The sequence below is a fragment of the Chiloscyllium punctatum genome, chromosome 13 (assembly GCF_047496795.1).
Source record: "Chiloscyllium punctatum isolate Juve2018m chromosome 13, sChiPun1.3, whole genome shotgun sequence".
NCBI lineage: Eukaryota > Metazoa > Chordata > Chondrichthyes > Orectolobiformes > Hemiscylliidae > Chiloscyllium > Chiloscyllium punctatum.
The window spans coordinates 47,745,018-47,811,347 of record NC_092751.1 but is presented as its reverse complement, the minus strand read 5'-3'; the positions used below and the strand labels follow the sequence as shown (position 1 = coordinate 47,811,347).

The 66,330-nt window shown below is 45.0% G+C and overlaps 1 long non-coding RNA gene across 2 annotated transcripts; it reads left to right on the top strand.

Moving 5' to 3' along the window:
* Window positions 1-5,703: 5,703 nt before the first annotated feature.
* On the top strand, window positions 5,704-12,391 carry LOC140484499 (uncharacterized). Of its 2 annotated transcripts, none has more exons than XR_011962202.1 (3): window positions 5,704-5,796; window positions 5,914-6,021; window positions 12,285-12,391. It is a non-coding gene; the product is annotated as an uncharacterized lncRNA (long non-coding RNA). The 2 variants fall into 2 exon arrangements; XR_011962201.1 differs by having other exon boundaries at window positions 12,212-12,374.
* Window positions 12,392-66,330: the final 53,939 nt, after the last annotated feature.

Genomic DNA, 66,330 nt, shown 5'->3' with positions numbered 1-66,330 from the left:
AAGGGGAAATGGAGGAGCACAGGCAGTGCATAAGGTCTTAAGGACAGAGGAGGTTCCAGACTGAGTCTGTCTGTCTGAGGGTATGGCTGCCTCATGGAGTTTGAAGCACTGCAATGGGCCCATGCATGTCACATTAGTCGAGGAGAGTATAACGGTGGCTGAGAGAACTTTTTATGAGGACTAGTCTCCTGAGGTAGCGTGGGCTGAGGTTAGAAACAGAAGAGGAGAGGTCACACTGCTTGGAGTTTTTTTTTAAAAATAGGCCTCTGCAGAGTACCAGGGAGGTGGAAGAGAGGATTAGCAAAGTTATTCTGGATAGGAGTGAAAGTAACAGGGTGGTCATTATGGGGGACTTTAACTTCCCCAAAATTGACTGGAAATGCTATAACTCTAATACGTTGGATGAATCGGTTTTTATCCAATGTGTACAGGAGGGTTTCCTGACACAGTATGTTGAAGGGCCGACAAGAGGGGAGGCCACATTGGATCTGGTCCTTGGTAATGAACCAGAATAGGTGTTTGATTTAGTTGTAGGTGAGCACTTTGGAGAGAGTGACCATAATTCAGTTAAGTTTAGTTTAGCGATGGAAAGGAATACATACATGCCACAGTTCAAGAGTTATTGATGGTTCAAGGGCAATTATAATGCTATTAGGCAAGAATTAGATGCACAGAATGGGGTAGCAAAATGCAGGGTATGCAGACAATGGAAATGTGGAGCTGGTTTAAGGAACAGATATTGCGTGTCCTTGATGGGTATGTCCCTGTCAGGCAGGAGGAAGTGATAAGGTAAGGGAACCTTGGTTTACTGCAGAAACTGCATCTCTTGTTACGAGGAATAAGGAGGCTTAGGTGTTGATGAGGCAAGATGGTTCAGATGAGGAGATGGAGAATTACAGATCAGCTAAGAAGGATTTAAAAAGAGAGTTTAAAAGAGCAAAGAGAGGACACGACCAGTCTTTAACACATAGAATAAAGCAGAAACCAAAGCTTTCTATAGGTATGTGAGGATTAACAAGATGATTAGGGTAGGAATAGGGCCAATCACAGACAGAATGGGAAGTTGAGTGTGACCCTGTGGAAATCGGAGAGATGCTAAATGAATATTTCTCATTGGGTTTTACTCAGGAAAAGGAGACTATTGTAGAGGAGGAGAATGAGGTGTGAGATATTAGATTAGAAATTATCAAAGTTAGTTACGAACAGGTATTATCAAAGCTGGAAGGCGTGACAAGTCCCCAGGGCTGGATGGGATTTATCCAAGGATACTCTGAGAATCTAGGGAGAAGGTAGCATAGCCTTTGGATTGGATATTTAAGTTGTCATTGTCTGCAGATTTGGGACCAGAGCACTGGAAGATTGCAAATGTTGTGCCTTGTTTAAGAAGGGCAGTAGAGATGATCCAGGTAATTATAGACCAGTGAGCCTTACTTCTGTTGTAGGAAAGGTTTAGGAAAGGATTATAAGAGATAAGATTTAAAATCATCTGGCAAACATCAATTTGATTTCAGATAGTCAACTTGGCTTTGTCAAAGACAGGTCATGTCTCACAAACCTCATTGAGTTTTTTGAGAAGGTCACCAAGCTTGTAGATGAGGGTAGGGCATTTGACGTGGTACACATGGACAAAAGTAAAGCCTTTGACAAGGTTCCACATAGTACACTGTTGGAGAAAATGCAGAGGCATAGAAGCAAGCCTCACTACGAGAGCAGATTTGTTCAAGCAACTTCGAAGGCAGGTTTGCAGATGGGAAAGCAAGCAAGAAAGCTCCATTCTTGTCCATGTAAAAGGCTGCAGTTGAAGAACAAAGGAGTTTCTGCCCAGTTTCAAACTGGGACCTTTTGCGTATGAGGCGAACGTGATGAGTCCAGTTACTAGTCATGTGCCACCAGGATCTGTTTTGGGACCACTGTACGTATAGGTGAATGGATTAGGAAATTTGCAGACGACACTAAAGTCAGTGTAGTAGTGGACAGTGTGGAAGAACGTTACAGGTTGCAAGGGGACTTGGATACACTGCAGAATTGGGCTGAGAGGTGGCAAATAGAGTTCAATGCAACTAAATGTGAGGTGATGCACTTTGAGAATACAGGAAGGCTGAATACTGGGTCAATGGAAAACATCTTGGTAGTGTGGTGTGCAGAGGGATCTTTGAGTCCATGTACATAGATCCCTGAAAGTTGCCACCCAGGTTGATAGTGCTGTTAAGAAGGCAAACGGTGTGTTAGGTTTCATTCATGGAGGGATTGAGTTCCGAAGTTGAAATACCATACTGCAACTATACAAAACGCTGGTGCAGCCACACTTGGAATATTGTGTTCAGTTCTGGTGCCCATATTTCCGGAAGGATCTGGAAACATTGGAAAAAGGTGCAGACGAGATTTATCAGAACATTGCCTGGTCTGGAGAGAAGGTCTTGTGAGGAAAGGCTGAGAGACTTGAAACTCTTCTCATTGGCAAGAATAAGGCGAGAGGGGATTTGATAGAGACATACAAGATGATCAGAGGATTAGAAAGGTAGACAATGGAAGTATTTTTCCTAGGATGATGACGTCAGCGTGGGGGGAATGGGGGTGGAACCCTGCTCATGACTCCACCTTCCTCCCCCCACTCCAGTTACAGGCTCCGCCCCCACTCCCAGCTCCACACCGACACCAGATCCCAGCTCCCAGCCCTGCCGAGTTTTCACCATCCCTCCAGACCTTCACATCACTGAGGACGAACGATCAGTCCTCAGCAAAGGACTCATCTTCATCCCCCTCCGTCCACGCATTAATGCATTTAATACACGCCATGACATCAAACAATTCTTCCGTTGCCTCCGTCTCCGAGCTTACTTTCACAATCAGGACTCCTGCCCACCTTCCGAGGACTTCTTCGCCCACGTCCAACACACTGCATCCACCTGGCCACCCCGCGCTGGCCTATTACCTGCCCTCGACATCTTCATTTCCAACTGCCGCCGGGACATTAACCGCCTCAACCTGTCTACCCCCCTCCCCCACTCCAACATCTCACCCTCACAACGCACAGCCGATCCAATCCTTCTGCTCCAATGCCAACCTCACCATTTCGCCAGCAGATAAAGGGGGTGCAGTGGTAGTCTGGGGCACTAACCTTTACACCACTGAAGCCAAACGCCAACTCGAGGACACCTCTTCCTCCTGCCCCCTCGACCATGACCCCACCCCCCATCACCAAACCATCATCTCCCAGACCATACAGAATCTTATCACCTCAGGAGATCTCCCACCCACAGCTTCCAACCTCACAGTCTGGGAGCCCCGCACTGCCCGGTTCTAACTCCTTCCCAAGATCCACAAGCCTGACCACCCTGGCCGACCCATTGTCTCAGCATGCTCCTTCCCCACTGAACTCATCTCTACCTACCACGACACTGTCCTATCCCCCCAGTCCAGGAACGCCCAAAACTTCAGTGCCCCCGGCCCCTAAAGCCTCATCTTCACGATGGATATTCAATCCCTCTACACCTCCATCCACCATGACCAGGGCCTCCAAGCCCTCTGTTTTTCCCTCTCCCGAAGTCCCCAACAGTACCCTTCCACCGACACTCTCATTCGTTTGGCCGAACTGGTCCTCACCCTTAACAATTTCTCCTTTGAATCCTCCCACTTCCTCCAGACCAAAGCGGTAGCCATGGGAACATGTATGGGCCCCAGATGTGCCTGTCTCTTTGTTGGCTATGTAGAACAGTTGACCTTCTGTAATTACACCGGCACCGCTCCCCAACTCTTCCTCCGCTACATTGATGACCGCATTGGCGCCACCTTATCAACTTCACCAACACATTCCACCCTGACCTTAAATTTACCTGGACCATCTCTGACAACACCCTCCCTTTCCTGGTCCTCTCCATCTCCATTAATGATGATCGACTTGACACTGATATTTTTTACAAACCCACAGCTAACTGGATTACACCTCTTCCCACACTAGCTCTTGCAAAAATGCCATCCCGTATTCCCAAATCCTCCGCCTCTGCCGTATCTGCTCCCAGGAGGATCAGTTCCACCACAGAACACACCAGGTGGCCTCCTTCTTTAGAGACCGCAATTTCCCTTCCCACGTGGTTAAAGATGCCCTCCAATGCATCTCGTCCACAACCCGCAACTCCGCACTCAGACCCCACCCCTCCAAACGTAACAAGGACAGAACGCTCCTGGTGCTCACCTTCTACCCCACTAACCTTCGCATAAACCAAATCATCGGCCGACATTTCCGCCACCTCGAAACAGACTCTACCACCAGGGATATATTTCCCTTCCCACCCCCTTCTGACTTCCGCAAAGACCGTTCCCTCCATGACTATGTGGTCAGGTCCACGTCCCCCACAACCCACCTTTCCAACCTGGCACCTTCCAATGCCACCGCAGGAATTGCAAAACCTGTACCCACACCTCCTCCCTCACCTCTATCCAAGGCTCGAAAGGAGCCTTCCAATTCCATCAAAGTTTTACCTGAACATCCAGTAATATCATTTCTTGTATCCGTTGCTCCCGATGTGGTCTCCTCTACATTGGGGAGACTGGACGCCTCCGAGCAGCGCGCTTTAGGGAACATCTCCGGGACACGTGCATCAATCAACCCCACTGCCCTGTGGCCCAAAATTTCAACTCTCCCTCCCACTCTACCGAGGACATAGAGGTCCTGGCCTCCCTCACCACCAGACGCCTGGAGGAAGAACGCCTCATCTTCCGCCTCACAACACTTCAACCCCAGGGCAACCTTCAACAGTTTCCTCATTTCCCCTTCCCCCACCTCATCCCAGTTCCAAACCTCCAGCTCAGCACTGTCCCAGTGACTTGTCCTGACTTGTTCTACCTGCCTATCTTCTTTTCCACCTATCCACTCCATCCTCCGACTGCTCCCGACCTATCACCTTCATCCCCTCCCCACTCACTTATTGTACTCTATGGTACGTTCGCCCCAACCCCACCATCCTCTAGATTATCTCTCCATGCTTCAGGCTCTCTGCCTTTATTCCTGATGAAGGGCTTGTGCCCGAAACGTCGATTTTACTGCTCCTCAGATTGTCCCTGAAGTGCTGTGTTCTTCCAGCACCACTAATCCAGAATCCGTACCCCACCACATCACTTTGCCCCACAATCGTGGAATCTGGCTGTGCACAAGGAGAAGTGGCACTGTCTGTACTGGGATGCACTGGGGCCCTGAAACACATGGTAAAGACTAAAATCACCAGAGCATTGAGAGCCCCACCACATTGTTTGCATGTTCTATTGTTTTTACACTGTTCCTGCCTTCCCTTGTTTTTTCTTAATAAAGTCGTTATTACACGCACCTGCACAAGCTGTGAAATGAACTCAGGCCTCTCGATCCAATATTCGGGATATTTTCACCACATCACAAGGCAACGACTCTAACTTCCCTTGTCCCTTAGCCTGCTGAGTCGCGCCTGAATCAACTCCGCAATTGGGAGGAAGGGGCGGAACAGGAGGACTCAGCAGCGGCCGCTCGTCTAACCAGAGTGAGTGAGGAGCGGGGCCAAAGCATTCTCAGAGAGTGAACACTTCAGGATTGATCATTCTCAATATATAATGGAGCGTTAAGCCTCTGGAGTGGAGAATTCTGTTGGCTCATGATCTCGAGTCGCTTCAAGAGTGAGAGACGCTGACAGAGGCAGCAATTAGATCCACACAGTGAGGGATAGCACATGGAGTCACATCACCAGAGTGCTGGGTCAAACAAGTGTGCAGGAAGAAAGGATTTTGATTCATGTTGCACTGGGACGTACACTGGAAGTTTGAAGAGCACAGGTCAGGAATGGAGACTGGGATCTTCCAGATCTCTGTGGGCTCAGTGCCATTCTATATGTGTAACCCTCAAAGCATTAGTCTAATTTCCCATTCTGTCTATTTCTGTGTCTTCTACAGGTACTCATGGAGTTCCTGACTCAATAGACTTGCCTACTGCTGGTTGGGACGAAGGTTGGTCAGCCAGAAAGACAAAGTCAGGGAGCCTTCAATAAATCCTGCTGCCAGGTAAGATCATTCCAGTGCACAGAGCAGAAAGTAATAAGGGGAATCCAAACATCAGCTAACAAGACGTGACATAAAGTGCTGGAGGGGGAGCACAGTACAGACACAACCCAGGCTCAATCACCATGCCTGCTGCAAGTTTTGTTGTAATGAGACAGCATCGGGAGTTCCCAGTTATCAGTCCAGGCCTGTGCTTTCTTAGGGAGCATCAGAACAACTGAGGGGAAAGCAGGCCTCCCACGAGAGGATGGTAATGCTGCCTGGGATCTTTCTGTTCCCTATTCCCTCTCCAACACTGTATCTATGGCTTGTATTGAGGACCAGTGTCTTCAATCATTCTAACTCCTATAACAGTTCCTATCTCTGTCATCTCCTCCCCCTCTCACCAATTATTTCACATATTTGAAACCTCTAGTCCAGAATACCATCCGTATCGCTGTAACTTGCTTCAGTCTCTACAACATGCCTTGTCTCGATAGTCTCCTCCTCCAATAACTGGAGACATCGGATCTGTTTTTGTGCTGCATGACTCTTCGGCCGAGGTTTCCTAAATGGAATGAGTCGGGTTTGGCTGTGTTTGGCCCATATCCCTTCAAACCTTCTCCTCTCCATGTACCTGCCCGAGTGTCTTTTCCATGTTGTAATTGTACTTGTTTTTACCATTTCCTCTGGCAGTCCATTCCGTCTCTGCACCATCCTCTGTGCAAAATGTTGCCCCTCAACTCCGTCTTTAAATCCTTATTGTCACACCTCACGTTTATGCCTCCTGCTATGGACTCACCTACCCTTGGCAATTCACCTTACTTTGGCCCGACATGGTTTCATAAATCTTTATAACGTCACCCCGTGGCCTCCCCTGCCCAGGAGAAATATAGACTGCAATGTTACCAATATCTCCAACTCATGTACTCAATGCTCTGACCAATGAAGACAAGTGTGCCAATTCCCGCTTTCAACACCCTGTCACCCTGTGATACCAGTCCAAGGAACAATGTAACTGCACCCCTTGGTCTCTCCCTTTTCTACAACACTGTCCAGGTCCCAACCATTACCTGTGTTAGTCCTCCTTGGTTTGTTTGATCTAAATCCAACACCTGAATAAAATTCCATCTTTCATTCCTTGGCCCACTGGCCCAGTTGATTAACATCCCCTTTGATAACTATATTCCCTGCCCACTCTTCCACGAATCTTGGTATTCACAAACATACGAACAGGGACTCCTATATTTTCACTCAGATTGTTAATGTAAATGGTGCACAACAGTGGTCCCAGCACCAATCCTTCCAGCACACTGCTGGTCAGAGGCCTCCAGTCTGAACAACAACCCTCTCCCACCACCCTCTGTCTCCCACTGTCATCCCATTTTGTATCCAGTTTGGCTAGCTCTCCCTGATCCCTTGTGATCTACCCTTACTAACCAATGTATCATGCTACACCCTGAACAAGGGTTTGTGGAAGCCAGAAACAACGTCTGTTGTTCTGCCTTCTGAGCAAACTCCAGTCAAGTATGTGGGACATGTTTTCCCACGCACAAAGTCATGCTGGCTGTCCGTAATCAGGCCTTATCTTTCCAAATTCATGTAAGGCCTACCTCTCAGAATGACCTCCAACAACTGACCCACCCTGATGTCTGGCTCAATAGTCTGTAGTTTCCTGGCTTTCTCTTGCAGCCTTTCTTAATTAATGACACAACATTATAATCATAGTCAGAAAGTCATACCACACTGTTTGGTTAACGCTAACCATACTCTAAAACGGATCTCATCCCACCTGCCTGTTCCTGGATCATATCTCTTCAAACCTTTCCTATTCCTGTACTAATCCAAATGTCTTTTGAACATTGTAATTATCCCCATGTTCACCCCTTCCTTGGGAAGTTCATTCTACACACAACCCACCCTCTGTGTAACAATGTGCCTCATGTCTTTTCTTTTTATATGTCACTCCTCTAAACTTAAAAATGTAGTGCCTTGTCTTGAAACTCCCCTGTCCATGGGAAAAGACAACTCCCATTGACTCTATCTATCCCCCTCATGATTTTATAAACGTCTATGAGGTCATCTGTCACCATTCAGGTTTCAGTGAAAAATACCAACGTTTTCAGCCTTTCTTTATACTGAAGCCTTTCGTACCCAGCAACATCCCAGTAAATCTCCTCCCAACCTTTTCCAGCTTAAGAATATCCTTCCTATAACTGGGCGGCCAGAACTGGACACAGTATTCCAGAAGAGGACTCACCAATGGCCTGTGTAATCTCAATGCGACTTCCCAACTCCGATATCCAAAGGACTGAGCAATGAAAGCAAGTGAGGCCAGCACCTTTTTTAAAACTATCCTGTCTCTCCATGTTGCAAACTTCAAAGAAATATGTAGCTGAACCCTGAGGTCCCTCTGTTCAACAACATTACTGAAGGTCCTACCATTAATTGTATAAGTCCTGCACATGTTTGTTGTACCAAATGCATTACCTCACATTTATTCTGATCGAACTCCATCTTCAGTTTATAAGCCATTCACACATTTCATCAGGATCACATTGTAATCTTAGAAAACCTTCTTCACTGTCCTCAATGCCACCCTCCAGTCTACCAGCCTATCACATGCAGCTCTCGATGGTACAAATATCTCTGTTGAAGGCCCTACAATTTCTTCACCAGCTTCCCACAATTTCCTGAGATCCATTTGATCAGGTCCTGGGGATTTATCTAAATTTGTGTTTTAAAACCTCCAGCTCCTCCTTTTCTATAATGTGGACTCATTTCAAGACATTGAGTCATAGAGATGTACAGCACGGAAACAGGCCCTTCGGACCAACTCCTGCATGATGTTTCTAGTCACATTTGCCACAATTTTGCCAATATCCCTCTGAACCCTTGCTATTCATACATCCATCCACATGCCTTTGAAATGTATTTCTATCAGCCTCCACTATTTGCTCTGGCAGCTTATTCCATCCACTCTTCGGGAGCCAGGTGTCCCTTAGACCCCTTTGAAATGTTTCCCTCGCCTGGGGAAATGACCTTGTCTATTGACCCTGTCGATGCCCATCATGATTTTAAACACCTTTTATCGGTTAACTCCTCAGCCTCCCATGTTCAAGTGAAAACAGCCCCAGCCCATTCAGGCTTTTCCCTGAAGCACAAACCCTCCAACCCTGGCAACATCTTTGGTCATTTCTTCTGAACCCTTTCATGTTCCACAACATCCTTCCAATGGCATTGAGACCAGAATTATACACAGTATTCCAGTAGTAGTCAGGCCAAACACTGTTTGTTTCCCTGAGCAGCCCAGTCTTTATCCACAGTAAGTTCCAAAGTGAAATATTTGTTTCGGATCTTGTAGTTTCACACATCGTTACCTTCATTGATCATTAAGGAGACCGGGTTTGTGTCGAGCTCTTCTTTTGCTCTTAATAAACTTGTCGAGTCTCTTTGGATTCTCCTTAACTTTCTCTGCCAAAGCTATCTCGTGTTCCCTTTTTACATTCCTGATTTCCATCCTAAGCGTATTTCTTCAGCCCCGATTGTCCTGAAGGGATTCCCTTGAGTCAGCCAATTATATCTGACATGTGACCCCTTTTTTCTTGACCACAGCCTCAAAACTCAGCCAGTGTTTCCTAATTCAGTCAGCATTGAGCTGCACACTAACAGGAACACGCTGGCGCTGAACGCTCCTTTTATCTCGGGTTTAAAATATTCCTACTTGCCAGACTTCCCTTTATCTGCAAATAGCCTCCCCAGATCTGCTTTAGAAATTCATGTCTAACACTATCTTGCTCCATTGAATAACTTTAACTTGTGGACCAGGCCTGTCCTTTTCCATCGCTATTTTCAAACTAATACAATTGTGGTAACTTTCCAAAGTGCTCCCCCACTAACACCTCAGTTCCGTTCCTGACCTTGTTTCCCAAGGGGAGGTCAGGTTTAGCCCCATTCTCCAGTTGGGCCACTTACATAATGACTGGGAGTTTTCGGAACACACTTAACAAATTCCTTCCATCTAAATGCTTAGCTTAGTAACAATCCCAGTCCAGGTTTGGAACGGTTAAGATCCCCTATCATTACAACCCTATTACTCTAAGAGATATCTGAAATCTCCTGACATATTTGCTCCTCCATCTCCCATTGCCTATCGCTGTAGTCCGACCGTAGAAAACTAATGACCAATTTTTATTTCTCAGTTCCACTAATATCGTTTAACTGGGCGATCCTACGTGAATACTCCCTCTAGGTACTACTGGGATGTTACACCCAATCAAAACCACAGGCTCTCCTCCTCTTTTGCCTCCTGTTCTATCCTTCCTGTCGCATCTGTCTCTGGAACATTGAGCTGCTGCTCCTGTTGCTCCCTCAGCTGTGTTTCTGTAAAATCTATGCGATCCCAATCCAATGTTCCCATCCATGCTCTGGGTTCATCTACTTTATCTGTCTGGCCCTTTGTATTGAAATAACTGCAGTTTAATCCACCAATTTTCCATAATTGTCTGCTATGTTCTTGCCTGCCTTGTCTACTTATATTCCTCTCTTGAACCTTTGTACCAGCCTCAACTTTCTTTCTGGCCTTACGAGTCTTTGGGGTCACACAGCCTTGCCAGATGAGTTTAAATCCTCTCGAGCAGCTCCAGCAACGTTCCCCACCAGGATGTGGGTCCACCTCCAGCTCCCAGTTCAGATCTATTCCCCACCCTGTCTACCTGTGCTGACACCTTCAGACATCCAGGGACTTGCCCACCAATGTCCCTGTTTTCGTCAGTACTCCAGGAGGACCTACCATTCATGACGTATATCATTCGTTTATTAGACTTCCCACAGTGCATCACCTCACAGTGATCAGAAGTAAACTCCATCTGCCATTACTCTGCTTAGTTTATCATCTGATCGATATCGGACAGCAAACTGAGTCCATCCCCCTCACTGTGGACAACACCCTCACCTTTCATGTTATCTGCAAACCTACTAATGTTACCTTCTGCTTTCACATCCGAGTGATTAATGTCCATAATGAACAGCAATGGCTCCTGCACAGATCCCTGTGGTACACCCGCTGGGCAAAGGCTTTCAATCACAAAACCAACCCTCCACCAATTGTGGACCCAATTCACCAACTTACCTTGGATCCCATGGGATCTTCCCTTTTTGACCAGCCTTCCGTGTGGGATCTTGTCAAAGAGCTTAATGAACTCCATATAAACCACATCATCTGCACTGCCCTCATAAATATCAGAGGACAGTCGTCTAGCAAATCCATACAGATAATCCCTCATGAAATTGTGGGGGTATGCGTTTTTGGCGAATACGTTGTATAGGTGTTCTTCTTCCTCTTTTGCAATTCTGGTGTACTGCAGTGTGTTGTGGCCCTTTTGAACAGTGTCCTGAAGCAATTTCTTTTGTGTGTGTTCGGGTGGTTGCTTTCGTAGTTCAGGACTTGATCTGTGTGCGTGGATTTCCTGTAAACCTTTGTGGTGAATTCTCCGTTCGGTGTTCTCTGTATCGTCACGTCTAGGAATGGGAGTTGGTTGTCCTTTTCTTCCTCTCTAGTGAATCGGATTCCTGTGAGTGTGGCGTTGATGATCCGGTGTGTGTTCTCTATTTCTGTGTTTTTAATGATTACAAAGGTGGCATCTACATATCTGACCCAGAGTTTGAATTGAATTTGTGGTAAGAGTGTTTGTGCTAATCTTTGCATTACCGCTTCTGCTATGAGTCCAGAGATCGGTGAGCCCGTGGGTTCATCTATTTGGTTGTTGAATGTGAAGTGTGTTGTGAGGCAAAAGGTTGAGTAGTGTGAGAATGACGTCTTTGTTGATAGGTCCAACGTCCTGTTGTCTGTTCTGTATGTCCAGCAGGTTGGTTATTGTTTCTCTGGCTAGGGCTTTGTCAATAGAGGTGAACAGTGCCGTGACATCGAATGAGACCATAGTTTCTTCCTTGTCTATGTGTGTATTTCTGATGATGTCCAAGAATTCCTGTGTTGACTGTACAGAGTGTCTGGATCCGCTGATCAGGTGTTTCAGTTTCTGCTGTAGTTCTTTAGCCAGTTTGTGTGATGGTGTCCCTGGTAGTGATACTATGGGTCTGAGTGGGATGTCTGGTTTGTGCACATTGGGGAGTTCATAGAATCCGAGGGTGTTGTTGCTTTCAGGTTTCATTCTCTGTCAGTCAAACCTGGTTATCTGTCCATTTCTTTATGTAGGTTTCTCAGTGTGTTGTTTATCGTATTGGTGAGCTGCGGGGTGGGGTCAAACTCCACGCAATTTCATCCACAGATGCCTAAGGAAAAGACAACGGAATGAAGACATGCCATGACCCAAAGGACTAGTCATACTACCATACATCAAGAACATTTTGGAACTGACAGCCAGACTACTGCGACCACTCGGACTCAAAGAAGAGGTGATGGTGATGGAGCGAGTGTGAGGGGGTCAGGGTGATGGTGATGGAGCGAGTGTGAGGGGGTCAGGGTGATGGTGATGGAGCGAGTGTGAGGGGGTCAGGGTGATGATGATGGAGCGAGTGTGAGGGGGTCAGGGTGATGGTGATGGAGCGAGTGTGAGGGGATAACTGTGACGGTGATATAATGAATGCGAGGGGGTGTGGGTGAGGTTGATGGAGTAAGTGTGAGGGGCTCAGGGTGATGGTGATGGATTGAGTGTGAGGGGGTCAGGCAGACAGTGATGCAGTGAGTGTAAGGGGGCCATGGTGATGGCGATGGAGTGAGTGTGAGCTGGCTTGGGTGACAGTGATGGAGACAGTGTGAGGGGGTCATGGTCGTTGTGATGGAGCAAGTGTGAGCTGTTCAGTTTGATGTAGATGGAGTGAGTGTGAGGTTCTCAGAGTAACGGTAATGGAGTGAGTGTGAGTGGGTCAGTGCGACGCTGCTGGAGTGAGTGTTAGCGGGGTCAGGGTGATGATGATTGAGTGAGTGTGAGAGGGCCAGTGTGACGGTGATGGAGTCAGTGTGAGGTTGACCGAGTGACGGTTTTGCAGTGAGTGTGAGGGGATCAGTGTTACGGTGATGGAGTGAGTGTCAGGAGGTCAGAATAATGGTGATGGAGTGAGTGTGAGGGGTTGATTGTGGCGGTGATTGAGTGAGTGTGAGTTTGTGAGGGTGCCGCTGATGGAGTGAGTGTGAGGGGATCAGGGTAAGGGCGATGGAGTGAATGTGAGGGGGTCTGGTTGACAATGATGGAGTGAGTGAGAGGGGTTGAGTGTGGCAGTGATCGAGTGCGTGTGTTTGTGAGGGTGATGGTGAGGGAGTGAGTGTGAAGGGATCATGGTGACGGTGATGGAGTGAGTGTGAGGGGGTCAGGGTGATGGTGAGGGAGCGACTGTGAGGGAATTACTGTGAGGGTGATGGAGTGAGTGAGGGGGGGTCAGGGTGACGGTGAGGAAATGAGTATGAGTGTGTCAGGGTGACGGGGATGGAGTGAGTGTGAGGGGATCAGTGTGACGGTGATGGAGGGAGTGTGAGGGGATCAGTGTGACGGTGATGGAGGGAGTGTGAGGGGATCAGTGTGACGGTGATGGAGGGAGTGTGAGGGGATCAGTGTGACGGTGGTGGAGGGAGTGTGAGGGGATCAGTGTGACGGTGATGGAGGGAGTGTGAGGGGATCAGTGTGACGGTGGTGGAGGGAGTGCGAGAGGGTGTGGGTGAGGTTATGGAGTGAGTGTGACGGGGTCAGCGTGACGGTGATGGATTGAGTGTGAGGGGGTCAGGGTGACAGTCATGCAGTAAGTGTAAGGGGGTCATGGTGATGGTGACAGGGTGAGTGTGAGTGTGTAAAAGTGATGGTGATGGAGCGAGTGTGAGGGGTTCAGGGTGAGGGTGATGGAGTGAGTGTGAGCTGGTGAGGGTGACTGTGATTGTGTGAGTGTGAGTGGTCAGTGTGAGAATGATGGGGTGATTGTGAGGGGGTCAGGATGACCGTGATAGAGTGAGTGTGAGGGGATCAGTGTGTGAGGGTGATGGATTAAGTGTGAGAGTGACACGGTGGCGGTGATGGAGTGATTGTGATGGTTTAATAGTGAGGGTGACGGAGTGAGTGTGAGGGTGTCATGGCGAATGTGATGGAGTGAGTGTGTGGTTGTGTGTGTGTGTGTGGCAAATGATGGAGTGAGAATGAGCGGGACAAGGAGACAGTGATGCAGTGAGCGTGAGGGGCCATAGTGACGGTGATGGAGTGAGTGTGAGGGGGTCAGTGTGACGGTGAAAGAGCGAGTATGAGGTGGTCAGGGTGTTTGTGATGGAGTGAGTATGAGGTGGCCAGGGTGAATTTAATGGAGTGAGTGCGAGGGGGTCAGAGTGACCGTGATGTAGTGAGTGTTAGGGGGTCAGGGTGACGCTGATGGGATGAATGTGAGGGGGTCAGGGTGAAGTAGATGGAGTGATTGTGAGGGGATCAGGGTGACAGTGATGGAGTGAGTGTGGGTGGTCAGGGTGACGGTGAGTGTGAGAGTGTCAGAATGATGGAAATGAAGTGAGTGTGAGGGGTCAGGGTGACAGTGTTGGAGTGAATGTGAGGGGGTCAGGGTGACTGTGATGGAGTGAATGTGAGGGGGTCAGGATGACGGTGATGGAGTGAGTTTGGGTGGTCAGGGTGACGGTGAGTGTGAGAGTGTCAGAATGATGGAAATGAAGTGAGTGTGAGGGGTCAGGGTGACAGTGTTGGAGTGAATGTGAGGGGGTCAGGGTGACTGTGATGGAGTGAATGTGAGGGGGTCAGGGTGACTGTGATGGAGTGAGTGTGAGGGGGTCAGGGTGACGGTGATGGAGTGACTGTGAGGGGGTCAGGGTGACTGTGATGGAGTGAATGTGAGGGGGTCAGGGTGACTGTGATGGAGTGAGTGTGAGGGGGTCAGGGTGACTGTGATGGAGTGAATGTGAGGGGGTCAGGGTGACTGTGATGGAGTGAATGTGAGAGGGTCAGGATGACGGTGATGGAGTGAGTGTGAGGGGTCAGGGTGACAGTGATGGAGTAAATGTGAGGGGGTCAGGGTGACTGTGATGGAGTGAATGTGAGGGGGTCAGGGTGACTGTGATGGAGTGAGTGTGAGGGGGTCAGGGTGACAGTGATGGAGTAAGTGTGAGGGGGTCAGGGTGATGGTGATGGAGTGAGTGTGATTGGGTTAGTGTGACGGTGATGGAGTGAGTGTGAGGGGTCAGGGTGACAGTGATGGAGTAAGTGTGAGTTGCAACTGGAATTGGTTTCAGCAGAATCTGTGACTAATTGACAGATTCTAACAATAATTTATCTTTGTTTTATTTTCCCGAGTGTGACAGAGGGATCGTCTGCACGAGGCTGAGCTATTTCCTGGTGCTATCTTAACAAACTCACCTCATTCACTACACCCCCCCCCCACCCCATGGTGTCACTCTCATTCAATACCAGCCCGATCCTCCCACCCATCATGGCTGGAGCTACTCACCATTGTCCAGATACCCCTGGATATTCCGTGATCCCTGCCACTGTTGTCAACTTTAAAACGCCAAAGGGCACAGAGATAAGCTTTCTCAGTTTGGAGCTGCCCTGCACAGTTTACCCTGAGCATGGCAGATAAGGGGCAATTACACCACGGTTTGTCAATAGGGGCACGGAGGTCCTGGTGGATGGGCTAGTACAGAGGGGGACCATTCTCTTCCCAAAGGGAGCGACACCACCAGACCCACCGAGCATGTTCTGAGCTCCACACCCTGAAGAAATGTCCAGCAACACAGGACAAACATCAATAACCTTCCCTGCCCTGTCAGGATAAGGGTCACTGTATTCTCTCTGCTACCTCACAGTCACTGTATATCTGTTATAGCACCGACCCCCAAACCAGGCTCATGCTCCACCATTCTCACTGCTGCATGCAGCACCTTCTCTCTCTCTCTCTCTCTTTCTCTCTCTCTCTCCATCACCGTCACCCTGACCCCCTCACACTCACTTCATCACAATCACACTGATCCTCTCACACTCACTCCATCACCGTCATCCTGACCCCATCACACTCACACCATCATCGTCACCCTGACTCCCTCACACTCACTCCATCATGGTCACCCTGACCCCCTCACAATCACTCCATCACCATCACACTGATCCCCTCACACTCACTCCATCACGGTCACCCTGACCCCCTCACAATCACTCCATATCCTTGAACCTGACCGCCTCACAGTCACTCCATCACCATCACACTGAATCCATCACAGTCACTCCATCACGGTCACACTGACCACCTCACACTCACAGAAACACCATCTCCCTGATCAACTCACACTCACTTCAACACCATCACCCGGACCCTCTCACACACACTCCATCACCATCACCCTGACCCTACCACACTCACTCAATCACTGTCACACTGAAACCCTCACACTCGCTCCATTCCCATCGTCCTGACCCCTCGCACTTACTCTATCACTGTCATGCTGACCCACTCACTCTCACTCTATCAATATCAACATGACACCGTCACACTCACGCCATCTCCGTCATCCTTAGACCCGTCACTCGTTGCATCGCTGTCACCTTGACCCCCTGACACTAATTCCATCACCATCACTCCGACCCCCCACACTTCCTCCATTCCTGATTTCCACCCAAAGTATATTCCTGCAGCTCCTATTCTCCTCAGGGATTCCCTTGATCCAGCTGGCTATAGATGACATGTGGCCCCTTTTCCTTGACCAGACCTCAATAGACAGCCAGTGTTTCTGAATGCTGTCAGCATTGACCAGCACACAAAAAGGAACATGCTGGCGCTGATCGCTCATTTTATCTCAATTTAAAAATACTCTCACTTGCCTGACTTCCCTTTCCCTTTTTGAAAGTTCCTGGCTGATACGATAAAGATTGGGCTGACCCCATTTCATAACTTGAACTTGTTGACCAGGCCTGTCCTTTGCCATCGCTGTTTTCAAACTAATAGAATTGGATTCACTTTGGCTAAATGCTCCCCCACTAATACCTCAGTCCCTTTCCCTACCTTGTTTCCCAAGGGGAGGTCAGGTTTTGCATCTTTCTCCAGTTGGGACATTTACATACTGTTTGGGGGTTTTCTGGAATTCAATTGCGAACTTTCTCCGTTCCTAACGTTGAATAGTGGCAATGCCAATCGAGATTTGGAAAGTTTCAAAACCCCGACCATAACATTCTTATTATTATGATTGATATTTGAGATCTCCCGACATATTTGTTCCTCAGTCTGCCATGGATTTTTCAGGGTCAGTACACTCGTATCAAAGTGATGACCCATTCTTATTTCACAGTTCCTCCAACACAGTGGGTGATCCCACAGTAATGTCCTCTCTAAGTATTGCTGTGATGTTTCATGCAATCAAAACCCACCACCACGCGTCCTTCCTCTCTCCCCACCCCTGCTGCCATTCTTGAACAAAGGACCCACACTAGACATCCTTCATCATTTGACACTTCACCTGTGGCCAGCAAAGTATTAAATATATCCACCAGTGCCCCAGCAATCTCCTCCCTTACCCCCCATAGCAGCCATAGGATACATTTTATTGGGCACTGGGGATTTCTCCACCTTTATGCCTGTGAAAACATTTAATAACTCCCCTTTATCGATCTTAATATGTTCTAGAGCCTTACCATCCCAACTGAAATCCCCGGCTACGAAGCCGTTCTCCTGTGTGAATACAGATGGGAAGTATTCATTGAAGACCTCACCTACTTCCTCTGGCTCCATGCACTGATTGTCCCTTTGGTTACTCGTAGGCCTCACTCTTTCCCCTTATTCTCTTATTCTAACTATACTGATAATATACCTTGTGACTTTTCTTGAATAGTATCTGACAAGGAGATTTTATGGTCATTGCTTTCCCCTCAGTTCGAAGGACCCCCTTCCAGTCCCTATACTTTTGGATGGCTTCACCTGGTTTTCTTGCACTGTATTTTCTTTATCAATCTCATGATATCGCTTGATCAGTAATCGGTGGGCTTTCTGCCTTTACTATTCCCTCATCATGAACACACTGGCCCTGAATTCTCACTGCATCACTTTAACATACTCCCACTTTCCAAATTTAGACCCAATTGCAGGTAGTCCTCCCAGTATATGTTTGCCAGATCCTCTCTATTGGTAGTGATACTGATCGGACACTCAGTTGTGAGAGGGACAGACAGGAGACTGTGTGGCTGCAGAAGTGACCACAGGATGGTGTGCTACCTCCAGGGTGCGAGAGTCAATGATGTCCCTGTACGGTTACTGAACATTCTGAAGGGGAGGGTGAATAGCCAGAGGATATTGTGCTCATTAGTCCACATGACAGACTTAGGCAATGGGATGGGGTCCTGTGAAATGAGTAGCAGGAGTTAGGTAAGACGTTAAAAAGTAGGACCTCATGGGAAGTGATCTCCAGATTATTCCCAGTGCCACATGCCCCGATTAGGATTGAAATAGAAAGATAGGCTAGATAGATGTGTGGGTGAGGAGCTGGTGGAGTGGTAATATTTGGATCATTGTGATCTCTTCTGCGGTAGAGGTGACCTGTACAAGGTGGGAAGAGGTTTTACTTAATGCAGAGGGACACCAGGGTCACTGCGAGGGAGATTTGTTACTGTTACTCGGGGAGGGTTTAAACTAGATAGGCAGGGACTCTGAGTAAGAGAGGTACCATTGGCCAGTCGGGGGAAAATGCATCAACCACCGCGAACAAGTTTCTTATTCTGGATATCCTGGCGCACAGCCAAGGGAGGGAAAAGTCTTCTGGTTTAACATGCATTTATTTCAATGCACGAGGCCTGACTGGTAAGGCAGACGAGCTCAGAGCATGGATTAGCTCTGGGGACTGGGATATTATAGTCATAACAGAAACATGGCTGAGAGAAGGGCAGGACTGGCAGCTCAGTGTTCCAGGATACAGAAGCTACAGGATTGATAGAAGGACAAGTGAGTGAGGAGGGGGATTGGCCTTTTGATAAGGGAGGGGATGGCAACAGTGCTTACAGACAATACTAGAGGAGCAGAGGTGTAGAGAGATTGCAGATACCGATAGAAATAATTATGTAGTATAGGTTGGCGAGTTTAACTTCCCCTGGATGGACTGGGCCACCCACAGAGTAAAATGCCCATACGGAGTTCAATTTGTGAAACGTGTCTAAGAAAGTTTCATAAATCAAGATGTAGCTCTAACAAGGCCTAACTCTCCTCAGGCGGGTGCAACACTGGACCTCTCTCAGAAACCAAGGTCAGGCAAGTGACTGAATAGTCATTCGGAGAGCACTTTGGGTCCAGTGACCGCAACTGTCTTCATTTTAACATAGCTTTGGAAAAAGATCAGACAAGTCCACAGATTAAGGCCTTAAAGTGAAGCAGGGCCAGGTTTGGGGCCATTAGCAGGATCTTGTGAATTAAAAATCAGCGAACACCAGGTTACAGTCCAACAGTTTTAGTTCAAAGCACCAGGTGGAGTTGATCATCCTAAAAGGGGAAAGGCTGAAACTAAATGTGTTTGATATTAGATTCCATGACAGTGCTATCCTGTTGGTATAAATTCGTGCCTTATGACTGTGCTCCACAACCACCTGATGAAGCAGTGCTCTGAAAACTAGTGCCTCCGATTAAACCTGTTGGACTGTAAGCTGGTGTAGTGTGATTTTTAACATTGTCCACCCCAGTCCAACACCGGCTCCTCCACATCACGATTACCATCGATTGGGTGAGTCTGTTTGAAGGAAAAGGAATGACTGGCCAACGGGAGGGTTTTAAAAGTGTGATCTTAAGAATCCAGGGCCAATATATCCCTGTTAGGGTGAAGGGACAAACTGGCAGGTTTAGGGATTCCTGTCTGCTGAGGGTTATTGAGGCTCTGTTCAGGAAAAAGAAAACAAAATATATTGGGTTTAATCTATCCATATCTTCTTCCATCCCGAAAGACACGATCAATCTGTGGGGACCCTGCAATCCTCTCAGATCCTTGCTGCAGTCAGGATCTGTAGAACTCACTCTAATGGCTGTTACTCTCCTGATCCAGTTCCGATAAGACTCACTATCTGTGTAACATCCTCCCGTGGCTATCTCCCACCCTGTCAATGCCAGCTCCCCCAGTCTCTCCATCCATCTACTCACCTCCATAATCTTCTCCAGCTTTTACACCTCAAACTATGTAAATGCCACCCTCCCCTACAAACTTTCTCACTTTGACTAACATGCAGGAGGTTACTAATGCTTCCTTATCTGTGAAACTGTCTCCAACCAAACTGGCTGTCCTTATCTCCTTGTAAAAATGTCCACACATTCCATATCTAAATAACCTGCAGAACCTAAGACTTTCTATAACTATAAACATCCTCAGTCACGACTGACCTCCATATTTCTGTGTGTTCTTCTAAGCTATAAAACCGTCTTGATTCCCACAATCTGCTCCATTCACCTAAAACACTCCTGTCTGTGTAAAACACCCCATTCTACCAACATCCTGTGCCTGTAAACTGCTTCATCCCTCCCAAACTCCCCATCTCCATGAATTCCTGCAGGCCCTATAGCGCTCTAACCTCCTGTGGCTCTGTGGTCCTCCATCCCTGTGAAACTAACTCCGGTCCCCACAGCCTTCCCAGTTTAGGTCGTCTGCTCCAGATCAAACCTTTGCTGTCTCTGTTACCCTCGACAACCCGAGCAACCCTTCCTGTTTGAGTCTCTTCATTCAGATCCCATCTCTCCAGCTTTCTGAAACCTCTTTGTGCCATTGTAACGCTCCCTATTTAGAACAGAGAACAGTGCAGCACAGCACCTGCCCTTCGGCCTTAATGTTGTTCTGAACTTTTATCCTACAGACCCTACATTTTACTATCATCCGTTTGCCTATCTAAGAATTGCTTAAATGTCCCTAATGTATCGGACTCTGCTACTACTGTTGGCAGTGCATTCCACTCACCTGCTACACGATGTGTAAAGAACCCACCTCTGACATCTCCTGTAAATCTTCCTCCAATCACCTTCAAGTTATGCCACCTCATCATTTCTAATTTTGCAATGGGAAAAGTATGTGGTTATCCTCTTTATCTAAGCCTCTCATAATCTCGTTCACCTCTATCAAGTTACCACTCATCCTTTTTCATTCCAATGAGAAAAGCCCTAACTCCCTCAGACTTTCTTCATAAGATCTCCCCTCCAGTCCAAGCAGCATCCTGATAAATCTCCTCTGCACCCTCTCTAAAGCTTCCACATCTTTCTGATAATGAGGCAACCAGAATTGCATTCAATATACTAAGTGTTGTCTCACCAGGGATCGATAAATCTGCAGCATAACCTCGTCGCTCGTGAATTCAATCCCCCTGCTAATAAAAGGCAACACACCACATGCCTTCTGAGCAAGGCTATCAGCTTGAGTACCATCATTGAGGGATCAATGGACGTGGAACCCAAGATTCTTCTGTTCCTCCACACTGTCAAGATTCCTGCTTTTCTCCCTGTAAATGTTTTCAGCGGAATCCTTCAATCTTAAACCCTCCCTATCTTGATAACTTGTTCCAATCCCTCCAACACTCGTAAACTGGGAAACCTCTTCAAGTCCAGACAATTCTCCTTACCTCTTTAACCTCCTTTATTAGTATCTTATCTCAAAACTACTGAAACCTCTATTTGCCACAGCAATACTTCTGATATCTGCATAACTCTCCAGAATGGCTGAACACAGATTCAGGTTCCCAGGCTGGGAGATGTGAGTTCAGATGTGAATCTATTTGCCCATTCTGTCTTTGTGCCTGACACTGACCTGGTGCTGCTCTGGTAGAAAGCACTCTCCGTGCATGAGGTAACCTCAAGATCTACGTGACTGAGCAGAGCTCGCCTCATCAAAGCCTTCCTTTAGAAAGTTCTTTATTTTCTCATTATTTTCAATCGGCGGTTTCATGAGATGCAGGAATTGGGGAGTTTCCATTTTGAGAGAATGAAACGTTCATCACTGGAAATTGGGAAACCTTTAAAAATTAAAACAGCAGTCCAGAGACAGTGTACAGTATTCCTGTTAGGGTGAAAGGAAAAGCTGATAGGTGTACGAAATTTTGGGTGAGGATAGAAATTGAGGTTTCAGTGAAGAAAAAGGAGTAAACATATCTCTGGAGAGAGTGTGAATCCTGAGAAGAGTATAAAGGCAATATGAGTGTACTAAAGCGGGAATTCAGGAGGACGAAAAGGGGGCACGAGATAGCTTGGATAAATATTTTTAAGGAGATTCCAAAGGGTTTTTATAAAAACATAAAGGACAAATGGTAACTAGGGAGTGAATAGGGTCCCCTTGAAGATCAGCAAGGCAGCCTGCACGTGGAGCTGCAGACGATGGGGAGATACTAAACAAGTATTTTACATCAGTGTTTACTGTGGGGCGGACATGGAAGATATAGAATGTCGGGAAATAGATGATGTCAACTTGAAAAATGTCCATATTACAGAGGAGGTGGTGTTGGATGTCTTAAAATGCATCAAGGTGGATAAATCCCCAGGACCTTTTCAGGTCATAGAATCATAGAGATGTACAGCATGCAAAAAGACCATTCTGTCCAACCCGGCTATGCCGACTAGATATCCCAACCAAATGTAATCCCACCTGCCAGCACCCAACCCATATCCATCCAAGCCCTTCCTATTCATATACCCATCCAAATGCCTCTTAAATGTTGCAATTGTACCAGCCTCCACCACTTCCTCTGGCACTTCATTCCATACACGTTCCACCCTCTGTGTGAAAAGGTTGCCCCTTCGGTCTCTTTTATATCTTTCCCCTCTCACCCTAAACCCATACCCTCTAGTTCTAGACTCCCCGATCATAGGGAAAAGTCTTTGCCCCTCATAATTTTGTAAAACTCTATAAGGTCACCGCTCAGCCTCCGACACTCCAGGGAAACCAGCCCCTGTCTTTTCAGTCTCTCCCTATAGCTCAAATCCTCCAACTTGGCAACATCTCCTCAGGTTCACTTTGTTCCTTTAGGGAAGGGCATCTGACATTCTAACCTGGTCTGGCCTGCATGTGACTCCAGACCCACAGCAATATGGCTGACTCTGAGCTACCCTCTGGGTAATTAGCAATGGAGCAAAGAATGCTGGTCCAATCACCCACATCCCATGAATGAGTAATTAAAAATACATATGTCCCTCCCTACCTCTGCAAAACCCTCCAGCTGCAGCAATCCGTACTGGCTTTGTAACACCGTTCAGGCCCTGGCCACACTCTGTAACACTCTCACCACCTCCAGCACCTTCACCTCTCCCCTTTCTTCTCGTGTCATTAAACCCTGTAAATGATTCCTCTTCACATTGCCCTCCCCCGGTAGCAGACCCTTTGCAATCCTTACAACACTTACTGCTTAAACTCTCTCTCATTTTAGGATTTTGAGTACTTTGTGGTAATTGTCTAAGCCTCATAATCTGATATGATCCATTTTGTCCTGAATGAGGATGGGTGGGAATTTCTTGCTGAGGATTTTCTATTTCAGTGGAATGTCATTTTGTTGATTGATTTACACTGTTTCTTCAAATGTTTTCCACTGTTCATTTACAGACACATATTTCAGTCTGGTAAGCCAGTTTACCTTGTTCAGTTCGCCTCTCAAACTCATATCATTGGCTGGTTTTTTTTCCAGATGTAGCTTGTCCTTTCTGTGATTCATTTTAAAACTCCATATTTCTTTAAACTGCACTTTACACAATTTCCCAGAGGATCTCCCCAGGTGAATTACTCATTAAGTTACATCACACAACGGTCACTCTGAGATAGTTATGTTCCTAGCCAGTTGCACAATGTGTTATTCAAAGAGACACTGGAAAAAAGTTCCACAATCTCTTCTTCGAATATCACTCTTGTCAGTATGATTGTCAAGATTATATGAATATTGGAGTTTCACTAAATTATCACAGTGCCTTTATTAAAAATTCCAATGAGTTCCTCTTTAATGCAGTGATGAGCAAGGAAATGCTGTTCAGTGGCCTAAAACTGTTTGCTGCTTGTGTGCTTGGCAAGTAGTAGCCAGAACTTACATTCAGACTGACTCTACCTCATGATCTGAGGTCAAATGCTTTCTTCTGTAATGCCTTTGGTATCCATTATTGTTAGTGTTACCCATTTTGCATGAGTTTCCGTAAGGTTGTGAACCGTTGAATATTTATGTCCACCTTTTGTTCGCCCTGTAACCACATCTCTCTGGTGTCTAAATCTCTTTTGTCTCTGTGTCACAAATCAGTCGACCTTGTTGCTGAGACTTTGTCCATTCCAAAAAAAATTACACTTTCCCACAATTTCCTGTCACAAATCGATTCCCTGATGCACAGTTTTAGTGAAACTTTGTCCCCTCCTGTTCCTTTCTGCTTGTCTTCAGCCACATCCCAATGGTGTTCACATGCGTCACCTTTTCTCTTTGGATTTGGAAAGCTCTTTTCACCTGAACCCTGTCCCAGCATCCTCTCTGTCAGTTTAAATCCCTGTCCGTAAACCTACTGACATGATTGGCCAGGACACTGCTCCCAGCACGGTTCCAGTGGGACCATCCTAATGGATTATTTATTAAATCAGGTATGGGATGTGGGTGTCTCTGGCTGACCATTCTTTCTTACCCAGCCCTACCTGCCCTCGAGCTGAGTAACTTGATCAGCCATTTCAGAGCGTCATTGAGATGCAAACATTTTGCTGCGGGTATGTCATGCAGACCACGTGATGATGGGCAGATGTCCTTATCTGAACGACAAGTGTTTGAATTTATTGTACATCAGTAATGGTATTTATAGATTGACAATTACTATTTTAAAAATAATTTATTTCAAATTCCACCATTTCAGATGATGTGGTTCAAATCTGCCTCTCCTGCACATTAGCTGAGATTTGGGATACATGCTCTAGCAATAATATCACTAGACCATTACTTTGTCTGCTCACTGGCTATTTATCCTTAAATACTGATACCAGTGTGTCATGAAGCTAAACCTGTTTTTCCTTCATGATTGGTTGATCCTGATACCTTCCTCCACACTGGTGATATTACTCAGTCTCTCTCCATGTGGTACCCCTCACTGTATGGGTCTAATTACAATCTCTGTCAGCGTCTCTCGCTCTTGTAGCTACTCCAGATCCTGAGCCAGCAGAATTCTGCACTCCAGAGAGACGCAGTAGCACAGGCCAGGGATGGAGATTGGGATTTTCCAGATGTCCATCGGACACAGTACTATTCTCCATGTGTAACCCTCACTGCATCAGTCTAATTTCCCATTTTGTCTATTTCTCTGTCTCCTGTAGGTACTCAGGAAGTTCCTGACTCAATAGATATCCCAGCTGCTGGGTGTCCTATCCACCACCACATTGAAGATAGTTAGTCAGCCAGAGAGAGAAAGGGCAGGGAGATCTGGAGCCTTCAATAAATCCTGCCCTGTGGTAAGATCACTCACCGTGCACAAAGCAGATAGCAGAGAGCAGAGAGCAGCGACCTCCAAACATCGGCTAACATTGCTGGAGGGGAGCAGTGTACAGACAGACCCCAGGCTCAATCATCACGTATACTGTAAATTTGTTGTACTCTGACAGTATCGGGAGGTCACAGTTATCAATCCAGGCCTGTGATGTCTTAGAGAGCACCAGGACAACAGAGGGGAAATCAAGGCTTCTCATGAGTTGGTGGGAATGCTGCCTGTTCGTTGTTCCCCCTCCAACATTGTACATATATCAATTCTCATGGACCAGTGTCTTCAATAATTTGTAACTCCTATAACAGTTTCTGCCCCGTAACCTCCTCCCTTCCCGATAGTTCCTCCCCATATTTGAAATGTAATGCATTCCAAACTATTATCCCTATCTCTGCAACTTTCTTCAGTGTTTACACCATGCCTTATCTCCATAGTCTCCTCCTCCAATAACTAGAGACAGAGGCATGCAGCATGGAAATGGTTCCTTCCATCCAACTAGTCCATGCTGATCACTGTTCATGAACAAGTCGCAATTGCATGTGTTTGGTCCATATCCCTTCAAACTTTCACTTCTCCATGTATCTGCCCAAATGTCTTTTCCATGTTGTAATTTTACTTTTCTCTACCCCTTCCCCAGACTCTCATTCCATACATGCACCATTCTCTGTGTGGAAATGTTCTCCTCTGGTCGCTTTTAAGTATTTCCTCTCTCATCTCATACTTCTGCCCTCTAGTTATGGATTCCCCTACCCTGAAGTGGAAACCTTGACTATTCACATTACGTATACCCCTCATGGTTTTATAAACCTTTATAACGTCACCCCTCAGCCATGTCCACACAAGGGAAATACGAAGGATAATGATACAAATATCTCTGCCACGGTCCCCGCTGCGACTTTGCAACAATGTTGTGGGACACACTTGTTCAGGACCTCGGGCCTTCTCAACCTTTGTGTTCTAAGACCTCCAGAACCACCTCTTCTATAATGGGGACTCTTTTCAAGACATCATTGTTTCGCTCACTTTGTTTCCTATTCTCTGTCCACAGTACATTCTGACATGGAATATTCATTTTGGGTCGCGCCCATCTCCTGTGGTTCCAAGCATGGATGGCCTACTTGATAATTGAATGGGCCCTATTGTCTCTCTAGTTGCCTTTCTGTACTTGTATGCTGTAGAATCTTGTCTGCCAAAGTTATCTCATCGCCCTGTTTTGCTTTTCAACTTCTTCAGCCTCTCTGTTTCTGTCAAACCCTCCAGTATCAGTAACATTTTCGTCAATCTTTGCTCCATTTGCAGTTTCGGAAAATGCTTCCTGAAGCAGGAGGATCAGAATTCTACTCAGTCCTCCAACTGGAGACCCAGCAATGTCTTCTGCAGGCATATCATGATGTACCAACTCATGTCCTCAATGCTCTGACCTATGAGGGCAAGTCTGCCTAATCCGCTTTCCCCGCCCTATCCACCTGCGATGCCACTTCCAAGGAACAGCGTAACTGCACCCCTTGGTCTCTCTGTTAGACAACACTGTCCAGAGCTCTGTCATTAATTGTATTAGTCCTCCCTAGTTATCTTAACAAAGTCCAACACCTGAATTCAACTCCCATCTTTCATTTCTTGACCCACTGGCTCAGTTGATTAAGATCACCTTTGATAACGATATTCATTGCTCACTATAACACGTATTTTACTATCCACAAACTTACTAACACAAATTCATATATTCTCGTTTATGTCAATAATGCACATGTGTGGACCCTGCACTGATCCTTATGGCACTCCACTGGTCCGAGGCCCCCAGTCTGCAAAACAACCCTCTCCCACTACCCTCTGTCACCTCCTGTCAAGCCCATTTTGTGTTTGTTTGGCTTGCTCTCACTGATCCCATGTAATCTAACCTTACTAACCAGTGCACCACGCTAAACCCTGTCTAAGGCCTTGCTGAAGTCAGGATAGACGACATGAACTGCTCTGTCTTCATCCATCTCCTTGGTCACCTCTGCAGCAAACTCTATCAAGTTTGAGAGACACCCTTTTGTAAGCACAAAGCTATGCTGACTGACTATCTCTAATCAATCATTGCCTTTCCAAATGCATGTAACTCCTATCCCACGGAATCGCTTCCAACAACATTCGAACCACTGACATCAAGCTGATTGGTGTTTATGTCTCTGGCTTCTGATCATCCAGCCGTACTTCTCAGTTCCACTAATACAGCTTCACTGGGCGATCACCGGGAATATCTTCTCTAAGTGCTGCAGTGATGTTTTCATTGACCTAAAACGCCAATCCCCCTATTCCCTTGCCTCCGCTTCTGTCCTTCCTGTAGCATCTGTCCCGGGAACATCGAGCTGCCTGTCCTGTCCCTCCCTCAGCTTTGTTTCTGTCATTCCTGTGATATCCCTATCCCATGCTCCCATCCATGCCATGCGTTCATCTGTATAAACTGTCAGGCCTTTTACATTAAAGTAAACGCAGATTAATTGATGCGTTTTCCCTCATTGCCTGCTGTGCTCGTGCCTGGCTTGTCGATTGAATTGACTCTCTTGAAATTCTGTCCCAGCCTCAACCTTCGGACTGCAGCCTGAGACCAGCCCTCGCACTGTGGACAGCACCCTCACCTTTCATGTCATCTGCAACCCTACTAATGATACCGTCTGCTTTCACGTCCGAGTGATTAATGTCCTAAGGAACAGCAATGGTTCCTGCACAGATCCTTGTGGTACACCCGTTGGGCAAAGGCTTTCAATCAGAAAACCAACCCTCCAACAATTTTGGATCCAAATTGCCAACTTGCCATGGATCCCATGGGCTCTTCCCTTTTGGACCAGCCTTCAACGTGGATCCTTGTCAAAGGCCTTAATGAATTCCATGTAAACCACAACATCTGCAATGCCCTCATCAATATGTTCAATTGTAATTTCAAAGAAATTTCAGCTGATTTCATCAGACATTATCTTAATCTTCCAAATCCATGCTGATTATTACTAATCGGTCCCTGCCTTTCCAGTAATTGATTCAACCTGTCCCTCAGGATTGTTCCCAATTTCTTTCCCACTGGTGCCAGACTATCTGCTCTGTAATTACCTGGCCTATCCCTGCTACCCTTCTTGAATAAAGGAACCACATTAGCTATCCTCCAGTCATTTGGCACTTCAACTGTGGCCAGCAAAGTATTAAATATATCGACCGGGCCCCAGAAATCTCCTCCCTTACTGTAGCATCCTGGGATACATTTCATTGAGTACTGGGGATTTCACAAACTTTATGCCTGTGACACTATTTAATACGTTATCCTTATTGATCTTAACATATTCTCGAACCTCAATATCCCAACTGAAATCCCCGGCTTCAATATCTTTCACGCGTGTGAATACAGATGAGAAGTATTCATTGAAGACCTCGCCTACTTCCTCTGGTTCCATGCACAGATTGTCCCTTTGGTTTCTCACAGGCCTCCCTCTTTTGCTGGGAATCCTCTTACTCTCACGATGCTGATAAAGTACCTGTAGCTTTTCCACAATCGTATCTGCCAAATATATTTCATGACCATTGTTTTTCTCTGATTTTCTACAATCCCCTTGCACTCTGTATACTTGTGAAGGGCTTCACCTGATTTTATTGCACTGTACTTTCTTTATCGAATTCACGATATCGCTTGATCAGTATTCCCTGGACTTGCTGCCTTTACTATTCTCTCTTCAAGGAGCACACTGGCCCTGCTTTCTCATTGCATCACTTTAAAATACTCCATTTTCCTAATATGCACCCAATTGCAGGGAGTTCCTCCTTGTCTCTGTTTGCCAGATCCTCTCTAATGATCGCAATCCTGATAGGACACTCAGTTGTGAGGGGGACAGACAAGAGACTGTGTGGCTGCAGAAGTGACCCCAGGATGGTGTGCTGCCTCCCGTGTACTAGGGTCAAAGATGATTCTGAGCGGTTACTGAACAGTCTGAAGGTGAGGGTGAACAGCCAGAGGTCATTGTGCACAATGTCCCACATGATAGAGGTAGACAAAGGGATAGGCCCCTGTGAAATGAGTACAGGGAGTTAGGTAAGAAGTTTAAAAATGGATAATGATCTCCAGATTACTCCCAGTCCACGCGCCAGTGAGGTTAGAAATAGAAAGATCGTCCGAGGAGCTGGTGTAGGGGGCAGGGTTTCCAGTTCTTAGGTCATTGGGAACTCTTCTGGGGTAAAGTTGACCTGTACCAGGGGGATGGTTAGCACTGGAAGCAGAGGGGCACCAGTATCCCTGGAAGGAGATTTGCTAGTGTTATTCGGCAGGATTTAAATTAGTTTGGCAGGGAGTTGAAACGCTGAATACAAGAGGGGCCATCACCTAGTCAGGGGAAAATACATCAGCCATCGAGAGCAAGTTTCCCCTCCAGGGCACAGTTTCGGAAATGACTTCTGGTTTAAAGGGCACTAATTTCAACACACGAGGCCTGACTGGTAAGGCAGACAGGTACAGACCATGGATTAGCTCTGGGGACTGGGATATTATAGCCATAACAGACACATGGCTGAGAGAAGGGCAGGACTGGCAGCACAGTGTTCCAGGATACAGAAGCTTTAGGCGGGACAAAAGGGCAAGTAAGTGAGGAGGCGGGAGGGGGGGGGGGTGTTGTCCTTTTGATTAGGACAATATTGTTAAGCGGTCCTCAAATGAGGCCACACTTTTAAAAGTTAGAAACAAAAAGGGGATGGTCAGTCTGCTGGGATGGTGTTCTAGACCCCCAAACAGCTAGCGGGTACGAGAGGTGAAAATGCATAGTGAGATTGCAGGTACCTATAAAAATAATAGAATAGTATTGGATGGATATTTTAACTTCCCATGGATTGACTCGGTCACCGAGAGTGTGAAAGGACCATACGGTGTGGAATTTGTCAAATATTTATAAGAAAGGTTCCTAAATCAAGATGGAGAGGGCTCTATGCGACTCAGGCTGATGCAACACGAGACCTCCCCTCAGAAAAAGCGGTCGGCCAAGTGAGTGAATTATCAGTCGAAGAGCATTTTGATTCCAGTGACCACAACTGTCTTTGTTTTACGATAGTTATGGAAATGAGTATACATTAGAATGTAAAGGGGTGGGGGGGGGGGGGTGTTGGGTTCCTTAATTGAGTGCAAGATAAACGATTCACAAACAGGGCAACTTCATTGGGAGACCAAGAGAAGGAATGTATGAAGATTTGACAACAGCCATAATGGCGTCATGCTGTGAAGTTATGGAATTGAATACTAACTCCTACAGGCTGTAATGATCCAAAGTGAAATGTGAGGTGTTACTCGAGCCTGGGTTGTGCTTCATTGGAACATTGAAGCTGCCCAGGACTGAAATGTTAGCATGAGAGCAAGGTAGGTTATTGAAATGGGAAACATTGAGAGGGTCAGGGTTATTCCTACAGACAGAGTGGGAGTGTTCCTCAATGCAGTCTCTGTTTGGTCCCCCCAATATAAAGGAGATTGCATTGTGAGAAGCAATGACAGGAGACTGGATTGAAAGAGTACAAATGAAATGCTGCTTCTTCTGGAAGTGTGTTGGATTGTTAAGAAATGAGGAAAGTGTTCGCGATCTTTTCAAACGTCCAAATGTATTTCTTCTTATATGTAGACTACCTAGTTCCACAACTTGAAGAGAGTAAGTCGTAGAGGTGCGGGAGGCTAGAGTTAATAAACTTGGAGCTGGATCGATACAGCAGATCAGACCGAATCAGAGGAGCATAAAGGCAATGTTTTGATCTTGGACCTTTCGTCAGGACTGGCGAACGGGAGGGGAGCCCAGAAATGGAGTAATGGGAAATGGAAGGGCGAAGGGTAGGCATGATGGTGGTGTATACATGCAGGTATGAGGTTACTGTGATTGGTCAGTGAGAAGGGTGGAGCAGATATGTGAGTGAGAAGATGGACAGATGGGTCTGGTCAGGGAGAAGGGACATGGGATAAGGCTGCGTGTGGGGGGATTTTGATGTTGCTCCTGTCAATATTGAGGCCATTGGGCTATCAACTCCAAAAGTAAACTCTTAGGTGGTGTTCCTCTAACAGTGGACAGGCGAAGGATGGGCGTGTCCCCGGACGAGTTGGAGGGGGAATCAAAATGGAAGGTAACTGGAATGTCGGGTTGGTTGTTGTCTTCAGAGCACTGGTGCTCCATACGGAGCCTGACCCTGCCCCACCAAGCATGTCTCCAACTCCCGATGTGGTCTCCTCTCTATCAGGGAGTCCAAAGGGAGATTCAGGGACATATTCATGGAGCTTCTGCTCTCTGCACGCTTTAAACAACCCTGCATTCCAGTTGCCATTCATTTCAATTACTCGCTCACATCGCCCCTCCCCCCACTGTGCTCATCCAGCGACAGGTCTATCCTTGGCCTCCTCCACTGTCAGAGTGAGGACAAATAGAAACTAGGGAACACAACCTGATCTTTCGCTTGAGAGCTTACAGTTCACTGGTCTCAATATTGACTTCACTGGCTTCAAAAGCTCTCCACCCACAGCCTTATTCCATGTTCCCCTTCCCTGACTTGACCTAAGCTGTCCATCTTCCTCTTCGCATATCCACTGCACCCTTCCCACTGACCAATCATATTATCCCCTTACTTACATCCCCTATCGTCATCCCATCTACGCTTCCCTCAGCCCCACGTCCCTCCCTCAATTTACTTCCCGGCTCCCCTTTCCCCGGCCCAATCTTGATGAAGTCTTTCAGCCTGAAACGTTGACTTTCCTGTTCCTAGGATGGTGTCTGACCTGCTGTGCTCTTTCAGCTTCATATGTATTGCTATATCCGCAGCAACCGATTTTATTGTGCTTTTTAAACATTTTATTTTAGTCTGTTTACTGACAAGCTTATCTCAACATTCTCACTACAGGGTCAAGGAAACAGTCTCTTGTCACGAATGCTCCTGTCTGCTTCCAAATGGTTTCCTTTGTTTTAATTGTACTTTCAAGTCTGCTGTTCGCAATAGTATTGTAAATTTAACTCTTGTTATGCTGGAGCTTAATCACACCACGTCCAATATACTTCACAACTTCCTTGTTCTTATACTCCACACATCTATTCATAAACCTAAGGATTCATTCAGTCCTTCTGTACAAACGTTTCAACTTGCCTAGCCATTTGTAATTTCCTGTCGTCTGTGTCCCTCTCTCCTTACATTTACCAGTCCTCTCTCACTCCAAAATTTCCTGAAAGCTCGCCAGCAATGCCTCCACAATTACCTTCGGCATCTCTTTAGAACTACGGGGTGTTCTCCAACTGGTTTCGCTGATTGATCCAACTTCACCTTCTCCAGCTCCTTCTCATTACTGGTGTCACTATACTCACCTCTACCTCTGACTGTCTTTAAGTTCTGACATTTTGCTGGTGTCTTCCACCTTGAAGATTGTTGCAATGTATTCAATTCCTCTGCCGTTTCATTGCTTCCCATAACTATTCAAGCTTCATTTTCCAAAATTCCTCTGTTTGTTCTTTACTCTCTTTCTTCCTTGTTATATATCTAAAAATCTCTTTGAATGTTATTTTCCATGATTAACAAGCGTAATATCACATTTCACCATCTCCTCCCATTTGCTGTTCTTAGTTATTCGTGATGGAATTTATAGGCTTTGTAATCGTCTAGATTCCGAATAATTTTCACCACATTGTGCGCATTTTCGTTTAATTTTATGCTGTGCCAGAGTTCATTATCACGCACGGCTACCTTGTCTTCCGCTGAATATCTATCTTCTTCCTTGGGATGAATTTCTGATGTGCTGCTGAATTATCTCCAGAAACGCCTGTCATTCCTGCTTCACCATATTCCCGTGCTCAGCTCCTCTTCCAACTAACTCTGGACAATGCCACCCTCATGTCTTTTTAGTTACATTACTCAATTATAAGCCATCTGATCCAAAAGTGAGCAATAGATGTAAACTGAAGGAGGGAGGTTTGAGACATGGGACACTAAGAACGATTGGAGGATTTATTAACAAGTTGGTAAGATAGAGACAGAGAGAGAGAATATTGATGTGGAGATGTAAAAATAGGAAAGTCTAAATGATTGATAGAATTAGATGTGCTTCCGTATTTGGTTGGATATTTCCTGTGTGCTGTGGTCCTTTGTACAGTATATGTGCAACAGATTAATCTGTTGAAATCATGGATTTGATGCCAGAACGTTTATCTTCATCAATATGACAGGCACCAACTGTTGAAAGAACCCAGTATATGTTTCCTGGTAGAAGATCGATTAACTGAAACAAGTTGGAACACCAGAAGCAGGAATTTATAACATCCATTCGATAAGAATGAAAGATTAGATCAGGGAATGCCAGAAAGGGGCAGGAGGCAGACGGTACGTTGAGAGAAGGGGAACAAAATATCTCAGCTGAAGATTAAATAACATATTAATATTTTATAAATTTTGTACATCACATGCATCGTGTTTGTTAAGTATGTCTCTCTTGTTCATTCTGAATATGTTGCACACATATGAACAATGTTATCTATCTGCACACACACAGACACACACGCACACACACACGCACACAGACACAGACAGACACACACAGACTTTTACAGACACACAGACACACACGCACACATACAGACACACACACAGACACAGACAGACACGCACAGACTTTGACAGACACACAGCCACACGCGCACACACACAGACACACGCAGACACACACGCAGACACACACACACAGACACACACACACAGACACACACTACAGACACAGACACACACAGAGACACACGCACACACACAGACACACACGCACACACACACAGACACACACGCACACAAACACAGACACAAACACAGACACACATACGCACATAAAGACACACGCATGCACACACACAGACACACAAACACACACACATATATACACACACATACCAATCACTGTTCAGCCATTCCATTTGAAATGATTCTGTTTTGTTTACATTGTCACTTGCCATTCCTTCTTCTAAAAATATTCTGTTTCTTTCACTGCATTTTATTTTATTCTGTCTGTTAAGCAGACATTGGGGACTGGTGGGGATATCACTTTACTCCTCGTCAGTCTCCACAGCCACTGTCTTCTATTCCTTTCTGTTTTTAACCCATGAAAAATACGTACTGTGTCTGACCCTTAAATCCCAATAACCAGGACAAATTTAAACAGAACACTTACTTTTGCGCTAAGGCTACAAAAAATCTCAAAACGAAAAAGCATACAAATTGTGCAATAAGATGTTTGCATCTTTACAAACAGATTGTAGAATTGCATTGTGTAAACGATAAAGAATGAACTGGCAAGAGCTGTGAGAGTAAAATCCAGGAAAATCCACATTTCTTGCGTATGTTCAGGGCAGTTGTGACCAGAAGCAGTTTTTATATTGGAAGCTGTAGTGGTGGAGGAGAATTAAGTGTAGTAAAAACATCTCGATTGACGCTGTGTAATGATAACTATTCAGGCAGGTTACTATCCCGTCTTCGCTATTGTTGGTTTTCCTGGTGAGTCGATCTCTGCCCATTTACTAATTCACTAATACCTTTGTGAATGTCATCGTTTTCTCTGTCGTGTATATTTGGCAAATATCCAAACCATTGTCTTCGCTTCCAATCACAATCTCCATTTCTATCCCATGAATTTCATATCCCTCGCTTACAAGCATCTGAGGAGAAACGAAAGTGTTCATAACCACGATTACCCCATTTTATCCTGAGCTGATTTATATCTCAATATTCCGTCTACCACAACACCTGTCCACTCCCACCTTCACAATACCCCAAGACTTCACTTCTGCCTCAACACTGTTTCTGAATAAACTATCATCCACACCTTTCCAATTACAATTCTCTTCTGGCAACTCTTCTCGTTACACATGTTTTGATCACAAACCTTTTTCTTACCTCGACCTGTACGTATGCCAGGTGCAAGTGTGAAGTCAGTTTGATACTAAAATGAGTTTCAGTATAACTTCTAACCTCACACAAGGGAGAGGACTGTGCTGTCAGTGACCAGGAAGTGACAGTTTCATTGAACTGTCTTGATTCGGGAACTTTCTGAGCAGGAGTGGGTTTCACGTCCATCATCTCCCAATTGCAGTGTTCCGATGTATTCACACAGTGACGGAATCCATCTCTGCCTGCTGCTGAGGGTAATACCTTCATGCTGTCTCCATAATGGAAGGTACTGAAAATCTTCTACATATAATATGGGACAGATTGACTGGTGAAAATAAGAACATGATTAGAATTAATAAAGTGAACTTACTCAAACACTAATTGAATTGAAGGTTGGCAAGTTACTGCACCAAATGAGTTCCATCTGAGTGTTCAGGGAAGTGGCATTGCAGCGAGTGATTGAGTTATAGAGACATACAGGACAGAAACAGACGCTTCGGTCCAACCAGTCCATGCTGACTATTCCAATTCCAAACTAACATAGTCCCACCTGCCCGCGGTTGGCCCAAATCCGTCCAAACCTTTCCTATTCATGCACTTATCCAAATGTCTTTTAAATGTTGTAACGACAAGAAAGAAGTATTGATTACCCTACCAATTTCTTCAGACTCTAGAATTTCTCGTTCCTGTAGACTGGAAAGTAGTTATTGTAATCCTAAATATTTAAAACCGGCGTGGGAGGTTATACAAAAAAAAGGTACCTTGATGTTAGGTCTGAGGAAAATATTAGAACCTTTTATGAGAAATTTTATAACTCGACACTTGGGAAATCGTGATGTGACTTGGTACAGTCAGCCTAGACTTAGAAACCGAAAATCATCTTTAAGAAACCTGTGGAGTTTGTGTTGGTTGATACATCCACAAGAGAGAACCAGTGGGATTGGTGTATTTGAATTTGCAGAATACGTTTTTACATTGTTGCAAACAAGTGAAGCAAAGTAAGTTAGAGCACATTGGTGAGTGGCAGACGGGGTGATCAGGATATACCACATGGACTGAGAATTGGTCAGTGGAAGCAATGCTTGCACTTTTATGGACTGAAGGCAGTTACTCATGGGATATCGCAAGTTTCGGTGTTTGAACCACAACAATTCGCAAGGCATAGAAATGATTTAGATGTGAGAAATAAACAGCATGCATCTTATTTTGTATTGATTAAATAGTACAAGGTTGAGAAGTGTTGTTTTTCAAAAGACCTGAATGTCCTTGATCATGAGTCACCAAAAATCGCACATCCAAGGCCGTAAATATTGAGCATCTTATATTGTATGCTGCCCTTCATTGTCATATGATTTATGTGCATAACTAAAGCCATCTTCTAGTATTTGTAGGGCCTTGATGAGAGAGTATTTGGGGCACTGTGAATAGGTATGATCTCCTTTGTAAGGCAGAGAAATCGGGAGAGATTCTTAATGAGTACTTTGCATTGGTATTCACCAAGGAGAGGGGCTTGGTGGATGTTGAGGTTTACATTTTCTATTTACAGGTACGTAAAACAGAAGAAGAATTACGATTCGAAGCATGCAGCTATACCATAGTAGTTTGCTTTGTTACCAACTGATTCCGTTTCGTCTTGCAATTCACCATTGTCTCCATCTCCATCATCACCACTTCCACAGTCCACCCTACCCCCCCCCCCCTCCCTGGAAGGGGCTTATCTAATGGCTTTGGAATGATGACGGTGAACCCAGGTGGAATGCCTGGCGACCTGAACAGCAGTCAGGCTGGTGAGGAGAACCTGGAAGTGCCCTTGCCATTGCGATTGGAGGCTGCAGCTTGTCCAAATCATGATGTGAATAAAAGAGTTGGGATATTCAACCGTTGGGATATTGTTGAGGGAGGGGAGCAGCACAGACCTTCGAGTGAAGATCTCCCAAAGCTTTGGTCAAAGAAAGAACACAGGAGGACATATCCTCAGTCATATGTTTGAAAGGAATAGGGGAGAAAGCATCATCCCAAGGCGAGAGGACAGCTCGACCTCGGATGATTTCGGCTGCGGACAAGCGAGTTTTCCCCACAGGAGTTCCTCTGGAACAATACCAGAGGCTCCACCCTAACCCAGGAAAGACCTGTATCATAAGTCCATTTGATAAGTTTAGATTTCAGACTCTGGGCACCATGCTCCACGAGCCCTGCAACCTGTGGGCAATACGCACAATGAACATAATTCCTCATTAATATCGCCAATATAATGGGGGGCATTGTCAGAACGTAGACAAAAGCAAATGCCAAAGCAGGTAATAATCACCTTGAGTAAAATATTTACAACAATTTTAGCAGTAGCTTTGGAAGTGGGGTAAGCTTCTACCCATCAAGGGAAAAAAAAATCAACAATGACCAAAACATACTTGTAGTGCTGACAATTTTGCACTCAATGAAGTCTTTAAACATCTTTTGAAGTTGGCATTGTTTTGTCAGAGGTCGACTCACACTTGCCAGAGAACACAGAACATAGAAAGTACAGCGCAGAACAGGCCCTTTCACACACGATGTTGTGCCGAGATTTAATCCTAATGTAAAATATAATAGCAACCTATGCACCCCTCAACTCACTGCTATGCATGTGCATGTCCTGCAGTCGATTGAATGCCCCCAATGACTCTGCTCCCACCACGACCAGTGATAACGCATTCCATGCGTTCACAACTCTCTGTGTAAAAAAAAAACTACCTCTGACATCTCCTTTATACCTTCTTCCTAATATTTTCAAACTATGAGTTCTAGTACCAGTCATTCTTGCCCTGGGGAAAATCCTCAAAACATTGACTCTATCTGTTCCTCTCATTATTTTGTACACCTCTGTCTGGTCTCCTCTCTTCCTCCTTCTCTCCAGAGAGAAACGTCCGAGCCTATTCAACCATTCTTCATAAAGCAAGCCCTCCAGTCCAAGCAGCATCCTGGTAACCTTCTTTGCACCCTCTGCTAAGCCTGTGTATCTGTCCTTTCGGGCGACCAGAACTGGACATAATATTCCAATTATTGCCTCACCAGGGACTTGTAGAGCTGCAACAAAACCTCACGGCTCTTCAACTCTATCCCCCTGTTAATGAAAGCCAAAACACCATCTGCTTTCTTCACAATCCTATCCACTTGTGTGGCAACTTTGAGGAATATATGTGCTTGCACACCAAGATCCCTCTGTTCCTCCACACTGCCAAGAATCCTGTCTTTAATCCTATATTCAGCATTCGAGTTCCACCTTCCAAAATGCATCACTTCGCATTTATCCAGGTTGAACTCAATCTGCCATTTCTCAGCCCAGCTCTGCATTCTGTGTCGCGCTGCAGCCTGCATAGCCCTCTATACTATCGCTGATACCTCCAAACTTTGTGTCATCTGCAAATTTACTAACCCACACCTCAACCTCCTCATCCAAGTCATATGTAAAAAATACAAAGAGCAGAGTCCCAAGTACATAACCCTGCGACACCCCACTTAACACTGTCGTCCTGGCAGAATACTCTCCATCCACAGCCACTCTCTGCTTTCTGTCAGCTAGCCAATTCTGTATATACCTGTTTAATGCCTGGAAACAGTGTTGATGGAGAGTTGTCTGTGTATGTCTGATTAATGGTCGGTGATAGGGTGGTGGTGCAGGGTTGTGTGTGTTTTCTGTACATATCTGTTCAATGACAGGAGACAGAATGGTGGTGGTCGAAGGTTGTGTGTGTGTGTGTTTCTGTGTATATCTGCTCAATGGCAGGAGAATAGGGTGGTGGTGGAGGGTTGTGTGTGTGTTTCTGTGTATATCTGCTCAATGGCAGGAGAATAGGGTGGTGGTGGAGGGTTGTCTGTGTGTTCCTGCATATATCTGCTTAATGGCAGGAGGAACGTTGTTCATGGAATATTGTGAGTGTGTGTGTGTGTTTCTGCGGGTATATCTATTTAATGGCAGGAGACAGGATGGTGATCGAGGGTAGATGTCTGTGTTTCTGTGTCTAAGTGATTACTTCTAGGAGACAGGGTGGTAGTGGAGGATTTTGTGTGTTTGTGTTTCTGTGTATATCTGTTAAATGGCAGGAGACAGAGTGTTGGTGAAGGGTGTTTTTTTTTCTGAGTCTGTCTGTTTAATGCTGGTGTTCGGGTGATGGTGAAGGGATGTGTATGTTTTTCTGTATTTATCTGCTCAATGCCAGGAGTCCGGCTGGTGTTGATGGAGGGTTGTGTATGTGTCTGTTTCTGTGAATATATGTTTAATTGCAGGAAACAGCGTGACGGTGGAGCATTATGCATGTATGTGTGTTTCTGTGTATATCTGTTTTAGGGCAGGAGGCGGGGTGGTGGTAGAGGGATGTGTGCGTGTTTCTGTGTATATCTGTTTTAAGGGCTGGAGACAGTGTGGTGGTGGAAGGTTTTGTGTGTGTGTGTTTCTGTGTATATCTGATTAATGGCAGGAAACAGGGTGTTGGTCGAGGGCTTTGTGTGTGTTTGTGTATATATCTGCTTAATGGCAGGAGACAGGGTGGTGGTGGAGAGGATTGTGTCTGTGTTTCTGTGTCTATGTGCTTACTGGCAGTAGACAGTGTGGTGGTGGAGGGTTGTGTATGCATTTGCGTTTCTGCACCAGTAGGCAGGGTGTTCATAGAATATAAAACATTATAGTGCAGTGCAGGCCCTTCGGCCCTCGATGATGCGCCGACCTGTCATACCAATCTGATGCCCATCTAACCTACACTATTCCATGTATGTCCATATGCGTGTCCTAAGACGACTTAAATTAACTTCAAGTTGGCAAATCTACTACCATTGCAGGCAATGCATTCCATACCCTTACAACTCTCTGAGTAAAGAAACTACCTCTGACATATGTCGTATATCCATCACCCCTCAATTTAAAGCTATGCCCCCTCATGCTCGCCTTCACCATTCTTGGAAAAATGCTCTCCCTGTCCACCCTATCTAACCCTCTGATTATCTTGTAAGTCTCTATTAAGTCACCTCTCAACCTTCTTCTCTCCAACGAAAACAGCCTCAAACCCCTCAGCCTTTCCTCGTAAGACATTCCCTCCATACCAGGCAACATCCTAGTAAATCTCCTCTGCACCCTTTCCAAAGCTTCCACATCCTTCTTATAATGCAGTGACCAGAAATGGACACCATACTCCAAGTGCAGCCGGATTAGAGTTTTGTACAGCTGTAGCATGACCTCATGGTTCCGGATCTCGATCCCTCTATTAATAAAAGCTAAAACACTGTATGCCTTTTTAACAACACAGTCACCCTTGGTGGCAACTTTCAAGGATCTGTGTACGTGGACACCGAGATCTCTCTGCTCATCTACACTACAAAGAGTCTTACCATTAACCCAGTAATTTGCATTCCAGTTACTCCGACCAAAGTGAATCACCTCACACTTGTCGGCATTAAACTCCATTTTCCACCACTCAGCCCAGCTCTGCAGCTTATCTATGTCTCTCTGTAACCTACAACATCCTACGTCACTATCCACAACTCCATCGACCTCAGTATCCTCTGAAAATTTACTAACCCACCCTTCTACTCCATCATCCAGGTCGTTTATATAAATGACGAACAGCAGCGGACCCAATACCGACCCTTGTGGCACACCAGTAGTAACTGGACCCCAGGATGAACATTTCCCATCAAACACCACCCTCTGTCTTCCTTCAGCAAGCCAATTACTGATCCAAACTGCTATATCTCCCACAATCCCATTCCTCCACATTTTATCGATTAGCCTTCAGTGGGGAACCTTATCGAACGCCTTACTGAAATCCATATATAGCACATCAACCAGTTTACCCTCATCTACCTGTTTGGTCACCTTCTCAAAGAACTCAATACGGTTTCTGAGGCTCTACCTAAGCTTCACAAAACCGTGCTGACTATCCATAATCAAATTATTCTTTTCCAGATGATTATAAATCCTATCTATTATAACCTTTTACAACACTTTACAAACAACTGAAGTAAGGCTCACTGATCTGTCATGACCAGGGTTGTCTCTACTCACCTTCTTGAACAGGGGGAAAACATTTGCTATTCTCCAGTCTTCTGGCACTATTCCTGTAGACAATAACGATTTAAAGATCAATGCCAAAGGCTTGGCAATCTCCTCCCTGGCTTCCCAGAGGATCCTAGGATAAATCCCATCCGGCCCAGGGAATTTACCTATTTTCACACTCCGCAGAATTTCTAATACCTCTTCCTTGTGAACCTCAATCCCACGTAGTCCAGTAGTCTGTATCTCAGTATTCTCCTCGACAACATTGTCCTTTTCTAGAGTGAATACCGTCGAAAAATATTCATTTCGTGCTTCCCTTATGTCCTCTGATTCCTGACACTACTTCCCATTAAAATCTTGATTGGCACTACTCTTACTCTTGTCATTCTTTTATTCCTTAAATACACATAGAAAGCCTTAGCTTTTACCCTGATCCTATCCGCCAACAATTTCTCATGCCTCCTCCTGGCTCTTCTGAGCTCTCTCTTTCGGTCTTTCCTGGCTACCTTATAACGGTTAAGCGCCCTAACTGAGCCTTTACATCTCATCATAATATAAGCCTCCCTTTTCCTCTTGACCAGAGATCCCACTTCCTTTGTAAACCATGGCTCCCGCGCTCTACAGCATCCTCCCTTCTGACAGGTACATACTTATCTAGGACACTCAGGAGTTTTCCTTGAATACGTTCCACATTCCTAAAATGCCCATCTAATGCAGGTTCCTTCCCTATCCTATGCTTCCTAAATCTTGCCTAATTGCATCGTAACTGCCGTTCCCCCAGCTGAGTGTGTGTGTGTGTATGTGTGTGTATTTTCGTGTAAAGCTGTTTGAGGACAGGAGACAGGGTGGTGAAGGAGGTTTGAGTGAGTGATTGTGTGTGTGACTGTTTCTGTGTATATGTGGTTAATGGCACGAGACAGTTTGGTGTGTGTGTGTTTTTGTGCATGTCTGTCCAATGGCAGGCGGCAGGGTGTTCATGGAGTGTTGTGTGGGCTTGTGTGTGTGTGTGTGTGTGTGTGTGTGTGTGTGTGAGAGAGAGAGAGAGAGTTTCTGCGTATATCTGTTTCATGGCAGGAGACAGGATAATGGTGGAGGGTAGATTGTCTGTGTTTCTGTGTCTATGTGCTTACTGGTAGGGGACAGGGCGGTGGTGGAGGGTTGTGAGTGTGTGCGTGTGCGTGTGTTTCTGAGTATATCTGTTTAATGCCAGGAGACAGAGTGTTGGTAGGTTGGGTGTCTGTTTGAGTGTTTTATTTTCTGTGTATGCCTGTTTAATGGTAGGGGATAGAGTGGTGCATAGTTGTGTGTGTTTTTCTGTATATATCTGCTTAATGACAGGAGACAGACTGGTGGTAATGGAGGGTTGTGTGTGTGTGTGGGTTTCTGTGTATATTCGATTAATTGCAGGAGACAGGGTGGTTGTGGAGGGTTGTGTGTGTGTGTTTCTGTGTATATCTGTTTAAGGGCTGGAGACAGAGTGGTTGTGGACGGTTGTGAGTGTGTTTCTGTGTGTATCTGATTAACGGCAAGAAACAGGGTTGTGGTCGAGGGATGTGTGTGTGTTTGTGTGTATATCTGTTTCATGGCAGGAGACAGGGTGGTGTGGAGGGTTGTGAGTTGGTTTCTGTGCCTATCTGTTTCATGACAGGAGGCAGTTTGTTTGTGGTGGATTGTGTGTGTGTGTGTTTCTGTGTATAACTCTTTATTGGTAGGTGGTATGTTGGTGGTGGAGGGTTGTGTGTGTGTTTCTGTGTATATGTGCTTGATGGCAGGAGACATGGTGGTGCGTGTGTGTTTCCTGAGTATACCTGTTCAATGGCAGGAGACAGGGTGGTCATGGAGGGTTGTGTGTGTTTCTGCGTATTTCTATTCAATCGCAGGAGACAGGATGGTGTTGGAGGGTAGAGTGTCTGAGTTTCTGTGTCTGTGTGCTTACTGGCAAGAGACAGTGTGGTGGTGGAGGGTTGTGTATGTATGTGTGTTTCTGTGTATATCTGTTTACGGTCAGTAGGCAGGGTGTTCGTGGAAGGTTGTATGTGTGTTTCTGTGTATATCTGTTTATTGGCAGGAGATAAGGTGGTCGTCGAGGGTGGTGTGTGCATGTTTCTGTGTAAATCTGTTTAATTGCGGGAAACAGGCTGGTGGTGGAGGTTTGTGTGTGCGTTTCTGTATATACCTGTTTAATTGAGGGAGACGGTGGTGGTGGATGGTGGTATGTGTTTGTTTCTGATTATATCTGTTTCATGGCAGGAGACATGGTGGCGGTTGAGGGTTGTGCATGTGTGTCTGTGTATAACTGCTTTATGGCAGGCAACGAGATGTTGGTCGGGGGTTTTGTGTCTGTGTGTGCGTTTCCGTGTACATCTGTTTAATGGCAGAAAATAATTTGATGTTTAACAGTTGTGTGCTTGTGTATTTCTATGTATAACTGTTTAATGGCAGGAGGCAGGGTTGTGGTGGAGGGTTGTGTGTGTGTGTTTCTGTGCAGGTCTGTTTAAAGGCAGGAGACAGGATGATGGTGTTGAGATGTGTGTGTTTCTGTTTATATCTGTTTAATCGCCGTAGAGTGTGTGATGTGGAGGGCTGTGTGTGTGTTTCTGTGTACATCTGATCAATGGCAGAAAACAACTTGGTGGTGTAATGTCGTGTCTGTGCGTTTCTGTGTATATCTGTTTAATTGCAGGATACAGGTTGGTGGTGGAGGGTGGCATGTTTTTGTTTCTGAGTACATCTGTTTCATGGCAGGAGACATGGTGGCGGTTGATGGTTGTGAATGTATTTCTATGTATATCTATTTAATGGCAGGAGACAGGGTGGTGGAGGAGGTTGGTGTGTGTGTGTTTGTGTGTATATATGTTTAATTGCAGGAGATAGTGTGGTGATGGAGGGTTGTCTGTATGTTTCTGCAAATATCTGTTTAATTGCTAAATGACAGGAGACAAATTGCTGTTCAAGGGTTGTGTGTATGTGGGTGTGTTTATGTGTATATCTGTTTAATGGCAGAAAACAATGTGGGGATAGAGGGTTGTGTGTGTGTTTCTGTGTATGTCTGTTTATTGGCAGGAGACAGGGTGTTGGTCGATGGTTTTGTGTGCGCATTTCTGTGTATATCTGCTCATTGGCACGAGAACAGAGTGGTGGTGGAGGGCTGTGTTTTTCTGTGCATATCTGTTTAATTCCAGGATAGAGTGTTGATGTAGGATTGTCTGTGTGTGTTTTTTTTTCAGTGCATGTCTGCCTAATGGTAATTGATAGGGTGGTGGTACAGGGTTTTTCTGTATATATCTGCTTAATGACAGGAGAGAGACTGGTGTTCGTGGAGGGTCGTGTCTGTGTTTCTGCCTATGTATGATTAATGCAGGAAACAGGGTGGTGGTGGAGGGTTCTGCATGTGTCTGTGTTTCCGTGTATATCTGTTTAAGGGTTGTAAACAGGGTGGAGATCGAGGGTTGTGTGAATGTATTTCTGTTTATATCTGCTCAATGGCTGGAAAACAGGATGGTGTTGGAGGGTTGTGTGTGCGTTTCTGTGTATAACTTTTTAATGACTTCAGACAGGGTGGTGTTGAAGATATGCGTGCATGTTTCTGTCTATGTCTGTTAATTTGCAGGAGACAGGGTGGTGGAGGAGGATTGTGGGTGTGTTTCTGCAGATATATGTTTAATTGCAGGAGACAGGGTGGTGGTGGAGGGATTTGTGTATGTGTTGCTGTGGATATCTGTTTATGGGTAGGAGACAGATTGATCGTGGAGGTTTGTGCCTGTGTGTGTGTTTCTGCGTAGATCTGTTGAAGAGCTGGAGACAGGGTGGTGCTGGAGGGTTGTGTGTGTGTGTGTGTATGTTTATGTATATCTCTGCTCAATGGCAGGAGAACAAGTTGGTGTTGGAGGATTGCGTGTGTGTTTCTGTGTATATCTGTATAATGGCAGGAGAAAGAGTGGTGCTCAAGGGTTGTGTGTGTATATTTCTGCGTATATGTGCTCAATGGAAAGAGAACAAGGTGGTGTTGGAGGATTGTGCGTAGGCAGGATGTTCGTGGAACGTTGTATATGTGTTTCTGTGTATATCTGTTTAATGTCAGGAGATAGGGTGGTGGTCGAGAGTTGTGTGTGCTTGTTTCTGTTTATATCTGTTTAATGGCAGGAGAGAGGGTGGTGTTCGAGGGTAAGGTGTATGTACATTTCTGTGTGTATCCGCTCAATGGCAGGAGACAGGGTGGTCTTGGAAGGTTGTGTGAGTGTGTGTTTCTGTTATTATCTATTTAAGGGCTGGAGACAGGTTGGTGGAGGTGGAGGGTCTTGAGTGTGTGTTCCTGTGTATATCTGATTAAAGGCAGGAAACACGTTGATGGTGGAGGGATATGTGTATGTTTCAGTGCATTTCTATGTAATGACAGGAGACAGGGTGGTGATGTAGGGTTGTGTGTGCATGTTTCTGCGTATATCTGTTTAATGGCAGGAGACGGGGTGGTGATGGATATTTGTGTGTGTATTTCTGTGTGTACCTGTTTAATAGCAGGAGACAGGGTGTTCCGTGGAGTGTTGTGTGCATGTGTTTCTGTTTTCGTCTATTTCAGGGCTTGTGACAGAGTGGCGGTGGAGGGTAGTGTGCTTGCGTGTTTCTGTGTATAACTGTTTAACTACAGGAGACAGGGAGGTGTTAGAAATATGTGTGTCTGTTTCTGTATGTATCTGTTTATTTGCAGGAGACAGGGTGGTGGAGGAGGATGGTGTGTGTGTGTTTCTGTGGATATATGTTTAATTGCAGGAGACAGGGTGGTGGTGGAGGGATTTGTATATGTGTTGCCGTGTATATCTGTTTATAGGTAGGAGGCAGGATGTTCGTGGAAGCTTGTGTGTGCGTGTTTCTGTGTAGATCTGTGTAGTGGCACGAGACAGGATGGTCGTGGTGGATTGTATGTGTATGCTTCTGTTTATATCTGTTTAATGGCAGGAGACAGTGTGGTCGTGGATGGTTGTGTGTGTGTGTTTCTGTTTAAATCTGTTTAATCACAGGAGACAAGGTGGTCATGAAGTGTTTTGTCTGTGTGTTTTTGTTATATTTGTTTCATGGCAGGAGTTAGGAAGATGGTTTTGAGTTTTGTGTGTTTCTGTGTATATCTGTTTATTGACTGTAGGCAGCGTATTAGTAGACCGTTTTGTGTGTGTGTGTTTCTGTGTATAGCTGCTTAATAGCGGGAGACAACGTGGAGGTGGAGGGTTGTGTTGTGTGTTTCTGTGTATATCTGTTTAAGGGAAGGTTACAGCATGATGGTGGAGGGTTATGTGTGTGTGTTTCTGCGTATATTTGTTTAATGGCAGGAGACAGGGTGGTGGTGGAGGGAATATGTGTGATTTTCTGTGTATATCTGTTTAATTGCAGGAGACAGTTTGGTGATGGACAGTTGGGTGTGTGCGGATTTCAGTGCATATGTTTAATGACAGGAGACAGGGTGGTGGTAGAGGGTTGTCTGTAGTTTCCTGTAAATTTCTGTTAATAGCAGGAGACAGCGTGGTGGTGGAGAATGGTGAGTGTGTGTTTCTGTGTATAACTGTTTAATGGCCGGAGACAGGCTGGTGCTGGAGTTTTGTGTGTGTATTTCTGTCTGTATCCGTTTAATTGCAAGAGACAGGGTGGTCGTGGAGTGTTGTGTGTGTGTTTCTCTGCATATCAGCTTAATGACAGGAAACAAATTGGGTATCAACGGTTGTGCGTGCGTTTGTGTGCATTCCTGTAAATATCTGTTAAATGGCAGAAAACAATGTGGTGGTGGAGGGTTTTGCGTGCCTCTTTAATGGCAGGGGACAGGGTGATGGTGTCTAGATGTGTGTGCGTTTCTATTTATACCTGCTTAATCGCCGGAGAGTGTGTGATGGTGGACGTGTGTGTGTGAATGTGTGTGCGTGCTTCTGTGTATATCTGTGTAATGAAAGGAGACGGAGGTGGTTTAGTTTTGTGTTTGTTTCTGTGCATATCTCTTTATTGACAGGTGGCAGGGTTTTAGTGGAGAGTTGTGTGTGTGTGTCTGTGTTAATCTGTTTAATAGCGGGAGACAACGTGTTGGTGGAGCGTTGTGTTGTGTGTTTCAGTGTACATCTGATTAACCGCAGGAAACAGGGTGTGATGGAGGGTTTTGTGTGTGTGTTTCTGCATATATTTGTTTTATGGCAGGAGACAGGGTGGTAGTGGAAGGTTGTGTGTTTGTGTTTCTGTCTATATCAGTTTAACAACAGGAGACAGGAATTGGTGCTGCTTGGTGTGTATGTGTTTGTGCATATCCCTGTTTAATGGTGGGAGGCAGGGTGGTCGTGGAGGGTTTTGTGTGAGTGTGTGCATGTGTGTGTATTCCTGTATATATCTGCTTAATAGCGGGAGACAACGTGGTGGTGGAGGGTTGTGTTGTGTGTTTCAGTGTATAGCTGAAAAATGTGTTGCTGGAAAAACACAGCAGGTCAGGCAGCATCCAAGGAGCAGGAGAATCGACGTTTCGGGCATAAGCCCTTCTTCAGGAATGAGGGGCGTATGCCAAGCAGGCTAAGATAAAAGGTAGGGAGGAGTGACTTGGGGAGGGGTGTTCGGAATGCAGTAGGTGGAAGGAGGTTAAGTTGAGGTTGATAGGCCAGAGAGGGGGTGGGGGCAGAGAGGTCGGGAAGAAGATCGCAGGTTAAGAAGGCGGTGCTGAGTCCGAGGGTTGGGACTGAGATAAGGTGGGGGGGAGGGGAAATGAGAAAGCTGGAGAAATCTGCATTCATCTCTTGTAGTTGGAGGGTTCCTCGGCGGAAGATGAGGCGCTATTCCTCCAGGAGTCATGTTGCTAATGTTTGGCGATATCCCCAGACCATAGCAACACGATGCCTGGAGGAAGAGCGCCTCATCCTGCGCCGAGGAACCCTCCAACTACAAGAGATGAATGCAGATTTCTCCAGCTTTCTCATTTCCCCTCCACCCCCCCACCTTATCTCAGTCCCAACCCTCGGACTCAGCACCGCCTTCTTAACCTGCGATCTTCTTCCCGACCTCTCTGCCCCCACCCCCTCTCTGGCCTCTTAACCTCCTTCCACCTACTGCATTCCAAACACCCCTCCCCAAGTCACTCCTCCCTACCTTTTATCTTAGCCTGCTTGGCATACGCCCCTCATTCCTGAAGAAGGGTTTATGCCCGAAACGTCGATTCTCCTGCTCCTTGGATGCTGCCTGACCTGCTGCGCTTTTCCAGCAACACATGTTTCAGCTCTGATCTCCAGCATCTGCAGTCCTCACTTTCTCCCTGTTTCAGTGAATATCTGATTAATAGCAGGAAACATGGTTGGTTATGTGTGTTTCTGCATATATCTGTTTAATGACAGGAGACAGGGTGGTGGTGGAGGGTTGTCTGTATGTTTCTGTAAATTTCTGCAAATAGCAGGAGACATCGTGGTGTTGGAGAATGGTGAGAGTGTGTTTCTCTTTATAACTGTTTAATGGCCGGAGACAGGGTAGTGCTGGTGTTTTCCGTGTGTATTTCTGTCTGTATTTGTTTAATTTCAAGAGACAGGGTAGGTGTGGAGGGCTCTGTGTGTGTTTCTGTATATCTGCTTAATGACAGGAAACAAATTTGGTGTCAAAGTATGTGTGTGAGTGTGTGTGCATTCCTGTGTATATCTGTTTAATGGCAGAAAACAATGTGGTGGAGGAGGGTTGTGTGTGTGTGTTTCTGTGTGTGTCTGTTTAATGGCAGGAGATAGGGCGATGGTGTCGAGATGTTTGTGTGTTTCTGTTTATACCTGTTTAATTGCCAGAGAGTGTGTTATGGTGGACCATTGTGTGCGAGAATGTGTGTGTGTTTCTGTGTAGATCTTTGTAATGGCATGAGACAGGATGGTCGTGGAGGGTTGTATGTGTGTGTTTCTATTTATATCTGTTTAATGGCAGGAGACAGTGTGGTCGTGGCTGATTGTGTGTGTGTGTTTCTGTGTATATCTGTTTAATCACAGGAGACAGGGTGGTGAAGGAGGGTCTTGTGTATGTATTTCTGTTATATTTGTTTCATGGCAGGAGACAGGAAGGTGGTTTAGAGTTTTTGTGTGTTTCTGCGTATACCTCTTTATTGACCGTGGGCAGGGAGTTAGTGGAGGATTGTGTGTGTGTGCGTGAATGTGTGTGTTTCTGTGTATAGCTGCTTAAGAGCGGGAGACAACGTGACGGTAGAGGATTGTGTTGTGTATATCTGTTTAATGGCAGGAAACATGGTTTTTTGGAGGGTTGTTTGTGTGTTTCCGTGTATATCTATTTAATTGAAGGAGACAGCGTGCTGATGGAGGGTTGTGTGTGTGTGTGTTTCAGCATATATCTGTTTAATGGCAGGAGACAGGGTGGTGGTGGAAGGTTGTGTGCTTGTGTTTCTGTCTATAACTATTTAATAACAGGAGACAGGTATTGGTGCAGGTTTGTGTATGTGTTTCTCTGTATCCCTGTTTAATGACGGGAAACAGGGTGGCGGTGGATGGTGTGTGCATGTGTGTTTTATTTACATATCAGTTGAATTGCAGGAGACAGCGTGTTGATAGAGGGTTGTGTGTGTCCATTGCTGTGTATTTCTGTTTAATGGCAGTAGACAGAGTGGTAGAGGGATATTGTGTGTGTTTCTGTGTATATCTGATCAATAGCAGGAAACAGCTTGGTGGTGTAGGATTGTGTGTGTGTGTTTCTGTGTGCAACTGTTTACTGGCTGGAGACTACGTGGTGGTGGAGGGTGGTTTGTCTGTGCTTCTGTATATACCTATTGTGGTTCTGTTCGCCGAGCTGGGAATTTATGTTGCAGATGTTTCGTCCCCTGTCTCTGTGATATCCTTTTTGCTTGGGGCCTCCCGTGAAGCGCTTCTGTGATATTTCATCCGGCATTTATAGTGGTTTGTCTCTGCCACTTCCGGTTGTCAGGTCCAGCTGTCCGCTGCAGTGGCCAATATATTGGGTCCAAGTCGATGGGTTTGTTGATAAAATCTGTGGATGAGTGCCATGCCTCTAGGAATTCCCTGGCTGTTCTCTGTTTGACTTGTCCTATAATAGTAGTGTTGTCCCAGTCGAACTCATATTGCTTATCATCTGCGTGTGTGGCTACTAAGGATAGCTGGTCGTGTCGTTTCGTGGCTAGTTGGTGTTCATGGATACAGATCGTTAGCTGTCTCCCTGCTTGTCCTATCTAGTGTTTTGTGCAGTCCTTGCATGGACTCCATCAAGCTTAAAAATGTGTTGTTGGAAAAGCGCAGCAGGTCAGGCACCATCAAAGGAGCAGGAGAATAGACGTTTCGGGCATAAGCTTCAGGTCACTCCATCAAGTCACATTTCAAAAATCATTTTAATCCACGTCCTCAGACATATAATGAAACTTCTCTGTGGGATGTGAACCTTTAGGCTCAGAGGCCGCGGCACTACCACCAATCAACAATAGCCCCTAAAGCTGCAACATGATTCTCCTGTGTGTTTGTTCATCAGCTTTCTTTGAACATACTGTGACACACCCCCACAACAGAATTGAGATAATCTGTTCCAGAGAAAGTGACACTACCACAAGTTCATGGAAGGGAATCGAATCCAAAGCTCTGACCCAGGGGCAGGGGTGCTACTTAAACCATGCCAAGAATTTGAGTCATATTTTCAGTGTCAGTTTTCAGCTCAATATGGATTTATTAAATTCTGATTAACATTGCTGAAAAACACAGGCAACAGTTCTCATTGTTAAACAAATAAAATGTATTAGCCTGAACTATAGGATGATGAGTGCATGTGCTCTGCCATCGAGATGAACAATGTACTTCTTTAATTGCTTGGCTATGATTTCCAGCTTAAGTAGCTATTATCTGTAATCTGCAATATTAGGGTACGAAACCTTGCAGGAACACTCTGCACTATGAGGGATCTCGAATACATATCAATACTGAACACCAGAGATGAAGAAAGAGCACAATTTCTGGTCAGAAAACACTGGCCACTATTTCCAACCTCTCACAGGTGGCTTCCCTCTTCCTGAAATTATTAAGTGATGCAAGGTATCGGTTTACTTTCCAGCCTCTTCTTACCCTCTCCTCCCACTGCTTGCACAAAGAGAATCAAGCTCTTGGTCTTTAGGAAACTCAAGACCTCTGTTTGTAGGCTTTCTGGAGAGGGGAGGATCTTTTAAACCTGAAGCAGGAGGGTGAGGGGGAAGTAATATCACTCATTGGGTTGAGGTGTGGCAGTTCGAGTTTAACTTGGATAAATGCGAGCTATTGCATTTTGGTAAAATAAAAAGCGGAGGCGGGGGGGCTTTACAATTAATAATAGTGTGTTGGTAATGTTGTAGAAAAGAGGGACCCACAGATCCAGATCGCATTCCCAGAAGTTTGTGGCACTTATAGACAAGGTGTTTAAGTTTACTTCTTTGCTCAGACTTTTGTGGTTAGAAGTTGAGAAGTCATGCTGAGATTGTGCAGAACATTAATGAAGCGTCTTCTGCAGTACTGTGTGCAGTTCTGTCATTGGAAGGTGATTATTAAGCTGAAGAGGGTTCAGAAGAGATATACCAGGATGTCGCCAGGAACACCTCATCTTCTGCCTCGGGGGCCGACAAACACACGGCATGAACAAAGAACTCACTAATTTGCAAATCTCCCCTCGCCGATCCAGATCCCAGATCCAACCCTCCAACTCAGATCCGCCCTCTTGTGGGAACCTACCTGTCCATCTTCCTTCCCATCGATCCTCTCCAACTCCCCACTGATCTATCACTATCGCCTCCTAGCTTCGTACACCTATACTAACCTTTCCCCAGCCTCCCCCACCACACCACCCATTTATCTCTCAACCCCTTTGCCCCTTCGCAGTTCTGAATAAGGGTCCTGCCTGAAACGTTGACTCTCTTGCTCCTCGGATGCTGCCTGACCTATAGATCCTTCTCCATTTTCATACTTTACGTATTCTGAATTCTCCAACATCTGGAGTCCCCATTGTCTCTTATGTGCAATTCTCTGTTACTATATCAATGCCGTCTGTCTGTTATAACCCCACGCTCTCTCAGGTACATTTTCACTCCAGATTGTGGCCTATAAAAATTCTTTCAATCTCTTACTGATATTTTCATGCCTCAGCAGTAGTTACAGGGTCAATGTTTCCATTTATAAGCAGAGACGCATGTTGATGTTCAAATAAACGTCTGGCATTTCTTCCATATCCAATGCAGACTGAATGGTTACGCAATTAATCTAGCATACTCAACATTCGTTCCCTCAGTCATCCTCGCATATCCAATCCAGACTGTGTAAATGTTCATCCTTATTCTTAATTGTAATAAAACAGTATTGAATTGAAAGGCATTGGCTGGAGTTATTTGTTCAGTGACTGTGATTAATGTCAGTCTCCGTGGATCCTAAATGTGTCACTGGAGTGCTTGCCTCTTTTATTAATGAAGGATTCAGTTCAATGTGTTATCTCATAGTATGAGTGGGAGCATCACCGACAGTACTAATAGGGATCAGCAGCGCCACAGAGACAGGGAGGAGAGATCAGAATCTGAGAACATTTGACTGGAATGATCCAACATGGACAGGAGTTTATCCACTAGTCTTTACTGGCTTCACCAACCTTCGATACCATTAGTATGGAGGATCTATGATGTACTGATTGTTTTTCAAGCTGGTTACTATCCCATCCTCGCTATAGTTGGTGTTCCTGGTAAGTCATTCTAACTGTATATTGAAGCAGGTTAAACTGAATTGTTGTTCATATTATTAAAATTAGGAAAGGTTGAAGTCATTGTATTCAGCTCCAATCAAAAATTCCATTCCTTAGAAATTACTACTTTCAAATGACTCACAAATATGGGGGGAAGAAACTCTAAAACTCCATAATCCTTCTAGCCCTGCACAGATTGATATCTCCATATCCTCCCCACTCACTAATTCTGTCTAATACCACCATCATGATATCCCCATCTCCTCTTCAGCCACAGTGCACCTTCTGAGTAAACCATCATTTGAGCCTCTGTTAAATCCGGAATCATCTGTTTTAAGCCCCTTCTAACCACATGTCAATCACAACATAATTGCACTTGAAACGTTTAACTTGTTCTATGCACAGAAACTGTCTGACGGGAAGATAATGCATGGTGTCAAGTCATTGACTCATGGTCTAGAGCCACAGAATAATAATCTGTTAATATGAAGGAAATTGGTGGCACTGAAGTGAAACCATCATCAATAAGTATAAACAGCCCATCTGCTTGCATCATGTCCTTTAGTGAAGGCAATGAGTCATCCTTCCCTGATCAGGTGTCTGTGTGACTGTGAACCCACAGCAATGTGTTTTACTATTTACTGTCCTGTCCAACAGCTGAACTAGCCACTCAGTTCAAGATAGGCTTAACATGCTGGCCTGTTATGAGGGAAGAACAAAAGGAAAGATAACTCCCTTCCTCTGCCTGTTTCCCATATTCCGACAGCTCATTTCCATTCAGGTGGTGACCATTCCTTATTTCAAGTGCATTCTTTCTTCATCTTTCCCTGAGTGTGATGTTCATCTCCCGTAGCATCTCTGGTGTTGGCTGTATTGATACTCACATATAGATGTAAGGAGCTTTTAAATTCCACGTCAATCGCAGTGTAGCGAGAAGGAAAGGTCTTTTACGCCACAGGAACGAAACGGAGCTGTCTCAGTTAAGAAAAGGAATTATTGTGATCAAACCTGAGAGTGTTGTTGAGCCAGTCTTGGGAAATTGTGGACAGATTTTCTTTCCTTTATAAGAAATAATCACCCTGCCACAAAGAGAGCGCAAAGGTTTTTCACCAGACTCATCCCTGGGATGGTGGTTAAATGAGGGTTGACTGAAGATTAATCTTTAGCGCTGTGAGAGAATGAAAGATGATTGCATTGAAGCTTAAGGGGAATGGACAGTCTCTCATGATGTTCGAAACAGACATTGATATGGTGATAAAAACATGGCTTGTTTTGCTTGGGTTACAAGAGCCTCTGAGAAAGTTCTCCTCACCCCACCCCCACTCCCTATATTGATAGAGAGAGAGAAAGAGAGAGAGACAGAGCGTCAGACTTTGAATTTAGTGCATTTCGTGTGTGATCCGACACTGAACGTCACATTATCCAAAATCCTGACAGCAGCCACAACGCCTTCATTCTAAAACAGTTTACTATTCCCATTATCTTCTGACCTCCATGGAGAACATACTCAGAGATGGAAGATGCCTCTTTGAGACTTGACACAATAAATCTGGCTTCCCTCCTCACTGCCAGCAAACCACGTTAAAGTAGCAGACGTTCCACTGGCAATGGACCCACGAGGAAACTCATAGAGCCATCCATGAATGCAGTCTCTGCTCCATTGGTTTGTCATATTGGAGCATCAATGACACCCTCCTGTTCATGGAAACAATCTCGTAGGGCTGAATGGCCTCTTTCAGGTCCCATGGAACAGGTTCAAGGGTCTGATTGGATTCTACCTGATCCTGTTTAACAGTTCGATGTACTGACCAGACCCATTCTCTTCCTGTGGAACCAGCAGGAGTATTGAATGGGCTGTCCCTCTCCTTGTTCAATAGTTTTGATGGGCTGAATGGCTTCCACATTTCTGGATGTAACCAGCTTGAGATGTTGAATGAGCTCCTCTTTTACTGTGTTTACAGCACTGTTACATGAATGTTACTGACACTTTAACAGCACAAGCCTGAATGCTGTCCGGGTCTTACTGAACACGGACACAGGCTGCATCAGGAGCTGATGCGAGGCAAAATGTTCATATCATTGTGTAACCCTCAGTGACCATCCCCACCCCCGGTCATTTTAATGGTGGGGAAAGACATTGATGAAGCAGCTGAAGATGTCTGTGCTAAGGAAGCTACCCTGAGGATCTCCTGAAGAGATTTCCCGCGACTGAGAAGATATTCGGCCCCCACCCACAGGCATCTTCCTTTGTGCTCTGAAAGACCCCAGCCAGTGGGGAGGGGACAGTTGATTCCCATTAAGCTCAAATAAGATGGCGCTTCCGATGACATTCTCAGTCAAATACTGCCTTGATATCAAGGCTACTCATTCTTTGCCGAGCCCCTGTCTTCCTCTCTTGTTCATATCAATAGGTGACGGTGTCTGTGTGGGCAGTGTTTTCCTCTCACAGAGGGTAGTGAATGTCAGGAATTATCTTGTCTCGAGAGCTAGGGGTGCTACATCACTGAAAGTATTTAAAAAGACGGTAGATGGATTTTTGACCTGTCAGAGAGTTGAGGTGGTGTGAAGAATTGGACATTAAAGATGAGTTAATACGAACAGTAGATTGGCCATGATCATATACAATGTTTTGATTATCCGAACTACCTGATCCTGTTCCTTATGTTCTCATTACAAAGTAAATGATTATAATTTTCCCATACGTTCTGTTATTAAATGTTCCAATCAGAGAGAGCAAAGTACTTTATGAGTCATCACTTAGTGAGGTCTGGGGGCTGAATTCACAGTGAACCTGAGTCTATACCATAACCAACAAATGAAGCACAAGTTGCAGAGAGGAGACACTCTGTCAAGAGACCAGAGTTGTCTTTAAAACCCAGCCTGGGTTTTGCAGTAACTTTTTCCAACCCACACCAAACTATCTGTGACAGCCTAGAGGGAATGAATGAGATCCTGTGTTACTGTGGACCAGATATTTGGAGCAAGATGCCCCCATCAGCAACAGTGCAGGGGGTTTGAGGGGCTGAGTTGAAAATAGGAACATAGGACTGAGGAGCAGGATTGGGTCATTAGACACGTTGTCACTACTCCACAAGACACTAAGATCGTAACTACTCTGATTGCGATTTCAGCAGCACTTTTGTGTCTGCATACAGTTTTCCTACATGCACTTGTCTGTCAAATGTTTGAACACATCACAACTTTGAACAAATGCAATCATTCAGGCACCATAAACGTTTGGAAAAGGGAATTCCCACTTGAACAGTCCAATAAGAATTTCTCATTCGTGTTCCGACAAATGTTGGAGTGTCGCTGTGTCCTTTTCCAGTCCCACTCCTCCACTGGTTACAACCAATTTTAAAAGTAGCCAGTTTAGTGTTATGACCAATTGTATAGGACTCAGACTGGGTCATTTTTGAGAAAAATATGAGATGCAGGAAGTTGAACTCGCAACAAATGGTAAAAGATAAAGTGTCCCAAATGTTCTTCAGCCTTTGAAATTATCCTGCTCACACAAGCTGCTGGTAATGGTTTTCTTTGTGGTACAGTTCGATTTGGCTGAACTCCCTTTGCTTCCAGCAGTGGAGAGATTCCAATGAGTCCTCACTAGGAATCTTTCACAAGTGTGAAGATAACTCAGGGATTCTATTGTCTCACATTTTGCTATCCAGTGGACAAAGTAAGAGAGAGGGATCAATCAGCTGCTGATTCTCAGGAAGGGAAAATTTTTCTCCCTCTCTTTGTTGAACCATACAATAATGTCAACTGAACATCAAGCTGGGCCATGTGTGCTCTCCTGGAGCATTCTCTGGAACGGGTGACAATGTGGGCGGCACGGTGGCACAGTGGTCAGCACTGCTGCCTCACAGCGCCAGAGACCTGGGTTCAATTCCCGACTCAGGCGACTGACTGTGTGGAGTTTGCACATTCTCCCTGTGTCTGCGTGGGTTTCCTCCGGGTGCTCCGGTTTCCTCCCACAGTCCAAAGATGTGCACGTCAGGTGAATTGGCCATACTAAATTGCCTGTCGTGTTAGGTAAAGGGGTAAATGTACGGAGATGGGTGGGTGATGCTTCGGCGGGTCGGTGTGGACTTGTTGGGCCGAAGGGCCTGTTTCCACACTGTAGGTAATCTAATCTAAAGATATGCAGGTGCGTCAGCGCTGTTGTGCACACAGTGTCTTTCATTAGAAAAAAAATCCCTGCTTTATCATCTGATGATAATTTTGATGGCATGTTTTTATGCGACATTGTAATTTGTAAATATCGGTCGATGTCTATATAATACGTGTGTTGATATCAATACATCTTATTCTTAAAATTATTCTCTAGCTTTAAACTCCTTACAAGAAGAAACATGCATTCACCTGAAACACCTTTCAGAAAGTCATGTAAGATTCAAGAAGATTTCTCACCTCAGATCAAAACTGATAATCACCCATACCAAAAGGCCTTCCTTTCAGGGATGCGTGAAGGGAAACGTCTATAAAAATCTTCTGAAAGAATTATATCTTTTTATTAAGTTTAGGCGATCAAAACTGCACACAGTGTATCCGATGTGGTCTCAGCAATGCCCCTTTCAGATGCATTAAACGTGATAACTTTTGCCAGAAACAGCATCATTCCACTTACCTTCCAAATCACTTGCTGCATCTGCAGAATGACTTCATATGATTCATGTCCCAGGAACATGAAAACGGCCTGTATCACAGAGTTCTGCAATCTCTCTACAATTATATTGTTCGCCATTGTTTTTTCCTTCCTGCCACAGTAGACAACTCACCTTATGTTCTTTCTGCTGAATGTTTGCTCACTAACCTTCCCTGTCCGTATCACATTGCAGACTCATTACCTCCATTTGACGACATCTTGAACGATTATCTTGGTGATGCGCTAATTGAGCTTCGTGCCATTCAGTTCCCTTCCTCAGGATCTTTGATACAGATTATTTGCCATTGATGATCCCACAATGATCTCTGCAGCACTACACTAGTTAGAGCTTTGCAACCTGAAAATAAACATTTATCTCTACTCTCTATTTCCTGTTAGCGACAGCTTCCCGTTCCTGTGTAGCACCTAAGGTGGGTTGAATGGTCTCCTCCTGGGCTGTGTAATGTACTCAACGAGCTGAATTACTTCATTCTCTATTCATGTGTAACTCTTTCGAGGGGCAGAATGGTCTTCTCCCATCTCATTGTTACGATCCTGCATGACTGAAATGGGTGGTCCCCTTCCTTGTAACAGCATCGAGGGGTGGATTGAGCGAAAACACATGGGGAAGGTGCAGCAGTATATCTCTGTAAGAGCCTCGGGTGTGATTGAGAGAACAACACAGGGGGTAGAGGCAGCAGTGTATCTCTGTGATAGCCTTGAGGGGTGGATTAAGGGAACAACACATGGCGTAGAGGCAGCAGTATATCTCTGTAACAGCCTCAAGGATTGATTGAGGGCACAGCGCATGGGGTAGGGAAGAAGTTGACCATTCGGCTGCACCATTCAGAATGCTCATAACTAATCCGATTGTGTCTGACTATCCGTCTCCTGTCTGTTCGCAATAAACATTGACTCTCCTACCCAGCAAAGGTCAGTCAAGCTCAGCGTTGAACTTCTTCAAAACCCGAGTCTTCACTGCTCCCTGAGGATGAGGACACCACAGATAGCACAACATTTAAGTAAAAGGGACGTCCTTATTTCATTGTGGGACACGTTATTTTAAACCGTGTCAACCTAACATCAAATCGCCACTTCTTTTCAGACATAAGGGCACAATAATTAGGAATAAACGTAAAGCATTCTGCACTTCAAACCTGTCCCACATTCCCACTTATCCTTTCCACTCAAATATGTATCAAACACAGCCTCTGCTGCTGTCTCAGAAAGAGAATACCTGAGAGCATAACACCACAACATTAAAACAACAGGCAGAATGAGGCCATTCAGCCCATCGAGTCTAAAATTCCGTTCAATAATTTCTTATATGTACCTCAAACTCATTCTTCTGCCTTCTCCCTAGAATCCTTGTTCCCCTTACAAATCCGAAACATATCGATTTGCGTCTTAATGACACTAATTTCTGTTCCTCTATGTCTGTCTATGGTTGTGTGTGTGCGTCAGTATGTATGTGTGTGCCTCTGTGTTTGTGTATATATGTGTGCGTGTGTCTGTATGTGTGTATGTGTGTGTTTATATGTATCCGTGTGTGTCCATGTGCTTGTTATCTGTGTGTTTGTGTGTCTATGTCTGTCTGTGTATCAGCCTGTATGTTTTTTTAACTGTGTTTGTGTCTATTTGTATGTGACTGTATATGTCTCTGTGTGTTTCTACCTGTGTGTATGCCTATCTCCTTGTAAGTATTGTGTGTATTCGTATATTGGGGTGTTCACCAATACTTCTGTGTATTTCTGTGTCTACCTCTCTGTGCAGTGAGGTAGCTGTGTTTTTTCTTTTTGGAAATGAAAGGACTGTCGTTGGAACTGCCAGTGGGTTTAAAGTGAGAGTTGTCTTTCACTGAACATTGCTCCTTAATCGGTCTGTGGGACGTGGATGTTTCAGAATCTCCACACGAGGCGTCCTAGTCCTCTCTGTCTTGTACCAGTGTCCTATCCACGTGGCAAGGGGAGGGGGTGAGGGAATGGGTATCGGGCACTCCAACACACGGCTTTGCCTTTCTGTCCTATTCCAGGCTCTTCCTCCTGAAATGGGAGAAAGGGAGGGTGGGATGGAGAGTGGGAATGGGTGACCCTGCTGTTGGTGCCAGTGTAATTGGGGGGAATTGTGAGGTGTCTGGAGTGAGTCAGTGGACAGTTTTGAATACATATATTATTATTAATGTGGGGGGTATTGCGTAGGTAACAGAGAAAATGAGGAAGAAAGTTACTGAATTCAATAACGGTAATGTCTGAGCCTTATCTGGAAAGAGAGCGTGAACCTTGTTTGGGGATAGGTGCTATAACAGATATAAAGTGAGTGTGAGCGAGCAGAGAGTATATGGTACCTCTTATGCTGACAGAGCGGGGAGGATATCAATGATCATCTCAGCGTCGAGGTGAGGCTCCCCGAATGTCTTGTCCATGTCCGTCACTAAAAACAACACAAACCTGTCCCTCAGCTTCCATAGAATCAGTTTAGGTAGAGCTTACAGATAGCAAGGAGAAGGGAATATTGGTGTGTTATATATCATAACCAAAACGCTCGCAGAAAATCTAAGCATCATATGCTCCGGAAATTAGATAGGCAAGTATTGTGGATACTGCAATCTTATTGGATGGTCTCAAGTTGCATCTAAACTGCATTAACTAAGTGATTGCACATGTTGTGAAAAATAAATTCTGTAAGTGTATATGAGATGGGTTGAAGAGTGTGTTGTGAAGCAAACTAGAGAGCAGGTTATTTTGTATTTGGTATTGTGTGCTCAGAATGACGAATTAATAACCTTGTACTGAAGCATCTTTTAAAGAACAATAACATTAATAAGGTGCATTTTACACGGCGTCTGCGTACAATAGAGAATGCTTGAACTTCTAGTTTAACATCATGGAAGACTGGAGGCTAAAGGTTCCAGATAGCTCCAGTGAATTGGGAAAGGACAATATAAAATTCAGTCGGAGACAAGCAATGGTTGTTAGAGTCAGAGTCCGGCAGCACGTCGACAGGCCCTTCAGCCCAAACTATCCATTCCGACAAAAATGTCCATCCACGCTAACCCCATTTCATCTGCCATTGGCCCATATCTTTCTAATCCTTTCCTATCCGTGTACTTGTCCAAATGCCTTTTAAATGTTGTTAATGTATCCGCCTCAATCACTTCCCCTGGCAGCTCATTCCATATGTGTACCAGCCCCTGTGTGTGAAAAGGTTATTCCTCAGGTTCCCTTTTACTCTGCCCCCTCTGACCTTAAACTGATGCTCTCCAGTCTGTGATTGCTCAACCCTGGGGCAAAATAGACTGGGTACATTCACTCTATCCATGACTGTCATGATCTTACAGATTTCAATATGATCCCTCTTCAGACTCACACATAAAAAAGTAAAAAGTCCTAGCTTGTCCAACCTCTCCTTATAACTGTCTATTGTGTCCTTGGCAACATCATTATAATTTTTTCCTGCAGTCTTTCCAGTTTATTAACATCCTTCCTATAGCAAAGTGAACAAAACTGAACATAACGCTCCCAATATGGCCTCAGCAGCGTCCTGTATAACTGCAACATAACTCCCTAATTTCGCTACTGAGTGATAAAAGCCGATTAAGGCCAGTGTGCCAAAAGCTTTCTTCACTGCACTGTCTACCTCTGAATCAACTTCCAGAGAAACATGCAACTGAATTCAAAGGTCCCTCTGTTCGACGACAGTCCTTAGCTCCCAACCATTCACCATGAAACTCCAACCTTGATTTGACTTTCTAAAATGCAAGAACTTACACTGATCTATATTAAAATCAATTTGCCATTTCTCAGCCACTTCCCCAGCTGATCAAGGTACTGCCGTAATTTTTGAAATTTATGATAACTTTCCTCACTCTCCGTGATGCCGCCTATTTTAGTGTCGTCTTCAAACTTACAAACGATGCCTGTACATTTTCATCTAAGTCATAGATATATGCAATACGCAGTGGTCCCATCATCAGCCCCTGAGGCATTCCACTAGTCACAGGCCTCCATTCTGACCAGCATTCTTCCAGTATGCTTACTACCATCAAGACAATTTTGTACCTAATTTGCCAACTCCCACTCAATTCCATGCGATCTAACCTTCCAGAGCAGCGTAACATAAGGAACCTTACTGAAGGCCGTACTGGAATCCATATAGACTATGTATAGCAACCCTTCCCTACTCAGCTTTGCTGGTCACTTCATCAAAGAGCTCCAACACATTTAAAAGTCATGATCTCCAATGCACAAAACCGTGCTAAAATTTATGAAGTGCTTTTGCCCAAAACATCGATTTTCCTGCTCCTCTGATGCTGCATGACCAGCTCTGCATTTCCAGAACCATTCTAATCTTCCTCCGAATCAGACCCTGTCTTTCCAAATGCAGATATAACCAATCTCTTTGAATCTTCTCAAGTATCCTACACACTAGATTTCAGTTCCCAGGTTTATCTATGTAGCCTTTCTTGAATATGGGTTCAGCATACTCTACCCTCCAGTCATCCAGGACCTCACTGATTGGCCAGCAATGAGAGAAAAGTGTCAAGCAGGACTCCCGCAATTTCTTTGCTGTGCTCCTATCCTCCTGCAGTGTTCCTGAATGCATCTGGTCAGGACCAGGAGTTTTTAGAAATACGGCAAAGCCTGAAAAATACGTCTATTTATTCCAGGTACAAATACGAAAGCGTGCGAAAGTGACTCAATGATGGCGAACATAACAAGTTTGAAAATATGTTAATCATAGGAAGTGACTTCAGAAGAATTCCAGATATTCTGGAAACCTGAGATTTCTCAGAACTTAACGATCCAGAAATGGAAGGCCATGAAACTGATAAGGAAATCAAAAAGAGAACATGCATGCTAACAAACAGGAACACAAAGAATGCATCAGTCTACGATCTACATTTCAAAGGAAAAAGAATAAAAGCAAGGTCAAATGTGGAAATTTGTAATCTGGAATGGAGAGGTCATTGTGGTGAACAGGGAAATGGCCAAGAAAACAACCAGTTTCTTTGCAGCTGTCTTCATGGAGGAAGATCCAGGAAATCACTCAATAATACCAAGTGATCATATCGGACCCCTGGAGCTAAAGACAGAAAGTCAATTCATATCAGTAATAAGGTAGTACTTGAACATGGAGCTGGATTGAGCATTGCTGAGTCTGAAGAAACAGATGTACTTCCTATCAAAATGTCAGAAATACATCACCAAGAGTAGTATTAATTGCACTATCGATGACTGTTCTATTTTCCTGCACATTCTGCAGAGACCGGAAGCTATTGTGGATAGATGGAGGTTAGTAAACATGATCCATTAGATGAATGGAAGGGATCCAAACAGATGCAAAGGGAAGATGGCATAGCGTAGAAAACTGCAGACCAATTAACCTGACATCTGTAGGGGAACTTTTGAAATTTATTACACAGGATGAGATTTTTGATATTTCGAAATTAACAGCAACAATGGAGAGAATTGTTATGAATTTCTGACAGAGAAATCATACTTGATAAACTTTGGAATTATATGAAACTGTTTCTTACAGCATAGATAATGAGGAACTAATAGAAGTGGCATATATTGGATTTTCGGAAGGGTTTCTAAAAGAACTCAAATAATGAGTTCGTAAATGCAATGATGTGAAGGGTACTCGGAGGAATATATGTCAGTGGAAAGTTAAAGTTTGGTTCGCCTTCATTGAAGAGAATCAGAACATTGATGTAAAGCATGTTGAATTAGTTTCACAGCGTGTTGGTGGGACTGTAGCTGGAGTATTGTACACAGTTTTGGTGACGAATCTCAGAAAGAATATACTGACCACAGAGAATGTGCAATGGGCATTGTCCAGATTAATCCCTCAGATAGCGAGATTGCCTGAAGAGGTAACTCGGCCAGTATTCTCTAGCGCTTCAAAGAATGAGGTGAAATTTAGAAAATTCACAAAACATATGACAAGTTGGAAATTCGCAGAATGCTCCCTTGGCTGTCTAATGCAAATTCAAGGAAAATAATGACATGAATTGGGACAGGACAGTTAAGACTGCAATAAGGAGGAAATTCTTCACTAGGAGGGGACTAACTAACACAGGGGCATGGCAACCTACTGGCAGGGCAAGATTAGGGAGAATCCCCAGATAATCTTCAAGTGTGTCAAGCGGAACAGAATATCAAGGGAACAGCTAGGACTTATTTGTGACTTGCAAAGTTGCATCCAAATCAACTTTAGTGGTAGGAGACAGGAGGTAGTAGTAGAAGGCTGGTTGGGTGACTGAAGGCCAGTGTCCAATAGATTACCTTGGGGCTCAGTGCTGTGGCCCTTATTATTTGTGATTCGGAGGTGCTGGTGTTGGACTGGGGTGGACAAAGTTAAACATCGCATAATACCATCTTACAGCCTAACAGGTTTATTCAGAGGCACAATCATTCGAAGCGCTGCTTCTTCATCAAATTGCACAACCACCTGATGAAGAGGCAGCGCTTCGAATACTCGTGCTTCTGGAAAAAAAACCTGTCAGACTATAAGCTGATGTTGGGTGATTTTTAACCTTATTACTTGGGGTATTCATAAATGATGCAGCTGTGAATATGGACGAGTGGTGAGTGTTTGATACAATGATTCCCCGGGTGGTGGCAGTGAGGAGGAAAGTCTTGTGTTTCAGGAAGATACAGATGGAATGGTCGGATGGGTGGATCAATGCCAGATGGAACACTGATAAAAATGAGGTGATGAACTTTGGAAGTAATATCCAAACAGGGAGTACTAAATGAACGGCAGCAGATGAGGGAGGTCAGAGGGTGCTTCTCCACACATTCCTGAATATGACCAGACAAGTTAATATACAATTTGAGAAAGCATAGTGGACCGTTATTCACCGAAGCATAGATTATCAGAGCTAAGCGGAACTTTGGATTGGCCAAGATGGAATACTGTGTGTAGTTCTGGGACCCACATTACAGGAAGGATGTGAATGCACTCGAGGGGGTGCAGAGGGGATTCACCAGGATGTTTCCTGGGATGGAGCATATCAGCTATGGAGAGAGGCTGGATATGGTCGGGTTGTTTAGTTTGGAGGAAAGAAGGTTGAGGGGGATGTGATTCAGAAGAATAAGATTACGGGGGACAATGGCAGGGTGGATAGAGAGCAGCTGTTCCTTTTAGACAAAGGCCCACAATTTTAACATGAAGGGTTTGAAGTTTCGTGAGGATTTGAGGACTGTTTTTCACCCAGAGTGTGTTGGGGTCCTGAATGCGCATGTTTGAGATGGGAATTGTTATGATAACCTCACAACCATTAGAAAATGCACGGTTGTGCACTTGAAATGCCGTAAGATTCACGGCTGCAGGCCTTGTGTCGGAAAGTAGGGCTAATGTAAACCGTGCCGTATGTCTGATGGTACAGAGTCTGTGCTTCTGTGATTGTATGGTTGTGGAAGGTCAATCATTGAGTAGCTTAAGATAGGAATTGATGGGTTTCTGAAGAATATCGTATCAAAACCTATATGAGTGAACTTCTAATATCTTCTGGAAATGTATCAAAATTAAGACAAAAAGGTACAGCTTTCTTACAGTCTGTTACCGGATAATTGAGGACAGGGAATTAGCAGAATTTATGGAGCAAATACTTCAGTTATGCCTTCACAGAACAAAGCAAAACAATATAGAAAACTTCCTAGGAATACGAGGGAACTTTATATTGGTGAGAAAAAGGGAATAGAATGAAATTAGCAACTAACAGTTTTAGAGAAAGTTTTGGATTGAAAGTAATGGGTATGGACAAATTGAACAGAGATTTATGAAATGGGAATCATATTTGAGAAAGTTGCTTTTAGCAGAATTTTGGAGAAGGTATCAATGCAATACGATTGGAATCTCAGAAAGACTTTTGAAAAAGCCCCAAGCCTATTGTGCAAATTCGAATCCTATGGGACTGGGGATAATATATGGTCATGGTTTTAGAATGGGAGAGCTGACAGGAAACACTGAGTAGGAATAAAACCATGATTTTTGAACGGAAGGCTTGGATGATATAACAAGGATCGGGATTTGGGATCGGGCTATTCCCAGTACACATCATATCAATGGTTGAGGGGATAAAATGCAATATTCCCAAGTCCGTTGACAGCACTAAACGATATCAGCTTGTGAGTGAGTGAGGAGGATGTTAACAAAAGCTCCAAGGTGATTGATACAAGCGGAGTGGCTGGGCAAATACCTGGCAGATGAAAAACAATGGGAGAGATGTGATGCTGTGTACGTTGATGGGAAAATAGAATGGCAGCCTATCATTTGAAAAGAGATTGGTTGAAAATGTTGCTCTATAAAGGAACCTAAGCTGAGTTTTTGTTTATTTCTGTGTAGCCCTCTGAGTCCATGTAGGGCAGTGAGTTCTGAACATGGAAGTCAATATTGAGAATGGCATTGGCACGTTGACCAGTGTATATAGACCCAGCAAGTGGGGAGCTGTAACATTGAAAAGAATCTTGATCTCCCACCAGTCACTGAAAGCAATGTTGTAGGAGCAGTAAGCAGTTAGGAAGATAGTGTATTGACCTTTATTTCAGGGAGATTTGAATATAAGAGTAAGGGTCATTTACTGCAGCTGTACAGGGCATTGGTGAGACCCCATCCCTAACATTGTGTAATATTGTGTGCAGTTTTGGTCTCTTTACCT